The sequence below is a fragment of the Nyctibius grandis genome, chromosome 9 (genome assembly GCF_013368605.1).
Source record: "Nyctibius grandis isolate bNycGra1 chromosome 9, bNycGra1.pri, whole genome shotgun sequence".
NCBI classification, from domain to species: domain Eukaryota; kingdom Metazoa; phylum Chordata; class Aves; order Nyctibiiformes; family Nyctibiidae; genus Nyctibius; species Nyctibius grandis.
Genome location: NC_090666.1, coordinates 13,335,652 through 13,407,580, shown reverse-complemented (window position 1 = coordinate 13,407,580; position 71,929 = coordinate 13,335,652). Strand labels below are relative to the sequence as shown.

The following is a 71,929-nucleotide window of genomic DNA, read 5'->3' as shown; positions in this document are numbered from 1 at the left end:
GCAATTAATTTTGCTCTGAATATTAACAGTTCCACAGCATTTGAAAATAAATGATATCAGTCAATAGATTTCTGAATTAAGTAGGTTGTGGGCAATAAAGCAAATTATTGTTGATATTGTAAAACTTGTTTAAATCAACTGAATGATTACAGTAAATGTGTGTACTTAATAAATCTGTCCTAGTACTCATTTATACAGGGAAAAGAAGGAAATTCACATTTAAACTTGTAACTAAAGAGGCAAAAAAAGTTTTAAATAAACCATCAGACTACTTCACTCATTAAACTGAATAAATGTGGACTGTTGACTGTTTTGTTGTTCAGTATGTAAATAGCATATCAGAACAGTGCATAACTAATATCCATACATCAGAAACTTGTTTCTTGATTATCCAGAGATATAGGCAGTATCTCTTTAATAGTTTCTTTCAGGGAATAATTCTCCAATAAGAGCCAGACTTCTGAGCAGATGGTCACTGCACAAGAAACAGTTGAACAGTGGCACCCAGAGGTAAAAAATGTACTGCTCCTAAAGAGTTATCCCATTTGCTGTAATCTATTTCTCGTCCTTTCCTTCTGTCATTCCCATCTTTTCTTTTCCAAGTAACAAATGCCAGCAAAAAATGCAATTTGGAAGAACATACTCTGAAGTTTAAAAAAGAAAGCCCCTGCTTTATAACAACTGTTATAGTTGGGAACACATTTTAGAAACACATTTTTCCTACATATTTTCTCTAACAAAGGACAAGATAAAAATAACCATGGAAAAGAGAATGTTTTCAGATGCACCTCCTTGGATGGAGTTCTGAAGCCACAAAGCCTTGTATTCTCCCTAAATTCACTAGCTGAATTTATTGTGCAGGATTATAACAGGAACTTGAAGATCCAAACACAGAAGTTGGTGGATTTTAGGAAAAAGGCTTGGGATCATAGTACAAATAGAATTATAGTTGACACAAACTGTCCACACTATCTCAGATGCCTTGACTTCCGACGTTTAGTAAGACCTATTATATCATCGTCCTAAAAGCACCAGGCTGAGAGCACCACCCCTCTGTGATAACCTTGGCCAGTATCTATTTTTATATATGCATAAATGCATATATGCATTATATACATGACATTTATTTCACAAAAAGTTTAATTAAATACGAAGAAATGGTGTGGCTACCCAGCATCAATCACAGGAAAGCCCAATAAAATGAGGCCCATTGATTTTTAGTGAAAAAGTCCATACTTTTGCAATTTGCAGTGAGCGCCTGCATCTTCCAGTTAGAATGGGACTCTCTACCTGGGCTGAGCTGCAGCAAACCACATTCACACTCTCTAAGGATCCTCCAAACAACCTTCCACTTAAGGAAGCATAATAGGAAGGGCTTTTGGCAAGCATCTGCTCAAAAGAGAAGAAGAAACAGGTGTTTGTTTTGCTTTAATTTCTGTGGGTTAAATGGATTGGGTGAGGCATCCAGAACATTTCTGACTATTTTCCCTAGTAGCAAGTCCTTTTGTCTGCTCTGCTTTTCATGCTGGTTGTTATTAGTATTGTTATTATTATCATCATCATTATTATAACTATCATTATTTATTACCATGTAAGGAGCAGTGGTAATGTGATGGGCAAAAAAGTGCAGTTCACTTTTCTATGTCTGCATCTCCAGCCCAAGCATGAGGAAGGAGTTTCCATACCTCCAGACAGAGGCAAATGTTCCTAAACTCATCTCTATATCCAGTGTGCTTGGGATTGCACTTAAACAGCTATCCATACAAAAACCATCAACTGAGGTAAATTTCCAGCAGTTTATAGGGTAGGACATTTCTCTGCATCTTCCTTTCAACAAGGATTTTAAACAAATACGTGAAAGCAAAAAAAAGAAAGGAATTATGGCTATATGCAAATTGATACCCTTCCTCCTCCCCATCCCGCTTTTATTTTCCTATCTCTTTATTAAGATCGCGACTATTTGCAGAAAAAACTTTGTCGCAAAGGCTGCAAGGCCCACACGTCTACCCCGCTGCCACCGCACTGAGCGCGCCGGGCGCAGCTCTGCCGTGCGGAACGGAACAGCCAGGGATGCCGTTTGCAGTACAGGGATCCCGTAACGATCGCCAGCAAATGATCACGTTATAACAATTGTTCCGAGTAACGTTAAGTTCATTGCGTGTTTCATCTGATCGTGAATCCTACACACCGACCGCAGCGGCCCGCGCGCCCCCGCCGCAGCACCTTCCCCAGCGCGGCGCGGCAAGGGCGGGCGGGCGGCGGCGCCCCCTGGCGGCGGCGGAGCGCGGCGGGCAGGGCCCTCCGGTGCGCGGGCGGGGGGCGCGCAGAAACGGCGCTGTCCCGCAGGTGCCTAAATGAAGGCACCGCCGGAATCCCTAAGGATTCCGGCAGCAGAACAGCTCAGCTCTTTGAAACGCTTCACCCAGAACGCATCAGCCTCATTATTATGTGTTCTTACACAAATTTTTGCCTCAGATGTCCAGAAAATATTGTAATGATCCCAATTACAATCAGTTTGGCTGTTATTTGTGTTCAGTTTACACTCCTCTTGTTCACACAGGCAGGGATTTGGCTACATTGTTTTTGAATTTTAGGTTCTAGTTCCCAGAAAATGTCACCTTAAAAGTGATCTATTCCTTTTGAAACAAAAGTTACTTAAATGCATGGCTGGAAATATAAAACTTAATAACAATGTTTAGACCACAGTTCCTCTTCCAGGATTGTGCTGTAAAGAAGGAGGTGTAAAAATAAATAATATTTATTGCCAGCCAATAAATAAAGGCAACACCTCTTAATTCCATAAAAATACATTGAAAAAAGAGAAACATTTTGTGGAGGGGCAGAATAGCAAATCAGTACATATTTCCTTCTACAGAAAGTAGAGAATTTTCTGTGTTCTGTATAAAGCACAGGTATGGTATACATGTGGAAGAAAAAAAAAACAACAACAAAACAAGTAAAGAAATAAAAATATTAGTCCTATCCCTACTAATAAAAGACACTTGGAGAAGAGTTGAAACAGAAACAAATATTCTTCTTTCAACATCTGCATGAAGGTAAGTACAGCACAAGAGATGGGGAGAAGGATTCCTTCCTCCATTTCATAGAATCACAGAATGGTTTGGGTTGGAAGGGACCTTAAAGATCATCTAGTTCCAACCCCCTGCCACAGGCAGGGACACATTTCCTCTAGACCAGGTTGCTCAAAGCCCCATCCAACCTGGCCCTGAACACTGCCAGGGAGGGGGCATCCACAGCTTCTCTGGGCAACCTGTTCCAGTGTCTCACTACTCTCACAGTAAAGAATTTCTTCCTAATATCTAATCTAAATCTCCCCTCTTTCAGTTTAAAACCGTTCCCCCTCGTCCTATCACTACTTGCCCTTGTAAAAAGCCCCTCTCCCGCTTTCCTGTAGGCCCCCTTCAGGTACTGGAAGGCTGCTATTAATCTTTTTATTCCCAGACATCCCTTTAAATGGGCTGCTTTTTAAAAATCTCTCAAAGGAAAAGATATCGCCTTAACCCTTCATGCCTCACTTGCAGCACCCAGGCTGACAGGGCATTGTTACTCGTTCCGCCTCCCAGTCCTCACACTGTTAACTAAGGAGATCTTCTCATATTTAATTGCACGTGTTATGCCTCACAGCCCAAACAGAGACTTTTCTGTTTTGCAAGCACTGCAGCTTGCTCTGCTTGACTGTGATGATACAGAAAGAAAACAGATATACAGCTTTGCATTTGGGGGTTAAATACTAAAAATTACTCTTGTGAATTTTCCTTTATAATCTTATCTGCTGCTTATATGTGCAGCTAGAAATAAAATGTTCCAAATATCTTTTACATACACCCCAAACGCCTTATCCAGAGAGCTAGTGAGCAGCTCAAACTTCCACCGTTGTCAATGAAAGATGGAAAGCACTAACTGCCTGCATATATCACCGATATTAATACATGGTACAGATTTTCAGCATTTCTGGCATATTAAACTGCCAAACAATCTAATCAATGGTCTATTCATCTAACCGAATTTTCCACCACCCCAGGGGCATATAGAGGAGGTTTCATGAAGTACAACTCTAGAATAAGCTATCCAGCTTGACTCAGCAGTTGGCAAATTTCCCCCAAAGTATGACGCATTATATCCCCACTTAAAACATGAACATGACTGTGAATGTCATTATTCCTATTGTTGGCTAACATCTTTTTTAAAGCTTGATACAGGAAGACATTTAGTTTTCCATTAGAAATCAAATACTCTTTTGAGAAAACAGTTGATAAAATGCAACTCGGCAAGAGGACTAGCCCAGATAAAGTATCACACATCGCATACGCAGGGCACAGACCTGCCCTGGCTGTGCCCTGCACATGCGAGGAGATAATTTCCATTTCTAATTTCAGTGACTCTATGATTAAAAGGCTACAGAAAACTTGAACAAAGTTATTTGACATAATTAAACTATACCAACACCATATAAGCAAATTAAATGGTATGTCTAGACATATGTGAGTTTTATAGTAAATAAGGCAATTTTACAGGTTTTATTACTATTTAGAAAAACATACTAAGCAAAGATCATTACATAAAGCCTAAAATTTGAATTCGAATTGATCCTCAGCCTGTGCATTATGTAAATGTATATAAGTGCATTTATTTAGTAAAATCAAATGATAGTAGACAGCCTGCTGACCATCTGATTTTAACTAACTAATACACTTATCAAAATGACAGTATTATTTTCATAGCTGCCTGAATGTAAAAATAAGTTCCAGTTGATATATAATGTTTATATTAATCCTTTTAAACATTTGTTGCCTTTCACCCCATAGGTGATCCCTGCAAAATGTGTCGAGTGATTTATTAAGGTCTGACCCAGCAAAGTGCAGAGAAGGCTCACATCCCACTGGCTTCAGGAGCAATTAAGGGCTGCTCCATGCACCTTCCAGGATCAAGCTCTGAGGATTTGGCAGTCCTTCTGGACTACGGTTTTGTTCAGGTTTTTGTATGCTAACTTTCTTTATCATGCTTTCATTCTGCACTGAGGACAAATAACAGCTGTATCTAAAACCCTCTTACAGAGCAAAATTTTCAGTTAAGTCAATACAAGTTTGAGCAAGAACAGAATGCAGGCATGAGTAAAAAGTTCGTCACAGCTAGCTGTTACATGGCAGAGATTACTTAAGAATTTCATACTACAAAGATTTCACAATCTAGACCTGAAAAAATTATAGCTATCATAGTTAATAGTTAATAAAATACAGCAAAAATCTTTCCACTATAGTGAGTAGTTTGTAGACCTAAAACTAACATTCACCAATCCTATCTGTGTTTCTTTCTTGAGAATTTCACTCTACTACAAAACAACATGTAAATCAATGGAAAATATTGGAAAAAGTAAATCAATAGTAGTTATTTTACTACTAAAAAGAAAATCCATTATTCTAATTTTTCTTGTTTTCTGTTTGCCCTTATGCTCCAGAATTTTCTGTTTTTTCTTTGATATTTTAAAACATAGTTTTAGGCAGTCTGTTAAGTGACAGTGGTCATGAAAATCCACAAGGCATTTGAAAGGATCCAAAGGATTTATCTGCATCTGCTTGAACTGATTAAGTGAAATAATAATTCTTTTTGAAAAACATATACCGCTTTTTAGCACGCAATGTAAGATCACGCAGTATTATAACAGGTAGTCTAATTTGAACACTAGTAAAAAGACAGCACAGCATTCTTAAATTCCAGAAAACACTGTGTTGTTCTTTCAGTTGTGTCTTTGCTAACAATTTGGAAGCGTCCGTTGTATTACTACTGCAGTGTTATTGAGCTAGTTTTATTAAGGCAAATTTATAGCAATGTTAGAAATTAATACCACTCTTATTTCCTCGACTGCCTGGCTTTATTGAATGCCATGGGGCATATTAATCAGTAAAGCCAAGTAGTGCATGAAATAAAAGTATAAATTAACCTGTAACATGAATGTAAAAAGGGGCTTAATAAAATAGAAATAAATAACACTTTAATGATAATCAACCCTGCCTGGCTTAACCAAGCATATAGTGTAATAATGCTAAATACAAAAAAAAAGTATTTAAGTAAAATTTAAATTGTGATGCAAACAACGTAATTTACAAAGTAATACTTAATTCACTCTATTGTTTAAACACACATAAGATCGTACAAAAAACCACCCTTCTGGTCTGACACTTCTTCATGTAAAATTCCTGTCAACTTTGGGAGCAGGCCCAAAGCACAATGACTATGAATGTGAGAATGATTTCAGAGCAATTGTACATTCTCAGTCCATGCATTCAGATGTAACCAAAAAAGTCGTCTTTGCATAGTATATTTTGCGTACACCCAAAATGTATCTCCAAATACCAGCTAAAACCAGAACAGTCTCTTCAAGCCTATTTCACACAGGTGAACTGCACACAATGCATATAGTGATTTATTAAGGGCTTGACCTTGCAAGTGTGTGAAGTCGTTTTAACCTGTCCTTAAATTTATGTTGTGGTTTTTCTAAAGACAGTGTATTGTGTGGTATAAAGAAGGGTTTTTGGGGGGGAAAGTCTCTTCTCTCCAGGGTCCCAAAAAAACTCTGTCCAAAGAATTACTCCCAGTACACAAATTAATATATGCAAATCTTTGCAAAATCAAAGCTAATTTTGTAATCGTAAAACAATAGACAGCTCAGCTTTTCTCCACAGTTACTGCACTTCCAGAGCACAAACATTTGGCCGCATTGTTATATATAATAACCACGTATATGAAAATACATGTATTCACAAAAACAGGAAAAAAACCTGGCCAAAAGTGGTATCATAAAACCCCGATGCGTTCGCTCCCTCTGCTGGCTCCGCTGCAGAAGGTAGCTATGGCACACACCTGCTGTAACCGTTCTGCTACTAACAACGCTGACGTAAACATCTAACAGCTTTGCTAGAAACACGAAGTGACGAGAAGAAAGGTAAGATGAGAAATTCAGCGTCAGTGACTGCACACATAACCATACAAACACGATACTAAAGCAAAGGTTTCAAAAATACAAATGTATAATATATTAGAAATGTATCACAGTTGTGATATCATTATGGAGGCATACTAACATCGGATATAGCCAACATTTAAAAGATACTGTGAGCTACGCTTGAGACACTGTTTGGGTGGACCTGTAGTGTTGCAAACAGTATTCATTTGAGTTTTTCACATTTGCTAATCGCATAAAACAGGATTGCAGACTGGTTACATTCAAGTGTATCCAGGTTCCAATAGAAATGGTTAAGGATCTTATTTTGCAGAAAATGTAATGGCACTGAATAGGAGGCAAGCTTAACATTTAGTCCAAGTGAGGTCCCCACACCCATGGATGATGTTTGCTAGGAGTTCTGTCAGCTGATGAGTTGAACCACCTGCAGCACTTTCCTGACAGATGTGGCCAACTCCCATACTGGGCCGCTACATCTTCTGACACAGAGATCTGTGGAGGGCTCCAGTGACACCGTTCCGAAGGAAGGGCAGAAAACGTAGCCACCAGGTACTAAAATGTGGTAGCTCTTTGTAAATAATAAGGCAGCTTTTTCTGCCAAAAGGCCTTCCAAACACATTCCTTTTGACTCCAAAACTATTGCGAATCTTTTTTTCACCTTCATCAGCCATGGTATCAAATTCAAGCCCAACATAACATCAGTGGATGTAAAGGAATTACATGACAACTCAATTTTTTTTCTTTTTTTTTTTTTTTAGTCAAGATTTATGCTTAAAATCTGGATTCTTCTAAGTACACTGAGCTTAATCTACGATACAGATTTTTAAACGTGTAAATTTCAGAGAGTTTTATGAGATGCACAAGGGTATCCAGTTTAGAATATACTAGGCATATATTACCTCAGTGTTGTTATAACAAGACATGTTCTACAGTAGTAAAGAAAGCAAACTGTTAAATTTCTATCATCTTATCCAGTAAACATGTGAAAAATAAACTTTAAAAATAAACCTTTAAAAATGTTTTTAAAAGAATCTTTTTGTATCATTTCTGTCTTCTGCATAAAGTATTAATTTTGAACAAGAAACACATTTGGAGTATAGTACCATGATTGCTAAAGGACTGCCAATCCAAACAGATATTTCAACATAATAAATATCGGTCATTGCGTTTAGATCATTGAACTCCACATTATTTTGTTTGGAAGCCAAATACCTTGGCAATTTAGCCTCAGTGCTGACAGCATCATAGTCATTAGTCTGAATAAGTGATATTTTTTTTTTAAATGACAGTGGAGTTCCAATAAAATAGAATAAAATAAGAAACTATAGCATAAATACGGTGTTTTAGTTACATACCGATACAACCTTTATGGACAGTTGTTTAATTTAAAGCACCAAAAAGAGTAAACTGGAGCTGGAGAATGCCATGTGTTGGTCTCAAATTCAAAGTGTGCACCTAATTTTCTGCAACTGTCATGACTGGACAACACATGGTAAGTTCTTTGAAAAACTAAAACCTTATTGAAACAACAGTTATGTAAATGTCAAGAGACTAACAATTTGCAAAATATCCCAAATCATTTAAGTAACAAATCAGGAAAGAGTGTGAAAGACATGTTATAAAACCCACAGTTAAAAGCAATCAGTTAAGATTCATACTTGCATTTTAATATTTTAAGAGATATAGGTTTTTTCTTTTAGATATTCCCTGTAGTATTAAATTAGAGCAACTGTGTTTTAACAGCACATGAAAAAAACAGAAAGTGCACATCTGTCATGTATACTTTGTCTATGGAAATGGACCAAAAGGAAGTGTATGATTAAAATATGACAGTATATTCCAAGTAGTTACATGCAACGAAACAAACATGCACCGTGGGCCCCTGAAATTCTTTCACACCTATAAGAATACAATTTATTTTAAACAGAGAAGACTATTTCTTGCACAGGTTAATATTTCAAGCATCTTTTTAAAATAAATTGCTTGTGTGTCTAAATCAGTTGATTAAATCTTATAGAAAAATCATCCCATTTTCTTTATTCCCTTGGATTAGAAACATCCCTGTATTTTTACACCAGTGTAGTCATAAGCATTAGACTGGAAGTAAGACCGTGACAGCTCTGCGTACTGCCTGCAGCTGTCACTAACGCTAGATCTATCTTCACAAATATTATTACAAGTGTGTTCATCTGAGGTGTCCTTATTCACAATACCTGACCTTCATGGCTATGTCTGACATTTAAAAAGAAAAGTTCTGCTTTACAACCTCCAGTGTGCCTTCAGTTATAAATTACTTGTAGAGTATTAGTAATAATAATTGATTTTAGCAGTAAGTAATAGAGTTATAAACAGCTCCTACTATTTAATGAAAGAAATGCTTCATCTTCTGGTTTTATTTATTAGTATTCAAGAGCCTTCCACAACCTCACTGAGATCAGTTATTGCTTAATTAAACTAGAAAAGATGGCCTGTCAATGACTCTTTGTTCAGAAAAACATAAAAAATATTGTTTTTTACATTTCTTTACAAATGTTCTTAAGGTTTGCTTATTTTTCTTTTCTGTTGTGAGCTTATTTGAATACAGATAATGCATGTGAATAATGAACTGTTTGAATTTTCCTTACACATTAATAAAATACAGGATTTTCATCTTAGTGGGGTGCATCAGTTACAAGTAACTATAATCAATGAAGAGTTTTACCCTGTATTGGCCACACTAGAGCTCTCCTTGGTGTTCAGAAGTAAATCAATTGCAGAAACTGTGTAAGCATCATTTTGCTGCTCACAACTAAATTCTACTGCATTTTTTAAGAAATTCAGTTCTCTAGCAAAGTAAAAGAGCACCTACAGGTTCATAACGCACAAGAACTGATGTTCACACATGAGAAACTAAAGACTAAAAGACTTCACTGGCAAATGGCCTGATGAATGATGCAATTACTCCATCAATAATGGCAGGAAGGTTTCAATTAAACAATACTCAACTGGAAAATGATAGCAGCTACTGATTTGATTTTGCCTTTTCGTCACAAAGTAGTGATAACTGACAAATAAACTTAATGTCACCTTATCATGATGCAACTAAAAATGTACTGTACGCTTACATGTCAAGCTTGAGATGCTATCTATCATCTCTCACCACTAGCTGGCACCATAGCTTTAAAAATGTAATGATGTGCCTCGTTTGTATCTTGCTAATTAACAAGCCAGCTACCTAATTTTCAACAGAAAACAATTATTCAAAGCAAACGAGAAATATTTGGGGCTATAAACTAAAATGAGTCTGAAAGCAATATTCTCGGTGATGACTGCTAAGATACATCCTGCAAAGGGAAATGGATAATAGTTAACAGATTCAGGGCTTGTTTTTATTAGATGAAAATAAACAGTACTGTGCACAGATGGGAGAGTCTGATATTTTTGCTACAGGCTGGGAGACCATAGAGGTCAATATCTTGGATTATGAAGAGGATGAACCCAAATAAACTGCCTCCCTTACTGGGTTTTTTATCCCAAATAAACTCAGAGGCCACTTCAGGTTCATTCCCAAAGAAGCAGCTGCATTGCACTGGCTAATAAATTTCACAGAGTCTGTCTCCTTCACTGGCTTCCCTTTTCTTATTAGAGCCTGCTGCTTTCATTGTCTGCTGGCTGGATACAGATGCCCTAAGAGGCAGGGACTCGGTTTCCATTCTCTGACGACAGGGGTTCTGACATTGCAATAGACTTCACTGCTATGTTCTGCTCTGATTCTTTCAGACTAGTCTCTATGGGCTGACGGGACACATGCATTGGCGCACGTACCCACACATTCATACACACACAAAGTTCAAAGCAGGGGAGTCACAAGCTAGTCATCTACTGCTCAGCCTCAGAAGAGAAACAAAAATTCAGGCAACTCTTGCCTGTCTATGTATTTACAGGTTGGGCAAAGAAACACGTAAATGTTCACATAATACCAATAACAGAGCACTGTTAATGTACATATACATTATATTTGTGGCCGATCTGTCAGCTGTAGTCTGAAGTAGACACTGAAATACTTCTATAAAGTAAGAAAATCCTCCCTAAAAAGAAATTAAAGCTTTCTCCTCTTATAGGGCAGGTTCTCTGCAGCTGTCCAGCCGAAGTCACTCTGAAATTTGGGACATGCAGACAAGATTGCTGTATCAGTAATGGCAGCCACCTTGAGAGAACCCTGCCATTCTGGCCTTGGCACCATTAAACAGTTTAGCTCATAAAGTTACACATATTCTTTTTTACAATCTTCCATAGGACCAGAGAGAAGACCACTTTGAACAACAGTGCTATACATGTTACAAATTCTGCCGTTGTTCACTAAAATAGCTAGCTGACAACTCTCTCCCTACAAAAAAAAAAAATAATCACAGAATAACATATACTGTCAGCTATGTAGGAAAAAAAGCATTCTAATTCTTACTCTGAAAAAAGTCACCTCCTCTATAATTTTATAGTGACATTTTTATCCCACGTAACAGGGAAATGGTGAACCTCATCTACATCTTCACTATTATCTAGACCGGTTAGATTCTGCCATTTGCACACTACAGTACCACTGCCAGGCTAGTCTTCCCCCCACTTTAAGTACTGCCCTTCCATCCAGCTGAACAGCAGAGCAAAAAGCAGCTCCCACGCACCAGTACCAAGGAGATTATGCATACAGGCTGCACGTATGCTTCCAGGATAATCACTCACGTCACAAAACTGCTGTTATCCAAAATGACACAACCAGTTCTAACTAACGGATTCATTTGGAAGACTATGCATGGAAGGACTTGGGTTAATTAACACAGTTATAATACATATTCAAACTAGTATGGCACAAATTCTTACCTTCCAAAAGAAAAAAACAAACAAAACAAAAGACTGGAAAGTAATGAAAGGAGCCAACCTAGATCAAATTCTTTTGGTGTTTTAAACCTCTTGGAGTAGCTTCATATTTGCTAGTGAATTTTATCCTTCACTGAGATAGATATTTTGTGTTTTGTAAAGCCTTATTTCAATACCATATTGGCCAGTGTGTATACAAACACTTATTTGCTAATTTTATCTTCGAACAGAAAAGAATAGTTAAGAGAGCATACCTGTTTCTCTTCTACTTCAAAAAAAAAAGCCATCTAAGGAACACAGACTAGGATCACATTTGTTCCTCCATAAAAGGAACGTTCACACGGCAACATTCCTTCATTGTATCTGGACTTCTCAGATTCCTGCCACTGGCAAGCTACACTTGCAAAGTTCAGTCTGTAGCCAAAGGTTTTGAGTCTGTTTTGTGTAACAAAAACTGTCAATAAACACAAACTAGTGGCCCCTAGTGTTTTAACAAAGCCATGGGAGCTGACACCTTTTTGCCATATACGCTCCACAGGATAAACATGCTGCCAATATCAACTAATCATAACGTTAAGAGCGTGGTGGGTTTGCCTTGTTCCAAAGTTATTTTGAGGTCATTTCTGTAGTCCTGCAAACAGTCAACAGGGCAGCCTCTTGTAACGGAGTCAATTCCACAGAATTCAGGACAGATGGCAATGTGAGACGAAGGATCATAAATTGGAGAAAACCTAGTCTTAGTGAATGCAGCAGAGAAGCTTGTAATGGCTGCACTATAATAAAGAAGTGCTAGAGTTAATCCACTGCGATCTGTCTTTATTTTGCTAACCCACTCGAGTGGACACCACAGCACTGAGACTACATTAATCAAAATTTGGAATGACCTGCTTTTCATTGCAAACTGCAGTTATCTTTCTTTACTGATCGGCCTTGACCTGTCAGCTGCATTTGGTACTGCTGACCCTGAGGGTTCTTTTGAAGAGCCTGGACTACTACGAAAGGTTGTCTGACTCTGTTCTTGCTTGGTTTAATTCATATTCTACTCAACATACTCATTTTATTTCCAGTAGAAATTGCTCATTTAATTGCATTGTAAGTTTTATGGGGTATGCCCCAGGCTGTGTTCTTTATGCCAAGCTTCTCAGTATTTATATGTGGAATGGTGGAAAAGAAAAAAAAAAAAAAAGTCAGTCACTCACAAAGCTAGACCATGCTTCATGATACCATTAATTTTCACTGCTCAGAATTGTATACAAAGCTGTTTTGGGAATAAAACAAATGTATATGTCACCATCTGAGGTTTATTTGACAAAGGCATTGCTTTTAACTTAATACTTTCAAGAAAGGTTCATCTGCTTTTTAGGAATTTAGCAACCCTTTCTTCTATGTTTGTATATATTAAGTCTAGTAAGAGACCTATATTACAACTTCATATCTAACCAACACCAAAGTTGGTTAGATGAGAGCCTTAGTACTACAAGCCAAAACAGTTCGTATTCAAGAACCCAGTATTCCTTCAGATAATACTATTTTAGTGGTGTGAAAAGTATTTAACATCTTCCTTTGCAAAAGGGATTCAGGTTTGATATCCCAATCCTGATTCTTCCCAAATAAATAAAGAAATGGTGTAGTACAGCACAAATCTACCTTACTTGTGGTGTTTGCCAAAACATACAAGATTTTAAATCTGACACTGCTTGAACTATTTAATTAGTTAATCTATGTATGAGGAGATGGTTTCAAATATTATGCCGCTTGTAAACCACCACATTTATTAGTAAAAGACAAATTGTACTCTTATAAGTAGTATTTAAGTTTGCCAGTGCACTTGGACACTGTCAAAATGAAGAGAAACATTACACGATTTAGGAATGTAATATCAAAAAACCCACACAAAGTACACTTCAATTTTTGTTCATATCTTGAATGAATAGATTATTTCAACAAATAGAACTGAATTTATAGCTCAAAATATTTTACTTTGCAATAGAACTGATATATTAAATCAGTACCATCATTATTATGAAACTGAAAAATTTAGATCCATCATTCATGAATAATCTGGATCCTGGTCATCCAATCAGTTTTGTAAAGAACGACTCCTTCTTTACCATGGACCAACTGCAGTGGAATGCTATGCAAGGATAAGAAATCTCTGTACAATGATAAAAGTCCCAGATTCAGACCTCAGAGCGAAATACTAATGTGGCATTGCAAGTAAAATGTATTTATTATTGTCCTGGTTTGGCCCAAACCAGGCCAAATAGTCTTAAAGAAACCAAGGTCACTGCTAAATTCCTCACTGCTTACGAGTGAAGAGCCGAAGGGGGCTCGCACCTGCAGGGAGGAGCAGACAGGGCAGGTGACCCAAGATTGACCAAGGAGGTATTCCATCCCATACACGTCATTCTCACTTTCCTATTTATCACTAACCCACTGCCTCCTGGAGGTGGGGCCCAGGAGGGCGGGGCCCTCCTGTCTCCCACTGATTGGTACCAGCTTTGCCAATTTTCCAGTTAAAAGCCTGCAGGTGTGATGGCAGGGGGAGCTATTGCATTTTGCCCTCTGCCTGTGCTGCGTGGAGCTACTGCCTTTTCCCCTCTGCCTGTGCTGGGGGGAGGTACTGCCTTTTCCCCTCTGCCCGTGCTGGGGGGAGCAACTCTACCTGAGGAGGATTTCCAAGCTCTCAGTCTTGGCTTTGTATATATTTGTATATATTTGATTATTTCTATTACTATTGTTATTATACTCTTTTTCATTATTATAGTTTATTAAAACTGTTTTAACTTTTCAACCCATAAGTCTCTCTCCCTTTTCCCTTTCCCTTAGCGGGGCGGGGAGAGGGTTAACAGAGAGCATCTGCCACCTGGTTAATAGCCAGCCCAGCTTTAAACCGTGACAATTATAATCATTACTTATAAACATCTAATTAAATTTACTTTGTGCTGTATCAGTCATCTTGTTTTAAATTAAAAAGGAGAGACTGAAGAAAAAAAAAATTATAAATATAAAAATAAAATTATGATTAACTTAAAAATTTTTACAACATATTTTAAAAACAGATGATAGTAACAAAAATGGAAGATACAGGAAAAAACTGAAAATGAAGGGAAGCGCTAGAAAGAGTAAGGCTGAACTTCACTTATGAGTAAAAAAAAAAAAAAGTAAAAGACAATGTCTATTGAGCGATCAGAAAGCAAACTGGGAAACAAAACACCTCCAGACTGTGGAAAAATGCAGCTCAGAACCTGAATTTTGTGAGCTAGGACATATCACTAGTGTAACAGATGCAAGCTTTGGCAGAAATCCTTTAGCCTACTACATAAATATATTTGAGCAAACTCTATATGGACTCAAGTGTTTTTTCTATTGTTGCATGCTCTGATTTGTTACTAATTCCAGCTGAATTAGTACCAATTACCTTATCTGTAAATACAATCACAGAAAAGTCCAAAGTCTGAAATTCACCAAGCATTTATATGGAAAGAAAACAAAGGGACTTATTTGTTTCTGTAACCTCCCTCCATTAAGTTAATCAAGCTCCTTCTTCCCTATATCATTTTCCTCTGCTATATGTAATTTTTAAGAACAACAGAAAATTAAAAAAAAACAAAACACAAACATTAAGGTATTCTTTCTTACTAGCTAGGAGCTAATGACTTTTTTTCCCCTTGCTGTGCCTTACCTTGACTTTTTTTTCCTGAACAAAGTCTGTCCGTTGAGCAGTAATTGCTAGGGCAGTATTGCCAAAGCCATAACACAAACTGCATTAATACTTTAACGTTCAGCTTAACTGCAATGGTAACACATACATTACAAATACTGAAAAACATACACACTTTCCACTTTTGATGAATGTCACAAATTACTGATAACAACATGTGGCACCAGAATAGAAATGAGCCAACAGCTGCAGAGATTTAAGTAATTTGCACACTGCCTGTTGTCTGGTACCTCCTCTGCTGGAAGTTACCATCTTCAGAAAATAGTAAGAGGGGAATGTGGGCCTACATGTCAGCTGCTTCAATTCACAATCCAACATGTTAAATCATGGGATGCAGGAAAACATCCTCAATTACCACAGCTTAAGTCATAACCAATCTGCCAGTAGTAAAAAAAAAAAAAAAAAGATAAATATTATTCAAATTTGGCATTATGAAAGCAGCATTTTGCCAGATTTTATTAGGAAGACACAGATTTTTTTTTTTTCCCTAGGAAGTAACAATGAGCCATTAAGTATTATTTGAATTTTTCAAAATACTCATAATTCTATATGTATTTATAACCCAGTTCCTCCCAGAATGGTTAAAGCACAGTTGATTGTCACACCGAAGAGAGAACTCTGGTGTACTCCTCTTCTCAAACCATCCTACCTAGACTGTAACCTTACAAGACTGACTCGTAACTGAAAAGTAACAAGTGGCAGTCCTACAGTGTTATGTAGCAAATTTCCTATACAGTCCTCAGTGGAAGCATGAACACTCACAGAGCTCTAGGAAGAGCAGCAGTGTCCAGGAGTCTCAGGAAGGCCTGAGAGAGTTTTGGCAAGATCTGAGGAGACTTTCTGCACTGGTGGTATTCAACAGGGGTAAATAATGTGGGTTCTGGCATACTAATATCATTTATGTAAGGGAGACAACAAAGGAACATGGCCCCTGCTATGAGGAACTGAAGGTTTGTGGGGCAGTTATCAAGCTAAGATAATATTTAGCAGCATGTAGGAGGGACATGCACATTCCAAAATAAACTATTTAATACCAAAGTATTCCCTTCTCCTCATTACCCTTCACAGAGATGTAATTCAGCAACAGCTCTTTTGGTCCAGTAAATAGCTTTCGTTAGAGTAAAGCAGCTTTCTACTGCAGACATATAGAAGTCATGCTAGAACGGACTAAAATTTATGTTCTATTCTTACTGGAATACTACCAAAGTAAAACCCTAATAATGGGGTGAAACATGTACAGACATTTTTCAACTTACATACTGCCAATTCCCTCAGCATCCGAAGATCAAAATGTGTATAAACCACTTGGAAACACACATGCTTGTGTTTTAGTGTAAGTGGGATCTCAGATACAGATTTCAATCAAAAAAGACTTGAGTTCAAAAGATGGACTGTAGGCAGATTTTAAAATCAATATTGACAGATTTAATCCAAAGGTCAAAACAGGAAAATCTGCCTCTTGTCATTGAAGTGAACAAAACAGAAAAAGGAAGAACTTCAGGCTGGTGGCTGATGTTTCAGCAGTGCTGCAGTCATGTATAATTTAATACTCCATGACTGGCTAATAATACTCTTCTCTGTGTTCCTATCACAAGTTTTGCAATAATGGTCAAGATTTGTGGTTTCCACCCGTCAGCTTGGAATATTGCCTCGCTGCTCCAGGCCTGACATAGTAGTCCTAGTTTTCCACTGGGATGTGCTATGTAATTGCACCAGTCTGCTTTCTGAAACTCTTGGGAGGGTGTTAAGGTAAAAAAACAGGCAAGACAGAGGCTTTGTTTGCGCACAGGACTACAGAACAGAAGAAAAAATACCTAATTCAGTTAATCCCATAGCTAATTTCATGAGAGGGAGGGAATAAAAGCAACAGGTGTCCTGGAAGGTTAGCACATGTCCATGTGAGGACATAAAAAGCAGTTAATTCTTGCTTAGATAGCCAGCTGTGTGTTTTCTATATTTACATGTTACAAGCACTTTTCTTGATTTTTAAATAAAATATTGTATACTGATAGACACAAAAATATAAGTAACTATTGTTAACATTGGAAACTCTGTGGTACAACTACAGCTAGTATTCAAAATGGTACAGCCCTCTTGTTCAACTAAACTTAGAAAGAAACTCCAAAGTCATAGAGTCCCAGGTGAGGTTTCTTCGAGTTGGCCCCACTGAAGTGAAGCAATCGGACCCATTTATCTGCAGGTTTTGAGTAACAAGTCTCTGAAATAGCACCTGGAAAGAATATGAAAATTGATAATATCTGCAAATTACTAAAGCCTGCTTAGATTGTAGGCCTCATCCTCAGCCAACATAAAGTGCAAGGAATGTACATCAGACAAGAATCTGATTTAATAACTCTAAAGCCTTTATCCAGAATTTTTTGCACGCTTTGGGGACACTGTTAGACAATTTATTAAATCACTTAAACACCACAAAATCCAACTATATTTTAACTATACCTGGTACAAGATATGGTAACCAAGTCCTCTGACATCTGGGTAATGTAGATTGATGAACTACATGTTAAATGCAGATAATACAACTACAACAGTGTTATGGTTGCAAACATTAAAAAGGTACTAGTTTTTATATTACATTTCACCAAGAGCGATAGGTTTCAGGGGAAACACTACAAAAAATATTTCTGTCATTTTTCCAAAAGCCAAATAGCAACATTTCAAATCTGACTTGTTTCCATTTACGTAAGGCAACTTGCTTGAAAGTTACAGCCTTAAATATTAATACATTTTTATGAATTAGATAGCTGACCTTATGTTAGATTTCTCTTGCATAATCTATCTGCTTATATTACCATCCTCTTATTAACACATAGAAAATGATTAATTATATGGCCAATGAATTTAAGCCATGTGTGTCCTGAAGGCAGAAATGTCACCAGGTTATATATTGCCATAAATATTTCCACTACTCAGCATTTTCCAACTGTGTTTATTGCACATTACCTCCAATATTTGGTTAACAACCGTGTGCAGCCATTTCTGTGGCAAATATTCTAGCATTACAGGGCATTTTTTTAAACTCATAACACAATTTTCCACGGAATATATCAATTCATACACTTGAGGTCTCTGAACTACCAGCTGCAGTTTCCCCACCTTTGGCTATATTCTCCCAGCAGTTTCAATATATTTCTCTTAATTAAGTGATTTAATCAGCCACAATGAGTAGATTGGTTCTTGACATTCTCTAGAGTTTTATTCCAGTCACCCAGCATCTCCATTGAACTCCTGGTATTGGTCAGTACTTCATTTTAAATGCAGTGAGAAAGAATTATAAGATACTTAGCAGAAACTATTATAATGCTTATGATATTGGTTTAAATTATAACCGCCCATATTTTAGGGGATATTTTGTATTCAGCGATACCTATTTCTAACTAAATACCAAATTCCCATGTTAGGAAAGAAAAAAGAAAACTTGCATAGAATTCATCATGAAGATTTGATGATTTTTTAAAAACAGATATGCCTTTATGTTCCAAATGCAAACATTAGCACATGTGGTATTACCCGCCGGAATTGAAATTTATTTTGGCAGCTTTTGAAAGACATAACCTTATTCACATATGTTTCATGCTATATATAAAGAACTGTACTTATGTCCTTGCATCACAGTAATCTAAAAATCTCAAATACATGTTATAAAATGAATAAAATGTTTCTCAGCAGCAACAGACCAGAAAATAATTATGTAAAAAATCAATTCAATGTATTTTGAAATATCTGACTTGCCAGGGGAGTATAATAGTTAAAAGTAGAGTACAATTTACAAACAAATTAAAACATAGCATGCCATCAAAAAGCATGATCCTAGCAGCTTAAGCATAGCTGGGAGAGTAAGTACAGGAAAGGAATCATCTATGTAGCTATGGTTTTTTTAAAAATCTTGTCTGTGACAGTCGTTGGCAAAGTAGCTGTTAGGGTAGCTACAGTGTATGCCAGATAAACAGTTAAAATTATGCTTGATATAAATCACTGTCTGAAGAATGTGTGCAAATTCAATTTAGAAAAAAAAAAAAAAAAAGTGAGAGGTTTTCATGTTTAGCAGTCAGAAAAGGCATTTTGAGCTACACAAATCCGGTGCCAGATGTAAGGCTAACTATTGGCTGAACACTGACCATGTGTTTGAGCCGTGCAGATCTGAAAACCCCTCCCAGAGCCAGATCTGCATTGCAGTCAAGGAAAGAACAAGATTTATTTCCCCTGCCCTACTCCCTTGCACAGCTACGTAGGCAAGCAGGAAATCCACCTGCAGTTCCTTGCCTTAATAAAATGTACCAAATAATACTTCTATTTAGATAGTTGTACAATTACTGCTAACTAGTCTTTTCCAAATCTTAGTAACAAAGAATGAACACTAAGATCAAGTATAATCATATACTACTTTTTACAATTTTCATTTCAAAAATAGCAGATATTACCTGCTATGTCCTCCATTTTTCTTTTCTTCTACATCTCAAGGTTTTTTTCTTCCTGTGTAGAAAACATGAATCCCAATTAAAAATTATTGTAGTAATCTTATATTTTTTACCTTTTTCCCAGTTGTGATGATTTTATTACACATATTTTAGCACGGCTGACTCCTCATGCCCTAGCATCTCAAACGCAACATATCACATTTCATTTTACCTGGAGTTTTCAACTGTAAGTGGCTATCACTTTGTTTTTTCCCCTAGCAATACATATACTCCTTTCTATTTGATCTATATTTAAATAAAATGTATATTTGCTAACAAAAAAAATTTCTAGCATAAACAAAGTATGTTGCTTTTAAGAAAGCCCTAAATTTACCCTAGAGCCTTGTGTAAATCAAGCAGCATAGAAGGTTAGGCATACAATACTTTATCTCAAGTAAGCTCCTTAAATATGATTGTTGACACTTTAACATGACACCTGTACACTTTGTCTAGGGCATAATTTTGCTAGTAAGAGAATTCTCCCTATCCTAAAATCTAGACAATAAATGTGAAATTCTTGTGCACAAAGTTACAGAGCCAACTATGTTATAATGGCATCTCAGCAAGCTCTCCTTCCTTCACTGATAGAGGTTTTATTGTTTGGTTAGTCATTCCCAATGCACACTTCTTCCTTTAATTTTTGTCACAAGAGTTCAAGCAAATAAAAATTTAAGAAGAAAACTCAGGTAAAACACAGAGAGGAGGTTATGGAATAAAACAGAGTCTAAAATGTTCAGATTTAATTAGCATCCAAAGAAGAGCAGAACAATGGGAAAAAATGTTTAGGAAACTACTAATGTTTATAGCAATACAAAATGCGGCATCATTTTCCATATTACATATCTGGTACAAATACAAAATATTGTAAAGAATAAACATTTTATATAGAGATACAATTTGCAGAAAGAATTAATCCTGTGTCCCTGAATGAAACCAAAATATACAAAGGGAAAGCAATTTAAAAGTATTTTTAATTGACCTAGCTGCTAATTGTTTGATCTCTCTCATTTTCTGGATCACAGCTCTGAGATGTAGCTCTTGAGGAATGTAAGCCATGCAAAACTGATCTAAGGTCTCCGACAGATGGAGTCTAATGGACACAGTTGCCAGAGTTTGGTGTTATTTTCCCAAATTTTTGCTGGAGATTGCTAAACCTGTACTAGGCTGGTGGACAAGTATGCGTGATTTTGTGTCAAACTAGCTCAGAGACTGACATATTAAGTCAAACGCACCTTTATCAATTATTAAAGTTAATATAGGAGACGGTAAATAGAAGCAGCGGACATATCTACATGCATTCAGTGCCTTCTGTGGGAAAAAAGCAGAGAGAAAGGGGAAATACTATCTCAAACCTCTGCAACTAAATCCTCCAGAGACTGCCAGAGTTCTGGGGCACAAGACAGTTGAAATGGCACAATCTGAAGTGGAAAGAGTCTTTAGGATTTGTTGTTTCTGGAGTGTGTGTGCATACAAATGTATGTATGTATGTATACATATATGTGTATATATATATAAAGAGTATTATTAACAGTTTCTGAAATAAAGCAAATACTATAGCATAATCGTACTACTAATTCTGATATCAAGAATTGGGTTATTGGTTCTAAGTATTTAATTAATGAAGTAAAATGTTTTCATGCACCCTGCACTGCATACAAGAAGAATTGCCAAAAAGTTACCAGACTTTACACTAATATGTTATCCTGTCTTTGTTCAGCGAAGCTCAGCAATTTAAAGAAGAGATGAAAACAATTGTTTCTAAACAAAGACAGCAGAAGCTGCAGTTACTTCCACAATAGTCAAGTGTCTGCAGTAACACTTGCCCATATTTAAGTAGACCATATTTCTACAGCGCAGAAAAAAAGAACTGAATGTTAAACAATCTTTCATCCTGAAGCTCACATTAATGTTTTACTATACAGCACTCAGACCTTCTTATCAAAATTGTAGTTTGTGTCCTTTTCAAAGCATGAAACTGAAATATATTCAAACCAACTACATTTGCAAAGCTCTCATCACAATACTAACATTTAATTAATAATGAGTCCATTTGTTTCTGCAATCTAAGAGGCTTATGGAAAATATATTTGCTTTAGTGAACTGGCTCCATTAACAGTACTATTCTGGAGACGAGAATTCATGATCAATTTCATATTCCCGTGCTAACCTCTGTGTAACACTAAAAAAAAAACTTTGGACAATTTCAGCAGCAATATTTACATATCCAAAGATTCACTTCACAAACAAATACCATGTAAGAATCAAGCACTAAAAACCTCCAACAAACCCTCAACAAAAAAGGACAATGAAGAGAAACTGACATTTCAGCCACATAAACATATAAAAGTTAAAAGTCTTCCCCACTTTTTTTTTGAACCAGGTACAAACTACTGTTCCCTTGGCTTACAAAGAGGAGAGTACATGCTTGCAAATACTGCTAGGAAAAAAAGAAAAGCATGTTAGCCATCTGCATAGATCACTGATACTGCATCTGCTACGTAATATGAAACTACATCAGCCAGAATAGATACAGGTGTATTAAATGCTACATTTTCTCTTAAGGAAATGGGTTATCCAAAATGGGAAGCAATATTCTACTAGATAACAATCAACCCGAAAACACTTTACTAGCAGAAAACTATTTGCCTGAAATAAAAATTATCATTTTTCACCTATGACCAGAAACTTGTGGATAATTTTCATCAGCAACTGTGAAGCCTTGCAAAATGTGCATCTCCTTCATTTACTGCTTGTCTTTTATGTCAGTGCAGTAAGCACAATATTAAAAAATGATTACAGTCTGTACAATCGATTACACATAGAGGAGGACGATCATGAACCAAAACTATAGAATTCAAATAGGAACTGCCTATGGCTGTGCAACCAAATGAGACCGCAAGACAATCAGCCTCCATGAGTGACACTTAACAGTGAAATGAATGACAATCAAACTAACAAAGGCATGGTATTCTTCAAATTCGGTGAGGCAGCTCCTGTGTAAACTACAAGAACCTTTGAAACTAAGAGACTTATTTAGCCAGTACTGGTGTCTGTCTCACACTATTCCCACCCTGTGGGTAACAGGGGCAAGAGAACAAGCAACATAAATGACTCATTTATGAAGAATTTTATTTGAAATAAAAAGTTACATTTTATGGTTTACTTGGTCAGGAGAAGGAAGACGAGAAATTGATGGTTTTGGCCTCAATGCAAATAACATCTGGAGGCTGCTCAGATTTCCAGTTTTACTTTCTAGGAAGTCACCTACCTTCTCACAGAGATCAAAATATGAGAGTAACCTAAAAATTTCTTTCAACTTCCGTATACAATAGTAGCAAGAACATTTCTAAACCTACTGGGAATTTCTCCACATATTAGGAAAATTCTCCTTAGCTAGAGAAATCAAACAGGTTTTGGCACGTTTGCATAAATGAAAGATGCTAATCTGAAACACAAAGATTTTTTTTTTTTTTTTTTTTGCGGGAACTGCAGGGTAAAGATACAAAGAAATGAAATTATCAGCTAATACCAAACTTCCAGTGATTCATAACCCTTTCAGTCAAGCATATGGGGGGGTACCTGCCTATAAACCTTTCAGTTAAACCACATGAACTGGTTTACTCCTTTATATAGCATAAAGACATTTTTAAAGGGGTGTCAACACCTGCTTAAGTTAGGTCATCATACTGAAATAGCTACTGGTACTGTGAGAGGATAGAGATAACCAACACTAAATAAACTTTAAGGGTAGGTTTTTATAATAGTGTTTTTCCTAATTACATTTTCCAGATAAGGAAAAATTTCTTATTTATGTGCTTAACTGTGCTTTATTCCACACAAAATTCTTGCAGAAGACCCTTTCTTTTAAACTCTCTATGCTAGTTTATGACTAGAAACACCATTAAAAGATACAGGCAACGCCTCTGCTTAAGTAGCTGTAAGGAATTTTGTAAAACTTACTGCTTGGATGTGCTTTGGTATTCAACCAGAAATACACTAACCTACCCTCACTTTCAAAGGGTGAGTGCTAAACAGTCTCCAGAGAGCAAATCTTTTCGTTGCCTTTTTGCAGTGCCCTTAGGATAAAAACAATACGTGGAGACAAATTATTTTAGAACGTCCCGGGGTCCTCCGGCATACCCTGATACCCCTGCAGTAGTCCTCTGTAAGTATCACATTCCCTCTTTTCCTTTCGTTTTCTTTCCTACAAAGTATTTTAACCCGTCTGCCCAGCAGCCTCCCTCAAGACCGGTACTTCGATGTCTCCCCTTTATACAGCAGCCCTCACGGCCGCAGGCAGACGAGACACCGACCTGCGAGCCGCGGCCTGCGCTCGGGCAGGAGGCGAGGGCGGGCGGCGGCGGGCGGAAGCCGGCAAGCGGCCTGACGTGGCGAGAAGAGGCGGTGCCCGCCCGTGCGCACCAGTCACGGCTGCGCGCCGGCACCGCCACCCCCACAGCGGGCGGCGGTGAGTGTGCTAGGCGGGCTGCCGGCGTGGGACCGACGAGGGCGGGAAGGCGCTTGACTGAACGCTGGCACGGTTATACCTTATATTCTCTCCCCCTCTCACTCCCTCGTCCCCCTTCCCTCTCTGGCTGCCCTCGCTGCGCTCCTTTCCTGCTCTCTCGGTGGGGAAGGGGCCGCTCTGCCGAGCGCGGCCCGGGGCTCGCGGCATGGCGGGCGGGCGGGAGGGAGGGAGCGAGGGAGGGGTGGCGCGCGCTGAGAAGAAAGCGGTAACGGCCGCCGCGCGTGCATGAGGCAGCGCGCGGCCGCCAGCCCTCCGTTCCCCCTCGCGCTCTGTCGCGCGGTGCCAGGAGCCCGCCTTCCCGCCACGTGACCCGCCCTCCCTGTCCTCTCGGCTCCATATTGGTACCGCAGGAGGCGAGTCTGGCCACAAAATGGAGGTAACTGCCCGCCGCGCCGAGGGAGCGGGGCTCGCTGGGTTCTGCTGCGGCAGGGTGGGAGGGGAGGTGGCACGGCCTCCCGTCCCCCTCGCCCCGCAGCAGTAGAGCTGCTGTAACTCTCCGCCAGAGCCCCGGGGCGGGAAGGGGTAGCGCTGGGCGCGGCGGGGCACGTCGCGGGACCCCTCACGGTTCCTCCTGCCGCCCCGGAGCGGCCTCTGCCTCCTTGTAGCGTTTCTGCCGCGCTCCAGGCCCGTTTTTCCCTGCGACATAGCGCGTTAGCCCGCAATGGCGGCCGCTGGCAGGAAGAAGGAGGATGCGGGAGAGGCTGCGCTTCCGCCGCCTCGGGCACAGCGGCCGCGGCCGCCATTTCGCTGCGCTCCAGAGCGTGCGTGGGTGGGGGGTGAGGCCTGCCCCTCGGCTTGGGACGGGGCTGTGGGTAGCAGGGTCCTCCTCAGCTGTTCTGGGGGACACCGGAACGCTTAGGCGCGTATTCGGGCAAGAGTGGGGAGAAGCGAGTCCTGCACACGCATGTGTGTGTCATTGTTCTGTCCTCGCAGTGTGGCCCGCCATGTAAGCTACCCGCAGTAGTGTGCCAGGGATATTCTTTTCCCATTCATTTTCGTGGGAACAGATTTTTAAAGCATGAAGGTCGTTTAGTGCAGTACCCTACTTCTCGCTGAGGAATGCTGGTACACGTGGCAGCACCTCCCTAATATCCTTCAGCGCGAGCTTTTGCTGCCTGGGGAGCTGGGGGAAGGATGGTGCAGAGCTCTCGGATTTCCCATTTCCCTTTCTCTGCTCCCCCAGCCACACATGCACAAGAGTCATGGCATTCGGTAGCGTCCTGCCATGATCCTGGTGGGCAACACGAAGAAACAGTCCTGCACAAACCTTGGTTCAAATTGTCCTCAACTTGAATGAAGTCGAGATCATATGCACACTGGGACAATCATCCACACCCTACCCGGAGGGAAAATACTGTCGTGATATCCCCCCTTGCTTTTCTTTCCTCTCGCCTCAAAACTTAGTTTTTATTGCTCAAGTATTTCAAGTAAAGTATGGTGAGCAAAAATGGTGCAGGTTGTTGTTTTGTGGTTTTATTTGTTTTGTTTTGTTTTTTTTTATCTTGATGCACTTCATTGCAAGCTGAAACCTTAGAGAATTGAGAACAGAAAACCAACAGGTCACAAAAGTTTTGTTCCTACATTAAAAGCAGAGAAGAAATTGAATCCCTTAGCAAAACAGCTAAAAATAACTTTTCTGTGGAAGCAATTGTTTTAGCTGCTCCAGGGTTGTTGAATAGTTTGACAAATGGGAAGGAAGATGAGTTCAAAGCTTTTGAACATACTTCAGTAAAGTTTGGAAACCCATCACATAAGTTATTAAGCTAATATCTTCTTATTTTTTTCCCAGCAGACGTTCCCATTGGCATTGCGAATAAACTGGCAACACACTTAGAGCTGAAAATCTATTGTTTTGCTGCTTTAAGTCTTAGGTTTGTCACTATATACTGTATACACGTTAGGTCTAACTTTACCTATTTACAAAAAAGACCAATACATCTCCATTGTATTCCCTGAATGAACAGGTAAACTTCCACCTTGGGAATGTCTGTTTTGCCTCCACTATCTTACTTCTTGTCTCTGTAAGAGATACAGTAGAATTATAAGTTCCTTTGAGTAACGAGGCATTTCCTAGTGACTTTCGTCTCATTATAACTAACAGATTTGTTCTGAGACTCCTTTCAGCTCTGTAGTTAAGTTGCAGTATACAACTGTTTCGATGCTAGTTTAACTCAGCTGATAAAAATGTTCTGAATATTTTTATTTAGAGTTGAATAGAGTATTTTGTTGATGTTAAATATTAAAAAAGCTAGTATTAACAGCTCTTTTTAACAACTTTCTATGGGGCAAAGTAGCAATAGGGTTGTGTTTCATTTCATCTAATGGTGTGCATTAGCAAGGAGATTAGTCTCTTTTGACCATCGTGGCCTTCAGGGGCCATCGTGGCAGAGACCATGCCTCAAAGCTTTATGTTGGCCAGTGTGGAGCCTCACTGGAGAAAGCAGCAGGGTGACAAAAGCAGAGAGGGATTGCCTACTTTTAATCACCTAAAAAAAAGTATTTAAATAGGCTTATCCCTTTCCTCCCTAACAATTCCCAAAGTTTTATTTTGCCATACAGCTGCTTTTGTAAAAGCCCTTGAATTATTACTTTGTTTCATACCTCCCCTGTATGACATAAGGAATTAAATAGCTCAGTTGAAACACTTAGTATCCTAATACCTCCTAAGTCAAAGTGATGTTTGATTTAAAGTATTTCAAGAGCAGGTTTAACATTGAGTGGAGAGGAACTGAGGATAATACAAACACTTTGATGTTACTTCATAAAACCTTTAAAATTGTTAATGCATTAAATCATGGTACTCATGATTTCACAGTTGAGTTTAATTTGAAGTTAGATTTTAACATGGAATTATATTAAATAATAATTTCCACTCTGAATACATATTGGTCATTAGTAGAGACCTGCCTGCCTTTCTCTTTGCAGTATTTGCAGGAATAAAAGTTAAAAACACCCACAACCCAAACAAAAAAACCCATAAAAATACACCAAATCTTGTAAATATCAATGATTTTAATGCAGCACAAGTACAGTTTTACAGAAGCATGGTATTTCATTGACAGTATTCTATTGTTGGCTACTGTAAAAAAGTTCCAAGACACATCCAAAGTAGTGATGAATTGTAGCCAAAGATACTAATACAATATAGTAAGAAAAGTAAGTTAATGATCTCAGAAAACTTGAAATAATAAAGGCTAAAGGGAGTGTGATTTTTCTGTTCAAATGGTTATATATGGATTCATTCACTGAGCTTATCTTGTGAAATACTTGATTTTTTTAATGGTATGTGCATAACTTTTTGAACATTTATTTTGAAAAGTTGGGCAGATAGAGAGTACAGGGTAGTAATCAAATATGTCACTTGGAAGCAAAAGTAATGCAGATGGCTAGTGTTACAGATTGCTGAGGATCAAGTGTTAAAATTTCTGATGTTGCAAGAATAGAATCAGTAAAGGATTCTTGTATTGGTGTTAGTGGGAAATATTTTTCAATACAGAAAACATTTAACACATCCTCTAGTGTTCCAGTCTTGTAGGCTGCTGGATCACTGGTTACAACAGCTTACACATAAATTAATTCTAATAAGCAATATTTGCAAAATGTTAAATATTTTGGGGTTTAAAATCTAGAGCAGTAGAATCTCATTTATGTAGTGGGTTTGGGTATCGAAGGTGGAATTTGCTTGCCCTGTACCAGTTGTATTCACGATAGTTATGTAAGACAGTAATCAACATAGGTGGTTTTCTACAGATTTTAGCTTTAGGTTGTGGCTAGTTATTCCAACAGCTGTAAAAAGACCTTAACTAGGATAGCAGCTCTTCTTAATTGTGAGCAAAATAGGCTGAGGATTTTTACTCTACCCTTTTAAAGACCAGTTTTTTCTCTACTTTTGCCCCTCTCCCATTTCCTCCTATAAAGCCACACCCGTGTGTTGCAGCCAGAGAAGGCCCTGCTTCACAGGAACCCGGGTAAGTACTGACTTATCCAACCTGTTTTCTAGGTTTCCTAGGTCTAAAAGAAAGGCTGAGTTAGAGTACCCTTCCAAAATGGCTGCTCTTAAGGAAGAGAGAGATGTGGAAGACTACAAGAGGAAAGGAAGACGATCCTCACAGGTGAGAGGATTGCCTTTTTTTATTGAAAAAAAAAGTAGCTTTAAGGGGAAAAGATTAAAAAAAAATAACCATTTCTATCTGATGTGTTAGTTCATAGCTTTTTTCCTACCTTCTCCATCCCCGTATTAGCGGAGTAACTTTAAATTGCAGTATTTTACTTAAATTTTTAAGGGGTGGGGTGTTAAGCATAGTGGGGAAGTTTTGCTTTTCTAGTTTGCTGTTCTAGCAAAACTGATTAACTGTATGTTTGTGATTAAAGCAAGGTGTAATTATTTTTTTAAGAAATTCATGCATCCTCAGAGTATCAGCAGGAACTTGATTCCTTCCTATCTTCAAAGTCCTGTTTTTAGTGGGAATGAAGACAGGGTTTTGTTTTGTTTTTGTTTTTTTAATGAAAATGGTTGCCTAATAGTCACTGCAAATGAAAGTGAGGCTGTACTAAGTAAAAATAACTGTTTTCTTTTGCTTCTAGCAGAAATACCGTAGACTGAATAAGGTGCGTAGTATAGAGGAGATGTTGGGGCTGTTCTGGGAGGATGGGAGCTAGTTACTTTGGGGCAGGGTGTGGAAATGGGAGGGGGGAATAAAAAGTCTTGACACCCTTCAGAAAATAAACTCAATTTTAAGATCAGCAAAGAGGGTATTAAATATGCTTGTGTAGCTTATAACTGAGACATTTTCTGATTGTTTACTTTGATTTGTTTGCTTTCTAACATTACTTTTCCAGGTTGCCTGAATATTTTAGCTAGTTCAAATCAACTTTTTCTGGAATGCTACATTACTGCAATGTGGGAGGGCCTGTACACTGAATTAAGAACAAACCTTGTCCGAGTTGCATGTAACCGGTAGCGTGTGGTTATTTTGTATTGAAGTATGGTGTGTAAAGTCCTTCTGGAAGGAACATTGCAACTGTGTTGCTGCTGTCCGACATTCTACCTAAAATGTAACTCAGGTTGCTCAGTGCCTACAGAATAAGCTCCGGTAGTTAACAAAAGTAGCTTGCCCTGGAATGGACTTGAAAGCTATTAAGTGTCTAGAGAAAATGTTTCACAGAGAAAGTTGGTGAGGCCGCAGTTGTCTGTAGGCGTTCGGGTTTCAGGAGGCAGGCTGGGGTTAGGCTGCCCGGCGGGCAGAGCAGTCTCACCTTATGGGAGTGCTGCCAGGCGTCGTGTGGCTGCCTGCGGGGGTTCACAGAGGTACCGGGCACGGGGAGACTGCCTGAACCGCAGGGCCTTTGGAGAGAAGTACCGCAGCTCCAGAAGGCCGGTTATTCAAAACCCCTGCCATATGAAAGTTGAGTTTATAGCAGACTCAGAATACAGGCAGTGCGTATCTGCACTGCATTGTCAAAAGGTCTGGGGATTTCTGCAAAGATGAGGGAGGATTGTTAGGGGAATCCCGGGGGGTGCTGGCTGCATTTTTATTTCCTCTCCTATGAAAGGGGTACGGTTAGACTGCGCCGGGCGTCTGGGGTTTTGGGTAGGACGTAGGAACCGGTAGTTCGATTTCGATCGCAAGAAAGGGTGCGCAGAGGGAACCAGCTTTCCCCCCGCAGTGCCGGCCTCCTCCTGCCCGCCTGGCGGGGCGCGCCCATGGCGCCTCTGCGGCGCTGGGATGGGGCCGGCGGGCGGGTGTGCTGCGCGCGCGCGGCCCTGCCCCTCCGGCTCCATATTGAGAGTGGAGGAGCTGAGATCGCTCACAAAATGGAGGCGGTCGGAGCTGCGTAGAGCTTTGGCGCGAGGGAGGAAATCGCTAGTCAAGGCTGGAAAGAAAGTTCCCCGCCTCCTCAGGGCCTATTAATATGTTTGGGAAGTCCCTGAAGCTGCTTAAGGGGAGAAACGAAGCTGCTTGCCAGCTGCAGGCAGGCTGGGCATTCTTACTGCTGCACCCCACCCCCTCCCCGGCCGGAGCGCTGCAAAATGGCGTGAGGCCCGCAGTATCAGCTGAGTGGGAGGGAGCCTGCTGGTCTTGTTGAAGCAGTGTGGTAGTTACACTAGGGAGGAAGGGACAGATGTGTTGTCCAAAGTTTGGTGCCCAGGAGAGACTGCTGTTATTACTAACTTGAAGCAGAAGGATTGAGAAACAACATCTTGTGTGACAGAGGACAGCACTCTGAATACCATAGAGATACTTATCCCCAGTGAGAACAAAATGCCTGAAAAAAACAACTAATTCCCTGAGAAAATAGTGCCTTTTATTCCTGTGGAGAGTTCTTATAACATAGGTGTGTCCTGAAGATAATTTCCTCCCATATGAGGATGGCAGTTCATGTGAACGTAATAAAAATAAGCAGAAAAGGACTTCACTTTTCCTTTCATGAGTGACCTGAAGAGTTCTGTGGTCATTCTTTTAAGGTAAAAGCAGTGTGGATTGCTAACTGAAAGCCCTGTCGCGTTGAGGGGTGTCAGAGAATTGTAAAAAGTCAGTCCCATTTTTCCTTATATAGGTTTTTTGTTTTGGAGAAGTGTACACTGTACAGTTTCACATAGTAATTTCCTTTAATATGCATAGGAGAGTTTGAAACACTTAATGTTCCCAACTTTAACATAACCCAGCTAAAAATAAAGTAGTGTCAGTAGATTAAAAAAAAACAATGCAATTAGTAACAGAAAACAATATTTCACTTAACCTGGAGCAGTTTCTATATACAGTAGGTGTGTTACCCTGTAAAATTTTAAGTTTGCATATAGTTCGGAGGTTTTTTTTATTATACTTCTGTAGTCCAGATCACTTGGAAGACTGTAGAAAAGAAGCTTTACTCTGTAGTCACGGGACCGTTGACTGTCAACCATTTATATAATGTTCCTGTAGTAGCAAATTTAATGCCTTAAATAGAAAGTTGTTACCAAGAATGCTGCGGCTTTCTCACTAGGTTTAGCAGGTGTAAGAGCAGGGATCTACTTCCCAGCCAGCTTTTTGTAATACTAGGCATTTTTTCCTATGGTACAACCTGAGCATTATAAACCAATGGTTTCCTAAAGCAGTATATAAATCAGAAGTTATCTTTTGGCATGCATTGCTTCACAATGTTCATTGCTCTATAGGGTGGTTGTGTTGCACTGAAAGGGATGTACACTTTTCTGATCAACCTTAGCACCGCCCCCCCCCCCCTTTATTTAAACTGGCAGAGGTTAAAGCACTTCACCTTCAGGTTTGAAGCAAGACATCTACATGTAGAAGTCTGTGGCTGGTTTTATGTAGTTCATCTCTCAGGCTAATACTGCATCTAGTCTAGGTTAAGCCACTTCAGCAAAAACAGTGAAGCCTGTTACGTGTTCATGCTGCAGAATTGAAGTCATGTGCAGCATAGCAAGCCAGCAGCATAGCTGGCCAGCACCTTGTTGTGGAGTGTTTTACATGCATGAATGTACCAGCTTGCTAAATAAGATTTTAATCCGGTTGCTTTTGAGAAGACTTTTCTGTCGTGTGGATGGGAGAAAGTTGTAAAATATTTTTTCATAAACTCCTGTCAAATGTACAGGGATATTCCCTGCCTAACTTAAAAAAAAACCCAGGCAACACTGAAAGAGAGCAGAAACACTAATGCACTTATAAGCCCACTTTAATCGTGCTAGGGAAAACTGGGCTCTGAAAAATGAGCACGTTTTAAAATGTGGCTGCTCATATATAGGTGATACTGTCAAGAGCGTCAATTAAACTTAAGTTTGTTTTACAATGCGTGTTAAGGTACCAGTCGTGTTCCAGTAGTTGTACCCACTACTGATCATTGATTAGTCATTATTCAAGACATTTTATTTGTAAGACATAAGTCCATGTTGATTCACATTTAAGAGGTATTTCCCATAACACTGAAACCCACACAAGAAAGTACTTCTACTTTCTTGCTTGCATGCACTTAACTTACAAAATTATTTGAGTACAAACTGTACAATTTTAAGGAATTAAGAATTGATAAATTTATTCAAAATGCATAAAAGTAACCTTTCAAAATGGATATCCCAAAAGACTAGACACTCAATTTGGACAGTAACCTCTTTTTCTTGTACACTGTGTTCTTAAATTTTGTTATAGTTCCTCATGATTATGCTTCTTAAAGCGTTAGACTTTCCCTTTACCTGGCAGTGCCTCATTGTTAATCCCTACAGAGCAGTACACAATTCGAACATAAGATAGGCATAAAATGAATGCACTTCCGCAGGGGTGGGGAGCAACCAAATTATTTAGCCTATTGAAATCTCTTTACTGTTGTTTGCATTTGAGCTCTCTTAAGTTGTTAGTTAGTGTTTTAATTACAGTCCCACCTCATTGTTTACTATGCTGCTGTCTGAACCCATTAGAAGTCATTGTTTTTATGTAAATGTGTTCCACCTATTTGTAGTTATAATGTCCACAGATAATTTTTAGTAATTCTGTGAAATTTTAACTCTGTAGTTTGTATTCAAAATATGTTTTTGATTTTTGATTTTGTAGGGCCATGAGCCAAAGGAGCCAGAGCAGTTGAGAAAGCTGTTCATTGGAGGTCTGAGCTTTGAAACAACAGATGATAGCTTGAGAGAGCACTTTGAAAAATGGGGCACACTCACGGACTGTGTGGTAAAGTGTCAAAATATTAGCTTGTGCTTTTAGAAGGATATAGGTACTTAATCTAATACAGGAATGCACAGTACCCCCTATGTTTTTGCAGGTGATGAGAGACCCGCAAACAAAACGTTCCAGAGGCTTCGGCTTTGTGACTTACTCTTGTGTGGAGGAGGTGGATGCTGCCATGAGTGCTCGACCGCATAAGGTTGATGGACGCGTGGTTGAACCAAAGAGAGCAGTTTCAAGGGAGGTAAGTTAGTGTTTCAGTTAACCTTATTTCCTAATCTTTACCTAAAAATGTAAAACTCTGAATGTCATTTTTGGTGTTGTAGGATTCTGTAAAGCCTGGGGCACATCTCACAGTAAAGAAAATATTTGTTGGTGGAATTAAAGAAGATACAGAAGAATATAATTTAAGGGAGTACTTTGAAAAATATGGCAAGATTGAAACCATAGAAGTCATGGAAGACAGGCAAAGCGGAAAGAAAAGAGGCTTCGCTTTTGTAACTTTTGATGATCATGATACAGTTGATAAAATTGTTGGTATGTAACTCTTCAGTGAGAAATGACTTACGCGATAAAAGTGTAACATTAGATGTCAGCACAGCAGTGTGTGGAATGTAACACGTTGGCATAATCAACTGCTTGACTATTGTAAGAAATGGGGTAGGTTTAATGTTCCTTTTAAAAGTGTGGTCGTGCCTTACAGTAGCTTTCTATGAGTTTTACAGCATATTGCTTTCGGGGATTTGATTTTCTCTTTCCTATTCACAATTTTCTCTAGTTCAGAAATACCATACTATAAATGGACATAACTGTGAAGTGAAAAAAGCGCTCTCAAAACAAGAGATGCAAACTGCTAGCTCTCAGAGAGGTGAGTTTAGAGTTGTGCATGGTTATTTTATGTAACTAGTTTTCAATTAATGTAATTTAAGTTAAATATTTTGTAGGTCGTGGGGGTGGCTCAGGCAGCTTCATGGGTCGTGGAAACTTTGGAGGCGGTGGAGGGAACTTTGGCCGAGGAGGAAACTTTGGTGGAAGAGGTAAATGACTGGAATGTTCGTACAGAATGTGATTTCTGTTTTATTTCCTGCGTCAGTTGGCTTAAACACTTAATACGTGTGATCAGGAAAACATTCTCATCTGTTTTGTGTTCCAGGAGGCTATGGGGGTGGTGGTGGCGGTGGTGGGAGCAGAGGAAGCTTTGGGGGTGGTGACGGATACAATGGATTTGGTGATGGTAAGTGTGTTGTTCACTTTTATTTTCCCCAACATTATAACCAGCTGTAAGTCTTGCCTTCACCTTGGAAACCACGTCTACTTTGGTGATAATGTTTTCTACATTGTAAATCTGTGAAGAGTTGAAGGTTTTTTGGTTTTCCCACAAAATGATGGGTGGAAGAAAAATACTACTCTATATTTACCGTTTAAAAATCTCATGTCATGAGGTCATGCAGCGGCTGTTTATGATTATTGAGAACTAAATGAAGATTCTGGTGTCAGTTGAGGTGACTAAAACTGAATAAAGCAGTGACGACTAACATACCAGAAATCTTTTCAATCAACTGTAAGACTTTTCATGGCTCAGTAGTATCCTTTTCATGATGAAGTCTGGATGAGTGTCCAGAATGCATCTGAAGAGAACTGTGGAAATTACCAAATGGCTGTGGAAGTAGCATTCGGCGGGGTGGGGATGGATGTGAGGGAAATAGCATGTAGTAGTTACGTATGTCCTGATTCTATAAGCAGATATATGTAGTAATGTTAAATTCTGTTTCCCAGTTTCGAACTACTCCATCAAAATGTCAGAGATTGGATCAGCATCTGGAATACTAAGTCTTTCAGATATGCTTTCTGTGATTAGAAAAAAAGAATGTCCAGTAGCTTGGATGTACGAAGCCACGTAGATGATTAAGGGAGCGGAACATCTCCCTTATGAGGAGAGGCTGAGGGAGCTGGGTCTCTTTAGCTTAGAGAAGAGGAGACTGAGGGGTGACCTCATTAATGTTTATAAATATGTAAAGGGGAAGTGTCATGAGGATGGAGCCAGGCTCTTCTCAGTGACATCCCTTGACAGGACAAGGGGCAATGGGTGCAAGCTGGAACACAGGAGGTTCCGCATAAATATGAGGAAAAACTTCTTTACGGTGAGGGTGACTGAACACTGGAACAGGCTGCCCAGAGAGGTTGTGGAGTCTCCTTCTCTGGAGACATTCAAAACCCGCCTGGACGCGTTCCTGTGTGATATGGTCTAGGTAATCCTGCTCCGGCAGGGGGATTGGACTAGATGATCTTTCGAGGTCCCTTCCAATCCCTAACATTCTGTGATTCTGTGATACATGTAAAGAAAGCCATACGTCTAGGTAAAAACTGTAAACGAGAATTCTTTTGAGAGCTTTGTCTACTGAGTCATTTCAGTTCAGAGGAATAAAGAGGATGATACACAGTACTGACAAAGCCATTTGTGTAAAGAGGCAGTTATTACATGTAGTGTGTGGTGGTGGTGGTAGCAGCATGTCTGTGTATTTTCTGTGAGCCACAATGAACTTCCAAGTATCATGCTTCAAGGGTATACATAAACTAATGTGGTTTTTTTTTGGTTGGGTTAAATTGTTTAGATAAATGATGCAACCGCAATGAATATAATACAGGGAAAACATTGTGGGACGTTTTTATTATGTGTTTTTGTTGTTGTTTTTGTTTGTTTGTTTTTTTAAATGGGCCTTTTCTTATCAATATTTAGCTTTGGTGGGTTTAGTTTGACTCTTTTATTCAAAGGTGGCAACTATGGAGGTGGTCCTGGCTATGGCAGCAGAGGAGGCTATGGTGGTGGTGGAGGACCAGGGTATGGAAACCCAGGCGGTGGATATGGAGGTGGAGGAGGATATGATGGCTACAATGAAGGAGGAAATTTCGGTGGTGGTAAGATGCCAGCTTTAATTAGACATTTTTTAGGCAGGTCCGAGTTGTACAACACCTGAAGTATGATACTGCATAAAATGAGTTGTAGAATTAGGTTGTAATGTAGAATGCTGTGTTACATAAGGAAAGTTCTGTTCCATCTGGATCAGTTTTGATAATACTATACAACATTGTTTTGCCTGGAACATATTTTTCAAAAAGCAGCAGCTATAAATCTGTGTGTGGAGGTAGAGTAGGAGAAATTTGAAGCTTTTGACCATTTGAAGTACGCTGTTGCCATCAGATACCAGTTCACATCATGTAGGTCATGTCCTCCTTTGTGAGGACTATAAATCTAAATTTATATAAGCTTTTTAATTGTTTGCCCCAAGTTTGGGGAGTTAAGTTGCAAAATCTGCTGCATACTTTTATCATACCCTCTGATGTGTATATGCAGCATGCCTGTTACAGTTCTGTCACTTTTTGGAGCAAATAAATGGTATGTAGTTTACATTATTGTCTTGCATGCAGAGTGTTGGGTAGTGGAAGAATGACCATGAAGCTCACGTGCTTTTCTGAGTTTGGAGGCCTTAAATTTGGCCTATTGTGTTAACTTCAAATTGCCTACTCAAATCTGTATACGTTTTCTAGTGTCATGTGGTGTTTATCTTCAATGAAATACCAGTTTCTAATCTTCAAAATGCTAAGGGTCTTCTGTCATTTGTGCCTTGTGAGGTAGAATGCAAAATGCTTGCAGTTCTATTTTAAATTGTTTTAAACTATTACAATTTACATTTACATTGGACATCATAATTTGGGAAGCTTCACATCCTAAGTGTTGAACAAAAGTGACTTTATAAATTTGTATTTGTTTCAGGTAATTATGGTGGAAGTGGAAACTACAATGATTTTGGCAATTACAGTGGACAACAGCAGTCTAACTATGGTCCCATGAAAGGTGGTGGCAGCTTTGGTGGCAGAAGTTCAGGCAGTCCCTATGGTGGTAAATATGATTTTGTACAGAAAATATTTTTGGGGTTAAAATTTCTTGTTATTCTTGTATTTGAATATTCACCCTGTTTTTTGTAGGTGGTTATGGATCTGGAAGTGGAAGTGGGGGCTATGGAGGTAGAAGATTCTAAAAATGCTACCAGAAAAAGGGTAGGTGTAATGCATATTTATAATGATGATTAATAATGTGCAACTGTTCACTGAGAGTAATAATTTTCTTATCCTGTATTCAACAGGCTACAGTTCTTAGCAGGAGAGAGAGCGAGGAGTTGTCAGGAAAGCTGCAGGTTACTTTGAGACAGTCGTCCCAAATGCATTAGAGGAACTGTAAAATCTGCCACAGAAGGAACGATGATCCATAGTCAGAAAAGTTACTGCAGCTTAAACAGGAAACCCTTCTTGTTCAGGACTGTCATAGCCACAGTTTGCAAAAAGTGCAGCTATTGATTAATGCAATGTAGTGTCGATTAGATGTACATTCCTGAGGTCTTTATCTGTTGTAGCTTTGTCTTTCTTTTTTCCTTTTATTTTCCCATTACATCAGGTATATTGCCCTGTAAATTGTGGTAGTGGTACCAGGAATAAACAAATTAAGGAATTTTTAACTTTTCAATATTTGTGTAGTTCAGTTTTTCCACATTTAGTACAGAGAACTCTATAACAGAAATAAAATGTAGTTTAGGGTGTTTCCTTGTTAGTTAATAGAGAGGATTAATGCATTTCTCAATTACTATTTTGTATTAAATTAAAAGTTAACAACCGAAACACCTATTGATTTGCAGTCTTAAGGGGTCTAGTCTCAGTGTATATATGTAACTGTCATTGACATGAGTTACATAGGCATACAGAGGGAAAACATCTGTATGTTACATTATAGTTTGTTTAGATGTATAACGAGGATTGAGTTACTCAAATTAGTGTTTGTGAATTATAGAACTACGCTTTACCTTAATGAAAATTTCAAATTACTTTTTGGTTTGTGCATATTTTTTTAATTTGTAGTTCTGTATTAGTACTAGCGCTTCAAGAAAATAAGGCATGATAAATATTTTAACAAGACCAACTTTAGACACATTAAAGCTGTCTCCCTTCTCATTTGAGATGCGTAAGGGATAACTGCAGTTGCTTAAGTCTTGGGTGAAGACAAAAAGACACTTGCTTTTTACCTTTATATTTATTGTAATTCCCGAGAAGTTAAGGTGGGGGGGAATCAAGTGCCTGTTTCCTTGGGATATACAATGATTCTGTTTCAATAAAAGCTATACTTTGGGGAGGGTGGCTTGGAATTTTCATCCCCTTCCTTTGTCCCCATTTCCCTCTCCCTCACACCAGACTGTGCTGTTTCAATGAAATGAGGCGTCATAGTGAGAGTAATAGGTATGTTCCTCAATAACTTAATGGCTATATACTTTCTTGCATGCACCCTAGGCAATTTTCTGGACACATTCTTCTGACTGGGAGCCAAGGGTAGCGCAGGTGTAATCACTGACAGTCCCAGGTAACGCGTTCCAAAAGCCCATTCACGACGGGCTCCAAGTAGTATAGTTTTCCAGCTTTTTCCCTTGCTAATGTCTGCACCCAGCTAAGAGCTCGAAGATAAAATGAAACACGATCTAGTGGTGTTTTGCTGACTAGAAACACTTCCCACGATGTAGAGTGATACAGTGCTTGAGTTTCCACAGGTAGAATGATAGCGTGTTACAATTTGATTTGATGCACTGGAGTGGCAAATCTTATCAGCACATATGGCTAGAAATTGTACATCATTCTCACTTCTGACCTCCAAATTAAGGCACTACAGTCTGTCCTTTTCTCAGCTTATGTGGATTCTCTCTCGACTATTGCCAGGACAGTGCTTTCTGTCAATTCAGACCCAGAAGAGTAGGGACCCAGTCAATAGAAGAACTATTCAGACACTTGACAATATGGTATTGGAATTACTCACACCTGTTTCACCTCTGGGTCAATGTGCAGTATAAGGTAAATGCAATTCCAGTGTAGGAATGAATCTGCAAAGATGTATGAAATGGCTCAAGGCATAATCAGTCTTATTAATAACGAACTATGATTTTAAGAAGTAGTAGAAAAATGAGTGTGGTGTTTGAAAAAAAATTAAACAATGTTATTTAAAGACTGTTATTGGAGTGTATTTAGACTGCAGTACGCTAAAACAAGGAACTGGTGTCAAGATGGTAGCCTCCAAACTGGATTTCAAAGCCTGCTTATTCTTTTCTGTGGAGTTTTAAACTTATCTCTAAAGCTAAAGCAAGAACTGGTGATTTAGTGAACGCTTCTGTTGTTGTACATATTAATTTGGGCTTGGGGTGGGGGGGAGGTTGTATTTCAATAAAGGTGTTTTTTAAACAACCCATTTGGAGTTTGAAAACATTGAAAACTAAACCACAACTCACTAGGGAGTGAGCCACCTAACTACCGACTTGCTTTGTACGTTACTACGCTTAGAAGATGTGTAGACTTGTACCTGGGGCCTGCATCTGATTGCAGGGACAACTGGAGGATGGGGTTGATGTCCCTTCTGACCATTGATCTGGTATTTCTAAATTTTTTTAGAATGTATTGACAGTGTTCTTTTTAACAGGGCCTCTTGTAGCTGTACTGTGACAACCATGTTAACTTTGAAAAATAGTGTCATAATAAACTTTATGAACAAGATCTGTATGCAACCTTTTAAGAGATGGATGTAAGTGACGGCTTTGTAGGTGGGTGGGGTAGCGTAGCTGTTGTTTGTGACGTGGAAAAGTGTGAGCCGTGAGGACAGTGATTAACCAGCTTGAAAGAACCTAGGATGTACTGCTTTGATCCATACTTTGCTAAGGAGACTCGTAAGACAGGACTTCAGCAGCCTATTGAGTATGGAGAAGTCAGCATAATTAAAGAATGACGAGGCAGCAGGAGCAACAGACAAGTGAAGCAACTTCCAGACAAGTGAAGGCATAAGATATCACTGTGCTGATAGTGAGCAGCTTTCCCAAGGCTAGTTAAATCTGCTTATCACAGCTGAAATATCGAAGAAAGTCTAGCAAGAGTTCTTCACCTTTTGGAACCTCCTTGAGTGATAGCTACTTGAGTTGACTCAAAATCAATAGGTCTAGCATTTAGACCTGAAAGGAAGGGCAATGAGCATAGGTAAGGTTTGCCTTTAAAATTTTTCATGAATTAAAAAGTAGTGGGAGGTTTTTAAACAAGGTAAGAGTAATTTCTTTGATTTTCAGGTTGAATGAGAAGCTGCTGCTTGACAAAATGGGGAATGTCTTGCACATCCTCTTCAATTGAAGGTTTCTGACTGGGTAAGATTTGTAGTGTATAGTAAACACTCGTTTAACCCTTATTTCCTTCTAGGCTTTACTTTGCCAGCCTTTTAATATCAAGGAAAGCCTTAAGTATTAAGAAGCAAGTATTCCAGCATACGTCATCCAGCGTTTCCTGCTCTGGATGAGGGTTGCTTGCTGGTGGCATAATTGCTGTTCCAGAATCTTCCATTCCTGGCAGGTAGAAAACTGCTGTGTGTCCAAGATCAACAAGACAGAAATGATAAATGTTTCAAAATACATGCTCTGGTTTCTGTGGGGAGTGTACTGGGGGGGATGGGGTGAGAAATTGTTCGTTGCCTTGTAACAGACAGAGACGCCTTACAGAAACGCAGAAGGGTGAAGACGCTGAAGCGGTTCATCACAGTTCTCTGGTGTGTGATGCGCTGCTCCTGCACTGGTTCCTTAAAGGCGCTTTGCATTGGTTAGAGCAGTGATTTCCCTCCAAAAAAAATGAACTTGGTATTTATCTGTACAAATCAAAGAGTTCCCTTTTGGATTTTTTGGTGCTTTCAGGCAGGGTGGTTTAGTGGAGGCCAACGCTGTCACGTGATGTCCAGCTGAAAGCACAGCTGCCCTTGCATAGATGAGTGACAATAAAAACTTTTCATGGAATCTGCTGTTACGCACATTGGTTCTTAACTCTTGGAACATGTATTTCCTTTTCTGCATCTTTGATTGTTACAGGTCTGGGATATTTTTAACTCCTTTTATATAGTAGTCTAGTACCTATTTAAACTTACCAATACATTTTTGAGCATGTGCATTAGTTTTGTGAAGCCAGTTTCTATTTTAGTGTTGGTTATGCTTCAGTTACTCAGAAAATAAAGTCAAACGGAATCTATGTATTTCAGTTTAACCTGGGGCTTGGGCATGTTCACGGGCTGATTCGGGTATTTAAACCTGATACCTGCTGTCTGTAAACATCCAGAAAGCAAACTCTTGACAATGTAACATACAATTAAAAGTTAACTTGGAAGTAAGTTACAGGGCTAATGTTGAGGTTTTCATATAGTCGGGAGCTACGTAATGGAAATCTCACAATGACTGTAGATATTTTTAAAAAAACGCTGAGAAACGTTTCTGGTTAGCCAAAGTTGAGGCAGAATTTAAACCTGCTGCAGTGAGGCTTCAGTCTCTCCTTAGCGCAGTACGCCAGACAGGTTGTTGCTGAGGTGAAAAGCTTGCTTCCTGCGCCTAGAGGTGGGAAACCTTTGCTTTTCCTCTGCGAGGCAGAGCTGCTCTGGTGAGCTCACCAAGGCATCTGTGTGTAGCAACAGGTAACAGGGAAAAGCATTAGTGTGTCTGATGACTACTCAGTTCTGAGGGCAAATGCTTTGTACTTGGGGGCAGGGGGAATGTTACAATTTTTTAACAGCAAAATCTTTGAAATGTTTTAACTACAGTAAGTTTTAACCAAAACTTTGTAGTTTGCATCCCATTCCTAGGCCTGCGTATAGAGCAAAGCTCTACCTTTCCGTAACGTTAGAGGATTCTACATTGCTGCAGGCTTGTTCTGTGCTCTGGAGGGGTCTTTTTGCACCATGTATAGAACTAGATATTCACTGTTAGAATTATTTTCACACGTGGATTGATAACACTCTTGCTAGACTAATTTGCTTAATTTCAATTATTTGTGCCCCAATTTGCTCAGAAATAAACCTTGTCAAAGATAAACACATCCCTAAGGAGTACTTGGTCAAGTGTATCTTTGTCCCAGCGGCACTTCCAAGAGTTAAGAATATTATTTCATGGCTAGGTTGTTCTGTAGTGGCTGCTAGTGAAAATAGCAGCTGTACCTGTAGATGGAGATGCAAAGATGTGAAGTTAACAGAGCATTGGTCCCCAAGCTGCAGTTCTACATGATGTGATACCTCAACCTGTGTGTAAATCTGAAAGGAAATGGTACTTCCAGGTAGTAAAAATGTATTTCCCCAAAAGGGTCCTGGGTTGATGCAGATGTGGTAAGTGTTTTGTTATTATAGAACACTGGCATTAAACACAGCACCTTAACTTTGATATACTTTAAATATTTCAGGCAGGAAGGGGAATGCTCCCAGTCTTTAAAGCATTGATTGTGTGATGTACTGACTTGCTGTCTTTGGTTCATGTGTTTAAGACATTAATGTGTTTTCATATACTGTCTGCACTGCCTTGGCAAATTCCCTTACACACCAGTCTGTGGTTTCTGAGAAGTGTTTGTATCTTAAATTGTGTGGAGCATGAAAGAACTTAAGTATCACTAAACTTCAGATATCTGATGGATGATTCTTTTTCTGCTGTGGGTGCTACAGGTTGACATCTCTATCTAAGATTAGCTTTTTCCTGAACTAAAGTAATCCAAGTATCTCCGTAGAAGAAAAATGGCCTTCATGTAGAAGATAATATTGCAAGATTGGAAGCAAATAATATGTTAAAATAACTGGCAAAGACTTCAAGAGCAATGGTGCTAGTGTGCTGCAATCTTAGAACTTGTGGTTAAACAAGTTTAAAAATAGCATGGAAATTAAAAATGTCAGTATAGTCCATAATGGATTGAAATTTGTTAAAATATTTTAATTTTGTATCAGAATAAAGTGTATATTGTCAAATGACTTACAATCTAAAATGCGTTGCCATCACCTTTTTTTAGTGCCTTGAGGAACACAAAGCGGTCTTAAATTGTTGCAACACGTTGTGAGTTACAGGATCATCTGGGGCTGCAAGTCAGAAAACCTTGGTTCAGCCCAGCTCCTCAGCTTTACTTGTAATAGTTTTAAAACTGAATGTTTTGATTGAGAAATAAATGGTCTCTGCGTGGAGACTTGTCGGTGTATGAGGTCAGCATTGTGATGCGTTAGACTTGGCAATGTCACTGGTCATTCTCAGGTCTGGGAACATACTCTGTACCTCAGTAATAATAATAAAATGCAGGATATAGCTTGCAATCTGATATGTTTTCACATATGCTGAAATAATCAAATGTGAAATATTTTTTTCCTTAATGGTGCTGGGTGTTTCGATGGGAGCACAACAGTCGCTGTGTCCGTGATATAACAAGGACTGGTTTAGGCTGAATGCAAGTTGCCGTGGTCCGAGTTACTTCAGACTGATTCTTGCCTGGTGGAATTCAAACAAGGCTTCTGCGTTAACTGCGGGGTTTTTGTTGTTGCTGTTTTCATCTCGGTAATGGAGTAAGTATCCCTGTGTTAGGTTTCAGACATGTGGGTAGCAGAAGTACAACAGCCCCTGCAAAGGCTGTAAGGATGCTGTTTGCCTTCGGCTTTTGCGTTAATGCTAAAATACGGAAAACAATGAAGTGGAGGGCAGGGGTTTAGAGAGATCTCTCTTTTATAGCCAGTTTGTAGTAAAAAGTATTTCTATTACAGCTAGAGAGAACATTTTCTCTGTCAGTTAAGACATTTGCTCGCCTAGTTAATAGCAGGGGGGAACCCAGGAGCTCTTCCTCTTTAGGTTCCCTGTGCTTTGCCATCAGACCTACCTGTGTACTAGAGCTACTGTGTAGCAGTGTTGACTGTCTGGGGCCATAGCTGGGTGCACTTCCTCCTTAATGCTTATGCACTGAAATTGCCATCCTCAAATATGGATCAGATACTCTTGCTTTAAATGGCAGCAGTGTCTCGTGTTCCCCTAGTGCTCACCCAGGCTGGGTGGTTGTTAGGGCTGTTTTCCTGCTGAGGCAGTGCTGGGCAAAGTCAACAGACGCATATTTGGGTAAGAGCAGCAAGAAAAACATCCCTCCCTGCTGCAGTGTCTTTGATGTAGTTTAGCTGGTGCTTGGCTGCCCTATCTAGGGCAAATAAACCTGCTTCGTCCAGCAAATCCAGCCTCCAGGTTTTCAACCATTGGTATTGACCATTTGCTCCAGAAAGAGGAGTGCTCTTGCATTCAGAGTGTGTCAAGGACGGTGCAGCAGGATGGCCTTCCCAGGGAAGGAGCTCAGTACAAACAAGGTAAGCAGCTGCAGAGTGGGAGCTGGGTCTCCTGGATTTACATTTCCCAATGTCTTCTGCAAAAACACCATGTTACTATTCACTGTAACAGGCAGGGTTCCTAGCACTGCCAGGGCTGTCAGAAATCTGAGGCTACAGTTATTTTCATGACTTCACTGTATCTGCTGCCTCGGATACAAACACTTTGTGGGGAAAGACCTCACTTGACAGTTCGCAGCAAGTAACACAGTATGAGAAGTTGTGTGAAACTTGGTTTTTCTCTGAAGGTAGTCAGGGCTGGAGCATCTCATAGACCCAGGTTTAGGTACCAGAGACTTTCTTCTGGTACTGGCACTTGGCCATTACACCTGCCTTTTAAAGAGGATACAGTCAATAAGATCGTGGTTCCTGGCATTACACCGCCCTGGAGCAAAGCTGCCTTCTCGGTGAAGCTGTTGTTACTGCTCTGCTCTTCTCTGGTTAGCTAAGGTTGCGCTGCAGATGGAGAGAGCGACTGTGTTTGCACCAGGTGCTAGAGGCGCCTCTGCTATTCAGAACCGCTAAATGAGTTAAGAGTAAGATGAATGACAAGGTGACAAAGACTGGAAATACAAAATTATTTGAGGTAATAAAACCAAAAGCTGATTGTAAAGAATCACACTGATACTACTGTGCCCAACTGGACAAATAAAATAGTATCTGAAATTCTGTGCGTACAGGGAAAAACCAAAACATACCTATGTAACAGTAGGCTCTAAACTAGTTAATGCCATTCAGGTGAGAGGGCTTGGAGTCACTGAGAGTTGTAGGAAAGGAGCAAACAGCACAGACCAGTCAAAACCAGGAGATCTTCCCTAGCATCCCCTGACAATAATACTCATCAGAACAATCCTTTCCTCTCTACTCGTCCCCTGCCCTTCCTCTCTGCGCCTTTTTTTTTGAGGACACTGAAAAAGTCCATAAGAGATGATATAGGGAGGAACTGGGATTACAATAATCTAAAACTGTTCTTCTGGCTTTCATGGCCAGCCATGGGATGAGATGCTCGCTGCTGGATGTGCAACTCCAGCACAGTTAAAACAGTTTGGGAAATAGAAACCTCAAGGCTGAATTCACCAACAACCCTATCATTTTATTAGCATTACTCTAACTTTGTGACTAATGAGCTAATGGAAGGCTGGCTTGCTAAACTGGTGTCCCTCTTCAAACCCTTTCTCCTACAACATTAATAAATGATCTTTGTGGGTCCTACTCTACCCTTTTTCAGTATCTTCAGTTCCTTCTTTTTAAAAAAAGTACTATAAGGTCTTGCAAAATCACTTGGTGTTTATTATACTAAATGAAGTTATGCATAAATATTGTAATATACAAAATACTTCTAAAATGATAGAGGCATATTTAATCTGAAATGGTTTTTCTGCCACTGGTGCTGTCTTGGAAGTTTTAGAGGGAAGATGCAGCAAGATGATAGAGATTTTAGTGTTCAGATCAATACGTGTATTACAAATTATGCATTTTCTGTATTCAGAAAATCCACAGTGATCAAGTACAGTGAGTCCATTTGAAGAGTAAACAAAACAATGCTATTCATTTGCCCAATTTTTATTCTCTTATAAATCATAATTTAAACTCCACAGCACTTTTCAATTAATTGAGCACAGGTTCCAAACAGTGCAGTCAGGTGGCAGTTAGTATGCCTTTTTCCAGAAGCTCCAAAGTAATGGCAGTGACAAATGATGCTCACTGATGGGAGTCAGAGACACAGAGTGTATTTCCAGAACAATTACTCAAAAGTGTACAGAATTTTTAGTCGGAAAAATGCATAATGCTGACAATGTCTTAATGAACAGATTTTAAATGCCGTTGGAGGAAAGATCTCATCATGAATTTAAGTAGTGTTCAAAGACCAAAACAAAAACTATGTAAACTTAACATAGACTTGAGACTTCACTTTACGTTACACAATCCTTCCACAGGGCAGTTAAGATTATGCTGAACGAAGCGTTAGTGACGCTGACAATGCTGTGTGATACGTCTCTGGTTATTAAGCATATTTGTTACATGAAGTCTTCGCCTTGGAAAACTAGTGAGGATTTCCCTTCTTTTGGGAAATAAATGTGTAAGAAGTAGAGTTTAAAAAAGTTTAATGAACTGATAAATCAAAATCAATCACTAAGAATCAACTTTTATACTAAATTAAAATCATATATTAAATATAAAGCAAATATAAGTGTGTAAGAAACATAGGAAACAAACACTATTGCATATTTATAAAAAAGTATCAGAAGCCATACTGTTTGTCTTGCAAGAAATTATATTTAGAAGGCTAAAATCATTTTTTAATATATATATCAAATAAATCTATGAATATAACGAGATAGAACAGTATATAAATATGGTATCTTTAAATATTTACATGTATATGGAAACTAGTCAAAGTGGCACTATAAGAAGAAAATGTCTGTTATAAAAGTGAGATTACAAATTTTGCATACATCCATCTGCATTACACTATTAGTTTTCAACTTGCATCTTCCATAAACTCATTATTAACTTTAAAATTATCATTGCATAGAATTACTTGAAAAATATTACCTAATTCTGCATTCCATCTCACAGTAAAAAGCTATCAGGATAATGATACAAAAATAGTAACTCAGAGAGCAGTAGCCAGCTGTGCTGCCCTTCAAAGTTTAGTCTCTGACTTCTTGCTTTTAGGAACAAGAAAGACGTTGCCGTCTCTAGTTTGCTGCAGTGAATATTCACTAGAGGAGTAAGATTTTCCATCTTCATCACGGAGCATGCTGAAGACCTCAAGGTACAAGGTGGTTATTTGCTTTTTCATTTGACGGAGGCTTTTGTCATGCTCTCCTTTTTCCTTAAGCAATTTCTCTTTCTCATCTTTTAGGTTACTCAAGTCTTGCTCCAGTTCCACTATATTTTCCAGTTTTCTTTTACGGCAATTTTGAGCAGCCACTTTGTTCTTGCCTCTCCTGCGTATATCTCGAATAAGCGCAAGCTGGTGTTCATTGAACTGTTCCTTAGACATCATTTCATTGAAGTCATCAACAGGGAGATTGATTATTTTTTCGACAGGAAAAGGGATCTGCAGAGCTTTTGCTCTTTGCTCATCTCTTGTGAGATGAGCTTCAAGGCGGCTTGAAGGTTTATCTTTTGTGAACGGAGCTTTGGGGTGGCCTGGACCAGGAGGGGGTTCCTTCTTTGGTGTGTTAGTACACCGCAGACTAGGTGTTTGAGCGCTTGGCCCCATGGAAGAAAAGACTTGATCCCGGAACTGCAATGAGTACACGCTAGCATTGCTCTGCGGCACGCTTCCAGGAGCGCTATCCATGTCTTCCATTTCAGAATCGCTACAACCAAAAGTCTTATCTCCATAGGCAGATGATTCAACAGAGTGTTCAGGCGATGCTACACTAGAGCTGGCATTCAATGAAATACCAGAGTCAGAATCATTACATTCTGGTATGGTTCCTGAGTGGCTGCCATTAAAAGCTTTACACAGTGAGAAATCAGAAAGATCAATAGGTTCACTTAGAATATCCGCGAGTGATTGACTGATAGTGTTTGTCGTTCCTGCGTCATTGTTCACCTTTGTATCAATAAAGGTGGTGTAGAAATCCTCACAGAAATCAGAGCTTGAAGGGGACGTGTCATTTAAAGAGTTCACACTCAGCAGGCTGGTGTCTTCTGGTGGCAAAATGCTGGAAAAGGGGCCCTCAATACTATGCAGGAAATCTGGACTGCAGTTAACTTCTTTTTTTATGATGGGTAATGAGCTGTAGTAATTGTAGCTGTTATGCACGTCCGTTGGCTTGGTTTCAGGGCTTGCGATTGTGCTTACCTCAGCCAGGTTATCATTTTCAATGTTAAGACACTATAGGGGAATGCAAGGGAGAAGCTGAGCAACACATCTCCAATTGATAAAACCTTTTTCTATAACCCACAAACATGAAATATTTTAGCCATCAACATGCACATAAAATGGGTGTTACAACATCACTGTAACCTAGATGACTACAACACACTTTTACTACGGGGAGGCCATCGAGGAAGAGAACTAGATGCCTAAGCAAGAGTATGAAGCAACTTGTTCTGGACAAAGCTATTTAGATTAAGACAGCAGAGCCTCTCAGACTCAGAACAAGATGCTGAAAAGACCCATTCCAATGCCACTGGGAAGCTGCACAGAGCCCTCCTGTTCTGGTAAATTGCTAGTGGGGATCCTGGAGCTGCCAGGTCTGAATGTCTCACAAGCGCCACTGCTAGGAATGGCATGGGTAGAACACGTGGAAAATTACTGAATCAGACTTAATGAGCATTACTAGCAAACAATTAACTGTAGCACTCTTTAATTTCATGTTATGCAATAGATTTCTCTTCCTCAAAAAACAAGAATCTTTTAGGATTTACTGAATGAAGCAGCTGTTCAGTGCAGAGAAATGTAATTCTTGGTGAAGTAAAAGGAGGACTAACCTGAAGCCTTGCAAACATTAACTCACCCCACATACTTTCAGTTAAGCTGGCTAACAAACACCAGCATGAGCGGTGAACACTATCACACTGATGGGCTTTCATTGGCTACAAGACCAATGTTCTTTCCAACGGGGTGGCAGTTTCTCAACAGAAGCTGAAATAAGTGTGCCTGCTGTCCCCAAAGAATTAAGCAATTACCAAAATGATTCTGTTTCTCTTAAGAAGGGACCACACACTGATTATTTAGCCAGAGATCGCTCAAGGCGTAAGCTAAGGTTTTGAATGGGAGAGCTCTCTTTTTTTTTTTTTTCTTTTCTTCAAACATAATTCGTAAAAGGCAATGCCCTCAATATAATTATCACACTTCTTTCAGAAGATTATTCAATTGCTGTTCAGAATTACTGCAACAGACAGCTTCTGTTTGGTTTCTTAATGTATTTGCGGCATCACTGCTGCCTCTTCACAGCTAACTGCCCTTGTTGCTTATGTGGGGCTTTTAAGCCCAACCACAGCAGTAAAGATTAAGAAACTAGGAAAATTCTGAAAAATATAAAAAGACAAAGGGAAAAAACAGGGTGGCAGGAAAAATGCAGTTCCTGCAAACGCTTTTTTTTTAAAAAATATGATTCAGATTTACAGGCATTCCACCAAGCATTCAGCTCTTATGCTGTTAACACAAAGTAGAGCAGCACCATGCTGAGGCATGATGATATTCTACAGTAACATTTTTGAAAATAAATTTGCTCCATTTTATAGTCAAATCTAAGGGAAATATAAATAGAAACATAGGAAAAAAAAAAACCCTAGATGTCCTCTATAATGCACAGTTTAGTACTATAGCAAAGCAATTTTTTTGTTCCTTTGAAATATTGAGTTCATGGATATTATAGTATTTGTTCTTACTGAACATATATAGACAGTAGTTATATAACCATACCTGACTCTTCTATGTATCTAAATATATGTTCTATTACCATCTTTACAAAACCTTTTCCTTAGATAAACATTGAATGCAAAAGTAACCATAAATGATTCACACAGTCTACTTAGACACAGCAAAAAACCCATTTACAATAAAGCTTGTGGAAACAATTCCTATTGTAGATCCATAATTCAGAAGTGTCCATCTTTAAGCAGCTAAAATGTCAACCATGATCATGCTGTAAAGAAGTTGCATACAGAGGAAAACAATGATCTGCTAAACATGGGGAAGTTCTGATTGGGAAGATAGATTGTGTTTTATTAAGGCCTTCTGATAAACAACTAATGTCCTTCCTCCTACATGTTTTTGAATATATTATTTTTTAAAAAATTAAAGCTCATATTGAGCTATAGCCATCCTACAGGTGTAGAATCCAACATGCTAGTCATAATCACCATCTGTTAAGATGCTATTGCACTGCATTCTCCAAAATACCATACTCTTCCAAAATAGCATGCTATTTTTTTCAGGTGCTTATCATACTATAAACCTTTACCTGTAACTCTGGAAGGGACAATAATTCTTCCCAAACTTGCTCTATGTTCTGCATATTCTCCGCATCAGTAAGTGGAACTAGAGCAAGTGATTCATGTGGCTGAGTTTTATCAGAGGAAATGAAGACTGGGTTGCTATCGATGTCAGCAGGAACCAGTGACTGAAACGCAGCTGAAGAAGCCTGGAGTGTTTAAAAAAAAAACAAAAAAAAAATTTTAAAAAAAAGCCCAGACACACCTAAAAACCCAAATTTGAATTTTCCAAAGCAAAAATCTGGTTTTTGGTGTTCTACCATTTCTGCAGAACAAACAGGCAGGTATTTCTTAACAAAAGCATTTTTTGTAAATAATGGGATAATACAAAAATATTCCCATGAAACGAGTCTTCATATTAAGGAAAGAAATAGGAAAAAAGCCCTAAAACCTGGCTGGTGAAGGGCTTATCTTTACATATCAAATACTCTGGGTCAGCACACGGAAATAAAGCAGCTCAAATGCACTAACTCCAGAGAGCTGCACTAAGCTCACTGTAACAAGCTGACGAAGTCCACTGCCGTTATTCGCAGTAACTGGAACGGTTGCCATCGGCTGGCGTTACACACTGAATCCTGGCTGTGGGATTCAGTGAGCAGCAGGAACACGAGAGCACCACTCCACTCCCTCTGGACGCAGCCCTAGTTTAAGCCTACTACACTGCTTTATTCCAGCTGGAGTTGGCTTGGGGACAAAACTCAAATCGTATCACAAACTAATATTACGGCAAAGATAAGTCTGAGAAGATGTGAGACTGATCCCCTAGAAGGCCACCCGTGAAACCGCTGTATTGAGCATTTTTACCTCATTGTCGTCTATAAATGGGAATGCTTCTGCCAAGAGCTGCATGCAGTCATCAAAGGACAAGTCCTCTGCTTCTGGTTTTGAAGTCTGTGCGGTCTAAATAGGAAAGTTATTAAAAATGTTATTGCATCTTTGAATAACTGAAGAATCTTCCACTACAGCAACGAATGCAAATTCGTTTTAGGTAACCACTAACATTACGTCTTCCTGTGAATGGAAAAAGGTTTAAACACACTCACAAACACATACTAGAATTTACCTGTGAAAAACCGACTGGTGGCTCAGTATTTTCTGACTGAACACGCTGAGCTCGCTGAACTGGAACAAATTCACCTGTCTCTTCGTCTAACTCCAGCTGAGCCAGCAAGGCTTTCTCCTGCTCTTTTTGCAGCTGCTCTTGTCTTTCCTTTTCAAGTTTCTTCTGTTTCTCAAGTTCATACTCCTTCTGTCGTTGACTAAAATCAAAAACTTCACGCCTTGCCCCAAGGTCTATATCTTGCCTCCAAAGGATGTCAATCAAGTTCATGTCCTGTAATAGAAATGCTTTTTTTAAGCAAGTATCCTCCCCAGCAAAACTGGTTTAGAACAATAACAAAGCTTTAAAATTCTGTATCAAACAGACTCATGTAACTGAGGCTTATTCTCTTAATCCTACAAAATTATCTAGATGAAATATGGCTCTATACGACCTTTCTAAAGCGTGTGAACTGATGGTTTGGTTGCTGTGGCCCTCACACAGGCTCATAGAAACTAAGTAATTTGTTCCACTTGGTAGCATAACACATGAACAGGCCAGAGGATAAATATGTTCTTCTTTCCTAAGTTAGCTCATAAAAAACACGAAGCTATAGAATTAATTATGTCACATTAAGAAAGTAATTTTTAGGAGAAAAAAACAGAAATTGAAAAGTTTGTCCATGTAAGTTTTTTTTCAGTATGACCTTATAAAACTGTAAAAGCTGACTAAAAACATGATGGGGGCTGTCTGAAGTAACTATAATATCCATACTGCAAAATGTATTTTTAAATATTTATGTTCCATCCTGGTATTAAGTACTAATCTTAAAGATCAGCAGAACAGGGCTTCAGAGTCAGAGGATAATGGGGTTTCAAAGTCACCAAGCGACATAACATCACTGTAGCACAAAACACAATTATTCAGACTATTACCAAAAAATCATAATTTAAAGCTTAGTCTAAGCTGATGTTCTAAGTGCAGCTGGTTTGGAGTATAAACTAGAGGTCAATAGGTGTCAAATACTGTTAATCAGTTGGCCTCTGGCTCATCACAGTCAATCATCACCAGACAGCTAACAATGACCTACATTTCCGGGAAATCAGCTACCCCTTGCACCTGTGGTGTTTCAGGAGACAAATCAAACTCTGTTATTTAGGGAAAACCACCCAGTTTATTATTTGATTTGGATATAATTTCTTTTAATGTATTGCATAAGGAGTTTTTTTAGGGGGAAGGGAATTGGTGGATTGTTTTGTTTTTTTACTGTTCAAGCATTCAATATTTTTAAAGGTTGAAGTTTGGACTATTTTCTTCTGTGAAGAAAATCTAACACTCAAAAAATCATCAATCTGGATGTTAGCTGATACAGAATTTTAATACTTGGTAGCCACATTTGTCAGATGGGTAAATGCCAACAATTTCTAGGTGGTACCTGTGAGTTTTTATTTTATGGCATGTTTCATTATTCTTAAAGCTAACCTTTTGCAGCAGCACACAAAAATAATGTTCAGTGTTGGGCATTCTCACCAGGCTAGCACACTACAAATAATATACCACACACTACCTTTCATTTAAACAGAACTTTACTGATTCAGTTAACAGTTCTACACCCAAGACACATCTATTTTGCCACCGTATCAAATTCAAACACTCCCTTATCTCTAAGGTCTGTTTTCAAATAGAAAAGCAAAGCAACCTGAACGCCAGGTCATGCTGCCATTCAAAACGATCACTTCTGTACGAGAGTCATGGCAAAAAGCATCGGGGCAAGTCCACGTTTGAACAAACCAATTCAGTATTCTCATTTTTTTGTTAAAAATTCTGTACCATTAGCGCTCATATTTACACGTGGCATGAACTACTTCTACCAGTTACTGAAAAGATCACTTCTCTCTAAAATTGGGCAATTACATAAAATATCTGAGTACACCACAACGCAGGCATTCCCAAATCTAAGACATATTTAATATACCTTGCTAGGACAGACTAAACTCAGCTTTAATGGCCAGCCATGAAGAAGCTGTAATAATTACAGTGGCTGCCCAAGACAATGTTTGGTCTCTCCATATTGGCAGGGTAAAACGAACTAATTAAGTTCTGCAGACATTGGAGATACTGCAATACGGCACAGCTTCATTAAGGGCCAGTAGTTTACCAGCTGCTCACTGTCTCCTCCTGCAGCAGATTCGAAACTGTTTCCTAGTCTCAGAGCATTTGCAATATGCTCTGGATAAAACTGCAGGATCTGGATTTTAGGGCTCACTTCTGAATTATTCATTTACAAGGCACCATTAAAAATGTGACTTAAAAGATTTTTTTGTGTGTGTATAATACATGAGGCTGTGAATTAACAGAGCTGTTTTCCTCCCTGAGTTGCAACAGACGACAGCACAAAAACAGCAGAACTGGTGCTCAGTTTCAGTTTATATCACGAAAAACAAAAATGATCCAAAAAAAGAGGTATAGAAGGCATAACATGTTTTCCTTAAGCCATGTTGCCTTAGTGCAAAAACTTAAGGCACAGCCATTAAATCTTTCAGCCATATGGCTATATTCAGCCATTACAGCCTACTGTATTGGCTATATTCATTATCAAAATAAGTTGCTTTGGGTGCTGCCTTGTTTGTGGGATGAGAGCTCTCCAAAGGTACCAGCTGGCTAAAAATAATTGCTGTGGCTCTATACCACCACCTCTGCATGTGTGCAGCAACCAATTCAGCAAGCAGGGTTATTTTTTGAAGGAATATGCTTGCCCGGTTTTCAGGATCTTGGGCTGTTTGAGAAATACGACAGCATTGATTGCCTCCTGTCACTGCTTTTCAAGGGACCATATTTAGCCCAGTATCTCATCTCTGGCAAAGGGCTGAGTTTTGCTAAACAGTGCTGTGCTCTACCCTGGAGAGAGATGCTTGTCAGGAGCACCTTTATTTTACTTAGTTGTTGTGTTTGTGGCACTTAAATCCAAAAGGGTGGGGTTTTTTTTTTAAAATTATCACCATATAATTGGAAAAGAGCCTTCCTATTTTCAGTTTCAAAAGTTCTATATAAATACAGCACCACTAGCCTTAACTTCAAATAACAATTCAAGTACTCTTCACACGAATGGGCTGGATGGAGGAAGTGTTCTTCTGTTCAATATGCTCATACGTAATATCATCAAACAGCATACTGATTTAAATATTAACCTCTCATTTAACACTTATCTACAACTTCAACCAATGCTTTTAGTAATACTGCCCTTTTCAAGAAAAAAAATTCTGGGCATTAATCCAAAACCTCAGGTCAAAGTTAATGGAGTCAACATTGACCAGTGATTCATAAGGAGTGAATCACAACGCCCGGCAAGAGGGGATTGCACTCTAAAGCAAATATGTTGCAATTTTGTTCCTTCAGCCTCGCCACAGCCTTCCTCTTTAAATTACTTCTCCGCCTCGTTGAACACTGTCACACACAGAGGTATCCACAGGCACAGGCAGGTGCTCTATTTTAGGTTCATCACTGAAGCGTTTTTCCCCCTTCACTGTGAAGGCATCACAAATAACTGAGTATTTGATGCCTGGAGTGTTCAACTAAAGCTATTAAAAGCATTTTACCTTCTTGCCTGTGCAACAGCTACCCTCCGATTTTTAGATGCCTCAACATGATGTGCTGGTCTCAGGAAGATTCATTTGGAGGGACGGGTGAGCACAGATTCACACCCAAACTGCAGCACGTGCACCAAGAGTCCTGTGAAAGATTGACCGGACCCAGGGCTCGCTGGTGCCCCTCGGAGCCACGCTAACCACTTCCCTTCGTGTCACACGTATTTACTGTAAAGGCGCCAGCCGTCCCTCATGTGACAGAGCCCACAAGTGCCCGTTTGTTCTTTCCTGCGTTGTGCAATTTCTTGAATTGCATCAGAGGAAACGATGGTTTGGCAGAGCCAAGAGGCAGCGCAGGAGGAGCCGGGCCCCCCGCGCCCGGAGGGACGCAGCCGCCGTGCTTCCCCCCAGCCTAGGGCTCAGCTCTCTCCCACTGAACACCAATGCCTGTTTTGAGGGGAAATACATCAAGGTATTTCATGCGTGTGTTACCATTGTCCAACATTTCTAACTTCTGCGAAAGTATTTAATATTTTTTCCCAAGCAGACAAACAGTGATGTGATTTTATTTATAATATTTCCTTCACAATTTTGTAGACAGAGGAAGAATCTTCTCCCAGCAGAGAAGGACGTGCTTTGCTTTCCCATGATCCGTGTATGCAGGAGGTGCCTTGTACTCATGGTTTGATTTTTTTTGTTCATTTAGTGATACGCTCTTCCAACCACATTGATAGCTTAGTTTGGACATATAAAGTCACTTTTAATAAGATAAACATAAATGTTAAACAATTCACATCAAGCCACCATCTGGTCCCCGATGGAAATTTTCATGTTTTAGATTTACATATCAGCATTTGCCATCTGGGCAGAGTCTGTTATACATTTTATGAGAAAATCTCTGACTACATTGGAAAGTTTGACAATTAACTCTTATTGCTCCTAAGCAAACGCGTTTGCAGCAGGGTAAACAACGGCAAGAAAACCTGTTTTCATCTTATTTTCATAGACTGACTTTTGTGCTTTAAACAACATGCTAATCTTTTGTTTCATCCCTGTTTGGTTTGTCTGACTGGTTTTGGGTCTGTTTGGAATATAAACCACTTACAGGTAGCATCGGTAAAGTGGAAACAGCCAGTGGCCCAAGTGTCAGCAGAGAAACAATCTCAGAAAGTGCTCTCAGGACTTTCAGCCCATTATTAGCTACCCCCTTAATACAGAGCACATCTGTGGGCTTTGCGCATTTACTTCTTAAAGTCCTTTTGGCACATGAATTGGGATAGCATTAGCAGTACCTCTTAGCAGACAAGGGTTTTTCTTTCCCATGATCAACTAGCACCAAACTCCAAGAGAGAAGATTTCGCATGCCAGCATGAATAAATGGAAGAACAACAGAATGAACAGATATTGCATCCAGCTGGGGAGCTCAGACAGGAACCCCACAAAGCAGCAGGAAAACACTCCTACAGCTTATTCACAGAAAGAGAACTCACAAAGTATCCCCCAATTCCTATTTGCTTTCCAGAAAGTTAAAGGAATGAACAAAAAGCACCTTAAATTTTTGCTGTATTCAAAAATACGTGTGGGAAGTGAAGATCAAGGACCTGAGATACTCCCAGAATGAAAGGGAGGGCATGAAGTAGCAAAGCACGTGCAAGAGAAGGAGCTGGAAGCATCCTACCACTCAAGAAAAGCACAGGCTGTGGAAGCAACAGCTGAACGTCTTCCCCTCATTACCCTCAGGATGGACTGATTTTGTTCAAGCAAGTTTTAAGAATGATTTACAAATCATTCAATGTTTTTGGATGGTCTCTGAAACCACCAAAAGTTGTGGTTTGTTTTCTAAATCTTTTTCAAGGTAAGTTACTTATTTAATTACAACTCATAATTACAGAAAAAAAATCCTGGACACATAAGCCTCATGCTTCAGAGAAAGCACAGAAAGCAGATAAAGGTAGCTCACACCATAACTTTTTAGAAACAATTGAGTTTTGAAAGCTGACCCATAATTTTCAACGCCTTACAACTGGAAATTGAAGAACAAAAGTTAACTCAAGAATGTGGAAGGGGCAGTGAGGACATGAAAAATTTGAACGAGCAGTGGCCCTTATGAGAAGAATAGGGAAAAGGAAATGGCAGAAGGTGTTTATGTTGGAGAGCAGAGGGGTACAACAGCAGTTTTAGATGTCTGGATTTAGGATTTGGAAAGGTGACAGAACAGACAGCTGTCAAACAAAGCCACGTGACAGCAACCTGTGATTTGTGAATGCACAAGGTCAAATCCCTGACTGCCCCAAGGAGCTCCCTGCTGTCCCACATTCTTCACCAAGACCTTCCAGGCAATCTAGGAGGAAACAGGGTGCTTGGGTGGGTGTGAGGGTGTGTCTTGTTTTCTTTCATACCTGTGCCACTTACTGCTGATGTGACCGGACTGACACTAAACCAGCCTGCTTCTGCTTTTTGGTGCCCATTTGCTCTTCCTGGCCCTAAAGAGTCTTTGGATGCCCGATATCTTGGTCTACAAACTATTTTTGAGCCCTGGAAGGCTAACTTACCTGAAAAAGGACTCTAAAAGGGTTGGAAAGCTTTAGCTTTAAAGAACTGATGTAACAGAATTTCCACTCCATGTCTACATAAATAAGCTTGTTGAAAAATGCTGACTATGTGTCTTGGGACATTCTTCTGCTCCAAGAGAGACACATGAGGTAAGATCAGTCCCTGAAATGTGTTTTGTAGACAAATTTCATTTTGTTACTGAAGAAGGAAACCTCTAGAATGCTTTGCCAGGCCAGGAACAGAAGTCATCCTGATATTTCGTTAGCTAAGTGTTTAGCCTGTTTTCTCCTAACATATATCTCTCATTTCAGACTGTACCTCCCATTGTATTCCAGCAGGCTCTCCTAATAAATGATAAATTGTCAGGATCTACTCTTATAAATTAGATTAGTTGAAAAACTCCTTGGCTGGATTGTCCAACATTCTTCGGGAAGTTTCACTACAAGCCTTGTCTGGGCATTATTCTGACAAAACGGGGAGAGGCTCTGGCTTGCTGGAAGGACGATCTTCCCCTACAACTGCAATTCTGGACACTACCCACCCACTCTCCCAACCCTCACTCCAGAAATAACTCTTCAGAGGCGGATGATTTACATATTTCACCTGAAGCGTCATCTTCTAGGAATGGGATCAACAAAGCCTACAACTATAAGATCTGTACAGCTCCCAACATGATGGTTTTCCCATATGATACACCCTATGGCAAGCAAGTTTCCAAACTGCCAGGGAAAACACATACCTCATATATTCTCCAGTAATAGTGAAAAGACAGGTTTCTTTAAGCCTGAAGAATAGAAAATGAGCAAGAATGTAACTGCAATAAAGAACAGCCGTTGTAGGCTGTTTATGGTCATTAATGTACTAACTTCATTCCAACTCCAAAAGCTGCAATTTATATCCTAATGCTAACGGTAGAGCAAGACCACAGCAGGTAAAGAAAAACACCCTCATCAGACAGACAGCAAAGAGAAGGAAAATGAGGGACATAGTTTACTACTTCTCTTTCACAACAGTTTTCTCTTTTTTCTGCAAAATCAATCAATCCTCACCTTCGTGCCACTCCTTTAAAATACTGAATGTGAGTGAGAGCCTCACAGCATTCCCTTCCAGCCTGGGGCACAGCAGCACAAGCAACATTCTCCTTACTGGCTCATTCATCTCTGGAGTCAGAAATACATACATATATCCTTTTCCCACCACATTCGGTCTGCCTTGAGGTGACCACTTCTGGTACAACAGATCAGGGGATTCTTGCTCAGTGCTGCAGATCTTTTTGCAGAAGATTGTTTGGTGCTCTATCTCAGACACTCCAGATGTAGCTGTGTTTTTCTAAATTGTTTATTCAATATGTGTTTTAGAAGGTAGCTTTAAAATAACAGAGTTTAATACAGAGTATGTGATTTCCAGGGGCTGAATGGTTCCAACCCTGATCCTGCCTCAACATCTTAAAATAAAAAAAATGGGGCGGGGAAGCTAAAACCCACTGTCTCGTTTGCATGGCTTACAGAAAGCAAAATCTTAAACCTGACATTGGTACTTATTTTCTTTGTACAATATCTGATTTTTCAAAAGTTATTCTCTAGTATTCATGGCCAAATCTGTCATGCATTGTATATCTGCTCCAAATTCCCCTATTTCTGCCTTAGCCTAAAGGAAAAGAGTGAGGTCTACTGTGGTGAGCTGATGAGAATGAACTTTTCTTGAACAAACTTAACTATGCCCATATTTACAAGCACTCCACTGGCTGCTAAGCAAAAACCAAAAATGGTCATGGGTGTCATCCTGCTTCTTCAAACTCAGTCTTAAATGCCAGAGTGCTTTCTGGAACATCAGTATCTAAAGCAATGAATCTTACATGTTTTCAGAGCTTTGTGTTTCAGTGAGATGGGTTCCATTCTTTCCTTTTCCCTTTTAGGTCTTACTCATATTGTGTTAATCTAAGTTTCACTTTTGCGTAGTGTATTTGGCTGGTATAAAAGTGTGGTGGTCCTTTCTACTTAAATTCTGAATCCCTCTTTCAGCTTAACAGAGCCATTTACTTGCTACTTCTTTACTCTATCTTGCATCAGCAGCGTTACAAAATGATTAAGTAAATAAGCACACAAAGTATGTATTCAGGTTACAATCTAATACACAAGTTGCATAACAAAATTGGGAGGCTGGCAAAAATAAGGGATTGTTTTATAGAACTGTCTGTTTGTTTTTACATGCTTGATACATCAACAAAAATCCACTGTGTTGCCTCAGCAAGTAAACTGAGTGGTTCTGTTGTGGCTGACTTTCTAGCTGTTGTCTAATCACCGTGTAACTCCACTTTGAAAGGTATTCAAACAGCAGCCATCTCAGAGAGAAGTCCTTTTCAGGAAAAGCTGATACTAATGGCTTTATTTGTGTTTGGGTTTTTTTTCTTCCCAAGTCAAAACTGCATCATAAAAAAACTGGCATTTATTGGATTTTGTCATTTATACAACAAAAAAATCCTTACCCTACATGTAAACAAATAATATAAAAAATACACAGCATCTGAAAATACTGCTGACCTTTTAACCACAGGAATACAAAAGCCTTTGTGTCCCAATTCATTTTATATATTGAACCTACAGTACTGGAAAATTATTACCTGTTAAATTATTTTCTTCAAGCTATCCTGCTGCACCCAGCCAGGCATGTACTGTGTGCGGACATTGCCACAGGCTACTCATTAGTTTATCTACAAGAGGATTTGTTTATAATAATGGCTCAGTCATCTGGGAAACACAATCCAGTCGAACTATAGCACGCTCTTATGTCCAATGAAACAAATCAGGAAGCAAGAAAAGATGAACACAGAAATAGAGAAAAGAACCTAACAAAACTGGAACCAATGTATGTATGAGGTTATAACCCAAGCTTAGTACAACCTATTAGCCACTAGTTTGATTTCATCCGAATGACATGCTTTTAGAAAAGTGTGTTTCAAACCAAACATGAAAACAGTGTGTTTGTGAGTCAAAATATTCTCCGGGATTACTTAGAATCTTTCTTGTACTACGTATTTTCACTGCACCGGTATCTTCCTGTAAAGCCCCCATTTGTAGCTGTCATTTTGCTGATGGCTGGGCAAGTTATGGGGACAGGCACCAGATGGGTCATTACAGCTGCACAACAGCCTGGATGTGGAAACAGTGTGCTCTAGTATTACAAGCAGCATATCTCACCAAATTTCACTTCACTGATCTCAAGCAATTTACTTTTTTGTTGTTGTTTGTGGGCCAAACTACAATGGCAACAGGAATATCTGTGTGGGTTAGAAAGCAATGAGTTTCACCAACTGTACTGCCCGCACACATCCACCAGCCCTCCTTCACTAACACAGACATCTACTCCACAAGGCTGCATCAAGGAAATTCTTCCACCCTTCCAAGCTGAGCAGACAAAGAAAGAGTGAGTATACCTTTGAACTCAGAACTTGCCACACAAACACCACCTCAGCCTAGCAGTACTAGCCTAAGACTAGACGCTTAAGAATACGGTTACATTGCAGGGAATACAGCTTGCTCCAGGGGTGGTCAGCTGTGATGTGCTCTGTACACATCAGCCCACATCTGGCAGAGTATGTAGGTGCTTACCTCCCACTGTAGTTTGTGGAGCACAGCTGTTAAATACCTTTGTGGATCAGTCTTGCAATTAATGTGCGCTTTTCATATACATAGTTTATATAGATAATGCTGGGAATTTAGTGTCAGCGCACCGGTTTGAATAAATAAGCAGGGTCAAATTTTTTTTTCAGTGTTCAACTTCAAATACACTTGGAAAGGTTATTTAGTTTCTACAAAGAAAAAAAAAAACAAACCAGAAAAGAGGCCGAAAATACATTGCTGTTCAACTGCTCACCACTGGACAGTACAGGATCATCACAGATTTGAGGAAGGGAGGCCCGGTCTGGCAAATTTTTGCTGTGGTGACACAATCTTTCCAAACAAGTAATTCATGGTTAAATGGTTTATTTGACACCGTGCACAGCCTTCATTAGTGACGTACTACAGAAAAGCTTCAGTAAATAACAATTCCATTCAACTGTGCAGTGATGACCAAAAATGCTCTCCCTAAATTTACATGAAACATCAAAAATCGTTATTTAATTTGCATGAAAGGAGTTAGTATAGCTTTTCCCCTTCCTCCAGCCACACCAAGATACATGATGAGAGTTGTTTTTCCACAGAATGAGGCAAGGATAGATTTTACTCATTTTCTTAAGCACTTGTAATTTACATATTTCTCAGCAAAAAACAATCCCCTAAAAGCCATCAACCCCCACAAATGTTTCAGGAAGCTCTTCCACTTGAAGGTCCTGCAAAGTCAAATAACTAAACCAGAGAGCTCAAGAAGGGCCAACACGTCAGGTGTCCACATGCCAATTTATTGGGTTTGTACACAATGACAGCTTTTGCTTAAAAAAGGTAAACCCACTGAGGAACTGAACAACACTGTGTACAAAAATAAAGCTTTGTTTCTGTGTGGTGCAATCCAGCTCTCACTTTTTGAAGTACTCAAATTTATAAATTCTGAAAGCAAAAGGAGCCAATTCATCTTCCAAGGCATGAACCAGAGCAGGTAAATGGTTTTATACCTCTTACCAAATTATATAAAAGCAGTAATTCGTGATATCCTCAAAAGAACAACAAAAACCCCAAAACTCAACCATCAATAGTTGTGTCCTTCCATCCAAATCAAGAGCCTCCACTGCCCACCACTTTCCTTGGGGCTTCCCTGTCTGTCCCCTTGGAGGACACAGGAGGCTCACAGCCTGCACAGCTGATTCCCACAGGGATGCCTCTTTCAGCCTTCTGATTAAATGGGCAAGATGTACCTAAGAAATCAAGGCAGAGGCCAATCCCGGACGCGTGTCCCCTCACACACTCAACCAGCACCTGATGGCCAAAACAAGACTGTTTACCACAAATAATAAACATGTCAATATACCTCCTCCATCTGTAAGCAAACATATTCCAGGCATGTTAAGAAGGTTAACAAACATTAAATATTGAGGGGGAGGCTATCTAGTTTGTGAGTATATTACAGTACAGTATATTTAGCAGACTGTTTCCAAAATCAGCATTTACAGCTCATTTTTCTAGTAGAAGCCATTACAGAAGGCTTGATTGCTTTCCAAATGTAATTAGAATCAATTTGTTGAGTAAAAAAGGTAAGATGATCAGTTGTAAAATACGAAAATACAGAATGCAAAGAAAATGTCAGGTTTGGATCTTAAACAGTTTTCTGCCTTTGACCAAAACACTACTTCCTTATGCCTCAGTAAATACTTGGAAAAAAATCAGATTATAGCTAATTACCAGTAAAAATGGCAAGATTCTAAAATTTCTCTATAGCACAGTTAATTCAGACAATGACAGACAGAGATCTTGTTAGGTAAATCACTACTCACAGAGTCAGCTATGAACTGTTCATTCTGTCATTACTACCTGCATTTTATAAGACCTTGTTCACCATCGCTGCCACATACACACACAATTTATCAAAAACTCTCATCCCAAGCTTCATTTTGAATTTAAAATAATTCTATGGCTCTGACCTTAGTAATAGTGTTTTTCAGAATAATTTAAAGCACTCCATTAACAGTTTCATTATTTAAATGGCTTCCATGCTTCATTTTGCCAGCAAAAGGAAACTTCAAGAGATGAGAGATGTCTAGAGGTGTTCACACTGGTTATCAGCTGAGCAAGGATTCCTGAGAGTGGTAGCTGTGGACTAGACTCTTGAAATGGCAAATGATAAAGGATCACAAATCAAGCTGGAAAGTGTTCCATGGAAATACAACATTCCACTGAGTCACAATAATTTATACTAGTTGAAGAACTGATCTAATAATATTCTAGTTCAAATACTAAAACCACATTAGAAAGCACAGTATCAGCAGTTACAGTGCTGCGATTCTCTGTTACAGCATACACAGCTATTAGGCACCTAAACATGATGTGCATTTCCATAGCCAAAGAATTCAATTTAAATAATTTGGAAGACCACCTGTCACAAGTTATGACTTAGTTTCAAATATAGTTCTGGTTTTTCATATTACACTATTTTAATAGTACCATATTTGTTACTGAAGTACTTCCATTTTCATCCTTAGCTATCTTAAATCCTACTTGTTTCAAAAGTTTACTTAGGTTTGATTTATTTTACAAATATCAATGGGAGAACCTTCCAGAAATTCCTCATCTGACACAGATCTGCTCAAGACCCATCTACAGCAGAAAAAACGTGCAAATATAATTCAATGTTATAAAACAGAAAATAAGTCTGTGCATCTTGTGTCAAATAATTCACAGAAGAGTGCACCAGAGTCTACAGTACGCTTGTCCCAAGGACACTTAATGACTAGATTATCTGCACCGGTGCATACGTATCAGTCACTACTTCTGTGATACCAGCGAAGACAAGCGTTAGTGTAACAAGCTGGGGCAGAATACTCCCACTGACACATCTTGGATGACCTCTGCCGCTGAAGTCTCCATGTTCTCCTTTCAGCCATGAAGCTTCTGAAGAGTGTTACCCATCTGAGCTGAGCTGCACCAACCTTCAGAGCTGCCCACTCACCCCTGCCACCCTCTTTTGGCCCACCATTTTATTACCCAGCTGACTGCAGAACATGCTATCTGGTCGCATAACTGCATGCAATCTAACTGGAAATACCCCATTGTAGGACAAAATTCAGCCTTCTTACCCAACAGCACACAACCCAAGCAAACAGTTCCTGAAGACAGAAAGAAGAAGTGACTGAGCTTCCAGGCCCAGGCGCCACAAAACACAAATGCCAGCGGTGGAGCAGACAGAAAACTGGCCACCTTCCATGGGAGCAGGCAGCATTCAGGGTGGCAGACCGGCATTGACTGCATGCTGCCTGGGAATTCTGAATGGGGACCTTCCACCAGCCCAAGCAGCACAGTAATTGCTCCACTCTAATTATAGCCATAAGTAAGGAGGTACTAATTTTACCACACGGGTTCAAACAAACAAGACCCCCCAGGATCTTTCTATCACAGCTTTATGGCTAAATGGTGGTGATGACCTGAGCAGGAAGCAAACCAAAGTCACAGCAGCTTTTCACATAGCTCACCTGCAGAAGTCACTGCTTCAACATATAGTGGGCATTAATTTCAAACACAGCAAACAGGCACACCCTTAATCATAAAACAAACCTCTTCTCAAAGGCAGGCTATCAACCAAGATCCTTCTCAGTCAATTTCTCAAGCATGCAAACTTTGTTTTGCAAACAGTCTCCAGGAGTGGGTTTTTTTATGCTTATGAGACAGCACATAAAACCAACACAGAAAACAGCAATAAAACTTTGAAACTGCAAGACAGAGGGGGGACAAGGAGGGAAAAGTTGATATCTTTATGTTTCATAGTCATACAGAAGATACTTCCTTAAAAGGTTTGAAATACATGGTTTCAAACTGGTCTTACATAACTTGTTGCTGCAACATCAAACTTAAAGGAACTTTCTTTTCCTTTCTCTTCTCTTTTTTAATTGCATTGCTCGTAACAATACTGCAGAAGTTGGACTAAAAGTCTTAAGACTCTGCAAGACAAGTACAAGGTTGGGTGGTCTCAACTCCCTCAGTACTGCAATAGCATCAACAACAAAGACATACGTCTTGAAACAGTTTAGTTTAACTGTAAAGATAGGAAACGTTAATAGTCATTCACAGCACCTTCAAAATAACTTTGCTAAAAATAAACAGTTTTTTTTATATTCCTCCTTCCCAGTATAAAAACTGCAGCTAATCAGGCCAAAAATCAGAAACCTAAACTGACATAATGAAAAACTTCAACCAGATCTGTAGTATATAAATTGCACCCATGTAAATATTACTTCTAAGCTATAACCATCCTGCTACAGTCTTGCCAATTACTACTCGAGCTAGGGATCAGTAACATACCACGGAGCAGCAGTGATACTCTGCTGGTAAAACAATGCTAACTTAACTGAGTTATTAATACTCTTATTAACTCCTCTTGGCTTTCCATCATCTCCATGATCAGCATATCAAAACACTTGAATTAATTCTTTTAAAGTGAATACTAAAGTAGAAATTAAGAGCCAAACACAAAGCCCATGTATCAACACATAACATTAGAAAAATCAACATGTCAGTTAAAGAAAACTGAACAAATATTTTACCAAGAATTCAAACTGGCAAAAGACAGAAAACAGAAGACGCTTCATAAGATGAAGACAAATTCTCTTCTCCAAAGCAGTCAAATAATTAAACATTTTTATCTTTACTTGATGTTGTTACAGGCTGCTTGGTTATCCAAATTAATATTTAATCTATATGTATGGTGCCAAATTAATATTTAATTTAAATGTATGGTTCTGAGAGACTTTGCTTCTATTTGAAACAGGCACTGTTGGGCTATGCATGTCAAGGATAAAACTGAACTAATATTGAAACAAGAAACTCTGCTGGGGAATGTGGTTTTTTCATTTCTTTATTTTAAAAGCTGGTAAAGAAAAATTAAGAAAAAGACATATCTAAAAATCACTGAAACAAAGAAATCCTGAGACAGAGCTGTCTCTGTGTTTGCTTCAGTACTATGCTGCACAGAGCAGTGATACTGTTCTTATACTTCAGAAAAGCTTCAGTGCTGTACGATCAATTAACTTCTTGCTACAGCCAATTAATATGTGACTGTCAGTAGCTTTGCTTTTCCTGTGCAGAAAGCAGTTACTGGGTAGGAAAGATAAAAGTACACAATGCCTATCTTTACTTGAAATGTATTTGCCAGTATCTGTTTCAGAGAAGCCTTCCATGGTGTAAAGCAGTTTTATCCACCACAGATAGCGTTGCTGGCTTTGTTTCTTACTGTCTGGTTTAACTGTTTACCTTAACAAAACAAATACGCCATAAAAGTATTACTGTTGAGCAATCCTGAGCAGGATTTCAGTTCGTTGTCTATCAGTCATCCTTGGATAACACGAATTCAAAGTCATGACTTCCAACTCCTCCTACCTGACTTTTCATTGGTCTGTGTAGATACACTTGCATAGGTAGCAGATGAAGCATTTCCAAAACCAGTTAAAATAAATTATTACCAAAAAAGAACTGATCTGGCCAACGCACTGTATTCTTTTCCCTTCACTTAAAGCCGTATTCCGTAGCACAAAGGCCAACTTTGGTATAACACACTGTAACAGAAAATTGAACAGACTTCAAACCCTTTCAAGTTCTCCAGGAATGTGCTATATTAAAATAATAGGTTACTTAGGGTTGGAACGAGATGGAGGCCAAAACAAACTTTAACTAGGTGATTAACCTGGAGACTTTGGAGGACTTTTTGCTGGCTGCAGTTCAAGCACAGCAGCAGGGGATTAATATTTAATTCATGCCGACAGGTCACTGCCTAGACTTGTACCGCACTAGCCTCAGCCAACACAATCATTGCAAATACATCACACTTTCACAAATTGGCCTAATTTTAGTGAATGGTTTAGTCATTTCAAAGCTTATCTTTACAATTTCAAAGGAAAAAAAAAAAGGAAAGAAGCAGTGTTCTAGATAGAAAAATCAAACAAATCCCTTCTTTCCAGTGAAGCTCACATCCAGGCATGGGCACAGCTGGTGTCATTTGTCATCATCATCTGAACCTCCTATATTCTCTCCTTCTCCCCTAAGCTCACCCTTTTCTGGGCCTGCAATTGACTCTTTTTCACTCTCCTTTAAAAGTCTAATGCCTTCCAAAAATATTTCAATGACAGACTCTGACAGCTTTTGCTGTTTTGGGGTTTGTTGGTTCTATTGAAGGACCAAATATAACACAATTTTACAACTATATAGGGAAAAATTACATTAAAAAATAGTATGAATTGATTTTACTGAGAAAGTGAATGAACAAATATTTGGCTTAGCTCCTTCCACTTCTAGTGTTCCTCACCATCATCTCACAAAGCCCAGCATATTCCACATGTTATCTGAGATTTCTTTAACAACGTCAGTATATTCAATATGCTATTGCTACATTCATTTCCGTCAGGATCACAAAAGTAGCAAGACCTATCAAACATATTTTTCTGCTTTGCAAATTTAAGATATAGAACTTGAGGAAAAGAAACCAAAAGAAATCAAAAGGGTATTCAGGTGCAACACTACACGTAATAACCCAACTCGTTTTTAACAATATCCTTGTCCTTTGGGATTATACATAACCTGCTGCATTCAGGGTAAGTATTATACCATCTCTATTTTTTTCAATTAAAAAAAAAGAAAAAAGTAACGGACAGAGAGCCAAAATTTATTCCTGCCCATGAACATTAGTGGGAAGTGTACACAAACCTTCCTAACCACCCACACAGTGCTATAAAAATGTCTAAAGTTCTTTAAAGCACATGAGATCATCCAGCTGCCCTCTGCTTACCCTGAATGTTCTTTTTTGTCCCAGTTTGGTCTCTTTCAAGTATTTCCCAACAAACTTTCAAAGCCAAACTCTTCTCCAACTTTGAGTCCTAACCACAAATTTCTTCAAGTCAGATTTTCAGAGGCAATTAACTTCTTGAACTTCCATCAATTTCCAATATAACTGTAAATTCTTCGCACATTTTAAAGACAAGCTACAGAACCATGTTCATATGATGGATATTCACTACAATAACAATAGTATCCAATTAGCTGTTCTCCTGAAGGGATTGACACAGTCAGCTCCTATTAGTCTACATTCATCTCGGCTAAACATACCACATTGCATTACATCTACCACTGGCTTAACTGGAAGATAACCTTTTGTGAGTTTTGAAGGAAAGCAAGCTCTATCAGGGCAGCTTGATATCAATGTAAGCACAGAAGAACTGAGAGGGTAAAAATAAATGCATTTTTATGGAAATAGAGCTTATGATACTCTCTCATCTACTTCCTCCAAACTTGTCCATAATTTTAGTAGATAACATATTCAGAAACGTGGATTTTCTCTTATATTGAAATTTATCTACATACATACATAGATAAGCATATTTCTACAGATATCTTGATTAGATATTCCTATTCAACAGGGTTATTAAACCTCATTATAAAGAGACAAAAAAACCCAACCCAACCCACAAAAACAACCAACCCAAAAAACAAAGACTTGTTGCCAGGCCTGAGCACTGCACTTGTTTGTCTTTGCCTGCAGAATCTACCTCATGTGGAAATGATAGGACATTAGGGAATGAAAAATAAAGCCATTCACTTGACAATTTAATGAAGCATGTAATAAAAAAAAAAAGTATGTGTAATTCCTCGTTAAAGCCCTTTCAACTGAAAAGATCACACTAATTGAGCTGGAGACTCTTCAGGGCAGTTCTCTAGGTAGAAAACCCCTTACATTACACAGGCACTCAATTATTTGCTTACTTGGCTTTGCCAGTTGTTAGTCAGACTTCAGTCTAAGTGCAACCCACAGCTTCATTCTTTGTGTTGGGAAGTGAATTCTTTTTGCTCTCTTCTTGTTGTGAGGCTCAAAATTCAATAACTGATGAGCTTCTTCAGCTGTTTTACAAGGTTACAAGCAACCATTTCAATGACTTCAAATTTGCTGAAGAGGAGACCAGCTACTATGAGAATATCACACTTTCACAAGTGTGATTTGAAACATCTTGACACTTGTTCCGTTGCATTCTTTTCTCTTAGGTGTTCTGATGTCTGTGTTGCTAGCGTGTAATAGGCAACATCCCATTTCACCTCTGCATAGAGAGGTGCATCCCATTTCCAGACAGAGAGATACAACAAAGGAGTATTTCTTTCAAGAATACTGCAGACAACAGCACTGCTAAGTCCCACAGAAGTATGTAGCTGAAATTGGCAAGTTTATATTCTGGTTAAGGAGCTAGATTAATCCCAGTCCTTCACGTTCACCTTTACTGCTACGACAATTGCTACCAGGCACATAGAAGACTAAGAGCTTGTACTGTGTTCGCACAACTACAAGCCCTTCCCATCTGCTGGCTTGCAAAATCTGCAGGGCTAAATGAAGACTGTGTTCCCCATCTCTCATTTTGAGTGAACATTTTATGGGAAAGGGTATTTGAATTTTCCACTTAATAAATACATTTAAAACTCTACACCAAAGATGGTAATCATTTACTATCCAAAAAACACAGTGCCTTCTCAGGCTAGGTCTGCAAGAGAAGAAACCAGCAGCTGTTGAGCTCAGATAAGAAAATTGCAACAGGTGGCTTGGTAGCAAGGGTTTGACAGAGTAGGCAAACGAGTAACAAAAGCTAGGTTTGCCAGCAGAGAAGTCATGGTGGATTGGGCAAGAAGGTACAAAAGCAGGTACACAAGAATCAGTCTGTCAAGATTCTCTCAGAAACGACAGCAAAAATGCCACAGCTGGATACTATAGGCAAAAAGAAATTCACAGCGTGTTTATGTAGCACAGGCCAAAAGCCCGATTTTTGTTGCAGTATTCTCCAAGAAACTGAGGAGGCAAGGTGGAGGTCACAGACAGGCTACCCGGGGCTAGAAAAACAGATGGGCCAGGCAAAGCCATGAGTGGCCTAAGACAGAAAAGCAGCAGCATTCAATGAACAGAAAAAGATACATCCAACACTGTTAAAGAGACGTTACCTGTAGGAAGCACCCACTTATATATCCTAAAAGAAGGACAGACAACGTTAAAAAATACCTCTATTGCACAGCATATATTGTACTGACATACACTGGAAGAGCCTCAAAGCTCTTGAGTCTTAAAGCTTTAAAAGAATTAAAACAGCTCCAGATGAAGTTTCAAGTGTTACTTCTTTAAACCTAATACTTAGTTGGTAAGTGTATGTTTTCCATTTAAAAGCCCAGAAAAACATGTAATGACTATATACATTTAAAATGGAGTTCAGTTACGTTCTCAGTTATTCACCCCACTCTTGTGCAACTAGGCAACTAGTTTGCAATCCAAAAGTACTGCACTTCCCCAGGCTTTTAGAGAAGAGGCTTCGTAGCACAAGAGAATGAAACACAAATACACCCAAATACCCCTAAGCCTCCGAGAGATGTGTCTTGGAGAGCACCACCAAGACTTAGTCTCCTCCTATGTCAGAAGCCCAGAGAAGCGCTCCGGCTCAAACCCCTCCGGAGGCGTTTCCAGCGGGCAGAGGTGCGGGGGGCGCAGCCCGCGCACAGCCCCTCACCTGCGGCCCCGGCCGAGGCCAGGCCAGCCCGGTTCAGGCTCCGCAGGCTGCGTGCGAGAGGCTGGGCCAAACCCAAAGCCGCCCCAGGGAAATGCATGATTGTGCAACAGCTGCCGCTGGCCGGGCTCGGGCCGCACGCTGGCAGGGACAGGGCCCCGGCGGGGCAGCTGCCACGCGCAGCCGCGCCGCGACAGAAGGAAACCTGCGGTAACTCACCCGGTGCGGAGCGAGGGGCGCGCGGGCACGCCGGGGGCAGCGACGCGAGGCTGTCGCCTGGCGCGGGCGGCCCCTCCGGCGGCGGGCCCCTCCCCAGCCGCTCCCTCAGGGGCCGGCTCCAGCCCTCTCGCTCTCCCCGGCTCCTCCGGGCTCCTGGCCCGCCCGTGGCCGCGGAAGCGGCTCCTGGAGGCCCTGACTGACCTTTCCGCGACCGGCTCGGGCGGGAACAGGCCCGGCCCCCCCGCGGCGGGGCGGGAGGGGGGGCTGCGGGGGCCTCCGCGGCCCCGCCCCGCCCCCGCCCCCGCCGTGACTCAGCGCTTTCGCAGGGGCGGGTCGGCGCCACGTGCTCCGCCGGCCTCGTGACCGCCCGCCCCGCCCCTCGCCCCGACACCCGCCGGGGCCGGGCCCTGCGGGGGGCAGCGGGAGGTGCCGGCGACCCCCCCGCGCCCGCCCCCTCGGCCGCGCTCTCACCTGGGCGGCGGGGGGCAGCTCGATCTCCATCGCGGGGGCCGGGGGGCACGGAGAAGCCGAGTACGGTGCGGTGGCGGCTGGCCCGGCACCGCCTGCCCGCTCGCTCCAGCGCTGTTTGGGGACGGAGGCGGCCCGGGCCGGGCCGGGCCAGCGGCCGCCCCCGCGCTCCGCCCCGCCGCCGTCCAGCCACTCAGCGGCTGCGGGAGCCCGCGGAGGCGGCTCCTTTCCCGGCAGCGGCGGCGGTGCCGTGCCGGGAACCGCGCCCGCCCCCGGCGTTTCCGCGGCCCCGCCGCCCGAGACCCTCTCTCCCGGCGCTTCCCTCCCTGCTGGGCCGCCCCGCGCGGCCAGCCCCCGCCCTGCCCCCGCTACCGGCCACCCGCATCTTGGTCGGGCCGCACCGGGCGGGCTCGGTGTGTTCTTTCTTGTGCCGTAGCGCAGCTGCCTGTGTGCGGGTGTGTCTGTGTAGTTCATGTTCATGGAGCGCTTATCGTCCCCGCGTAGGCCAATAGCGAGGTCA

General features: G+C 39.9%; 2 protein-coding genes across 15 annotated transcripts; one reads left to right on the top strand and one right to left on the bottom strand.

Annotated features, from left to right (window-relative positions):
* Positions 1–24,462: 24,462 nt before the first annotated feature.
* HNRNPA3 (heterogeneous nuclear ribonucleoprotein A3) lies at positions 24,463–49,970 on the top strand. 12 transcript variants are annotated; one of them, XR_011048754.1, is made up of 17 exons: positions 24,463–24,569; positions 28,558–28,669; positions 29,142–29,165; positions 33,101–33,223; positions 33,315–33,461; positions 33,544–33,754; positions 33,996–34,085; positions 34,147–34,254; positions 34,371–34,451; positions 35,990–36,133; positions 36,990–37,115; positions 37,202–37,273; positions 40,357–40,431; positions 43,469–43,625; positions 44,321–44,405; positions 47,103–47,202; positions 47,293–49,970. XR_011048754.1 is itself a non-coding variant. In XM_068407395.1 (13 exons), exons 2-12 carry the CDS (start codon positions 28,604–28,606, stop codon positions 37,252–37,254), a joined length of 1,170 nt encoding a protein of 389 aa, XP_068263496.1. In that variant the 5' UTR covers positions 24,463–24,569; positions 28,558–28,603; the 3' UTR covers positions 37,255–37,273; positions 37,360–39,796. The 12 variants fall into 12 exon arrangements, 8 of the variants coding, with proteins under 8 accessions (XP_068263496.1, XP_068263497.1, XP_068263495.1 ...); XR_011048755.1 differs by having other exon boundaries at positions 44,247–44,405; XR_011048753.1 differs by lacking the exon at positions 44,321–44,405.
* Positions 45,966–71,565, bottom strand: NFE2L2 (NFE2 like bZIP transcription factor 2). 3 transcript variants are annotated; one of them, XM_068407386.1, is made up of 5 exons: positions 71,413–71,565; positions 51,451–51,720; positions 51,192–51,287; positions 50,357–50,536; positions 45,966–48,279 (listed from the first exon to the last, which is right to left on the bottom strand). In XM_068407386.1, exons 1-5 carry the CDS (start codon positions 71,440–71,442, stop codon positions 47,071–47,073), a joined length of 1,785 nt encoding a protein of 594 aa, XP_068263487.1. In that variant the 5' UTR covers positions 71,443–71,565; the 3' UTR covers positions 45,966–47,070. The 3 variants fall into 3 exon arrangements, with proteins under 3 accessions (XP_068263487.1, XP_068263488.1, XP_068263489.1); XM_068407387.1 differs by lacking the exon at positions 71,413–71,565 and adding an exon at positions 70,942–71,180; XM_068407388.1 differs by lacking the exon at positions 71,413–71,565 and adding an exon at positions 68,954–69,736.
* Between the last annotated feature and the right edge of the window lie 364 nt (positions 71,566–71,929).

What these genes read in the sequence shown, in the direction of transcription:
- HNRNPA3 (XM_068407394.1), top strand. Translation starts at nt 28,604, where the DNA reads ATGGCTGCTCTTAAGGAAGAGAGAGATGTGGAAGACTACAAGAGGAAA. An exon ending in GCACACTCACGGACTGTGTG is followed by an intron (nt 33,224 to 33,314) that starts GTAAAGTGTCAA and finishes ATGTTTTTGCAG; the next exon opens with GTGATGAGAGACCCGCAAAC. An exon ending in AGAGAGCAGTTTCAAGGGAG is followed by an intron (nt 33,462 to 33,543) that starts GTAAGTTAGTGT and finishes TTGGTGTTGTAG; the next exon opens with GATTCTGTAAAGCCTGGGGC.
- NFE2L2 (XM_068407386.1), bottom strand. Translation starts at nt 71,442, where the DNA reads ATGGAGATCGAGCTGCCCCCCGCCGCCCAG. An exon ending in CATTTATAGACGACAATGAG is followed by an intron (nt 50,537 to 51,191) that starts GTAAAAATGCTC and finishes TAAACACTCCAG; the next exon opens with GCTTCTTCAGCTGCGTTTCA. An exon ending in TGTCCCTTCCAGAGTTACAG is followed by an intron (nt 48,280 to 50,356) that starts GTAAAGGTTTAT and finishes ATTCCCCTATAG; the next exon opens with TGTCTTAACATTGAAAATGA.